Source organism: Dioscorea cayenensis, chromosome 20, assembly GCF_009730915.1.
Source record: "Dioscorea cayenensis subsp. rotundata cultivar TDr96_F1 chromosome 20, TDr96_F1_v2_PseudoChromosome.rev07_lg8_w22 25.fasta, whole genome shotgun sequence".
NCBI lineage: Eukaryota > Viridiplantae > Streptophyta > Magnoliopsida > Dioscoreales > Dioscoreaceae > Dioscorea > Dioscorea cayenensis.
In genome coordinates, this window is record NC_052490.1 from 21,065,472 (window position 1) to 21,129,000 (window position 63,529).

The window sequence follows — 63,529 nt, forward strand, 5'->3', positions numbered from 1 at the left end:
TTTTCATAGCTTTGATTTTTTCCTATTTAATGTAAGCCTATGGGCAAGAGGAAATCAGTTTTGTAATAGGTATTCTCTTGAGTAATAAAATTTACTCTCTTTCCCAATTCCTGGCTATCTTTGATCAACAGGTTTTGAAGGCTTGTACTGGGTATTCGTGCGCGAATTAACAGTTCGAGTATATCGCTGCATCAATTACTTTCCACTTGATTAATTTGCTGTGTTGGTGGATGAGAGAGTTCTTCCTCGGCATCTTGGCATGCTAACTCATTTAAACACTCATCCAAAGGGTTTAAGGCAAGCAGCTCCTGCACATAGTCAGAAATAATCACATCAGTACCATCAGTGAAGTATAATTTGTCATCATGATCAAGTGTGTGCTTCATTGCTTCAGGGAGGGTGAACACCACTTGCTCGTCTCCAACCCTCAAGGTCATCTTGCCCTCTTTGACATCAATTAAAGCACTCGAAGTGTTAATGAATGGCGTCCTAGAATCAGGGGAACCTCAACACCATCATCCACGCCTAGAATCATGAAATCAGCAGGAATAATGAGTTTGTCAACTCTGACTAGGACATCTTCGACTAACCCCCGAGGTCTTGGCACTGACCTATCTGCAACCTGTAATGTCATTCGTGTAGGTCTTAGGTCTTCTAATCCCAGCTTCAAGAACAAGTTGTATGGCATTACGTTTATGCTAGCCCCAGAATTGGCTAAAGCTTGCTTCGTCATCCCTTCACCAATTACACAAGGAATTACAAAACTACCCGGATCCTTTAACTTTTGTTGCAGCTTTTTCTCTAGAATGGCCAAGCAGTAGCCAGTAAGTGCAATTGTGCCTTATTCCTCTAACTTTCTCTTATTGGTGAGAAGCTCCTTTAAAAACTTGGCATACTTAGGCATTTGAGCTAGTGCTTCAATGATTGGAATATTTATGTCGAGTTGCTTGAAGATATTGAGGAACTTCTTGAATTGAGCTTCATCTTTATCTTGCTTGAGTCTTGAGGGGTACAGTACCACTGGCTTGTATTCATGCCCCTTTGAAATGTTATAATTGAGGGAATCTTCAACAGTTTTCCTCCCATTCTCCTTGCTTACATCGTCACTCAAATTCGGGTCTTCCCTTACGGCTATCCCATCATTAGAAGCACTTGGGATCCCTCTTTCCCTTGCTTCCAACTGTCTACTACTTCTCAAAGTAACGGCTTTTAATTGTTCCCTTGGGTTGCTTTCGGTGTTGCTTGGCAAACTCCCCGAGGATCGTTCAGATTGTCCACGAGCAAGTTGTCCCACTTGGTTCTCCAGAGATTGGCTGGATGCTTGTACATTTCTCAATATGGTACCGAATTCATCAAGTTTCTTTTCATTATGCACAAAATGTGCCTCCGTGCTAATCATGAATCTAGCCAAAACATCCACTGTGGAGTATTTCTTCTCTTGTGGAGACGGGGCTTGGTATTGGCTTCCCTGAGATGGTGGGGGTCTGTACTGAGATTGGCCCTGATTCCAAGAAGAATTTGAAGTGCCCGCTCCATTCATAATTGTAAGTGTTGGCAAATTAATTCCCTGATCCCCTTGGTCTACCCCTAACATAATCAACTGTTTCCACAGGAGGTGATGGGGTAACAAAAATAGGGCATTGTGATGTTGCATTCCTTGCCCCACAAGTATCACATGACATAACGGCCTTGGAACCTGAACTGGACCCCAACATGAGTTGGTCAACTTTTCTTGCTAGGGCGTCATGCTTCAAACTATTCTCCATGACATGTTTCATCAGGGCATCAATCTTCGTGACTAATGCTGTGGATTCATTCACCTCGTACAGCCCTACAGCCCTTGTAGGCTTCTGTCTAGTGCTCCAATAACACTCATTGCTGGCCATATTCTCAATTAATTCCTCAGCCTCTTCAGGAAGCTTGTTGCTTAAAGCACCACTTGCCGCTGCATCAATGAGTTGCCTAGTAGCATAATTCAACCTGTTATACAACATCTGCACTCTCATCCATGCAGGGAAGCCGTGATGAGGACACTTGAAGAAGGTCCTTAAATCGTTCATGGGCTTCAAAGAGTGTCTCCGTATCACCTTGCCTGAAAGACGATATCTCCTATCTCAGTCTTGCAGCTTTGCTTGGAGGGAAATATCGGGCCAGGAACTTCTCAACCATTTCCTTCCAAGTGGTGATGGACCCAGGAGCTAAGGATGTGAGCCGTCTGTATGTTGCTTCTCTTAAACTGAATGGGAACAATCTCAGTCTAATGGCATCGTCTGACACTGAATTGATCTTGAAAGTGAAGCATATTTGAAGGAACCGGGCAAGATGGGCATGGGAGTCCTCATCCGCTAAACCATCAAATTGTACAGAATTCTGAATCATCCCTATGGTACTCGCCTTGATTTCAAAATTATTAGCAGGAACAGTTGGTGCTTGGATACTAAATTCTTCTCTAGTGAACTGTGGTCTTTCATATTCCGATAGGGTCTTCCTGGGCTCTGCCATGACTGATGGTTCACTAGACTCAACCCAAATCCCTTGTTGTCTAGAACTTTCTGCCGCTTCTCTCAATCGTTCATGCAAAGTTCTTTCTATCTCGTTATCAGGTTCAGCCAAGTTTGCTTAACCCCCTCATGTTATAAGATGTGTACCTACACGGATTGAGGAGTCAAGATGTTAGTTAACAGCAAGAAACACAAAGATGGAATATTTACAAAAGGCCAACAACCAAAAACAAGAAAAACACAAAAGCAAAACAAAAGAGTGAAAACAAAAGGAAAAGAAAAGACTAAATCAACAGGTTTAAAGCTTTCCAAATATTCCTTAGTGGGGTCCCCGGCAACGGTGCCAAAAACATTGATTGACACAGAGTATGAACACCCACAAGTGCACGGGGTCATCAAGTAATAAACCACTCGCGCATGCACGAGTGGATCGTATTCCCAAGGGGCCCGAGGAGCTACTTTACTCACTTCTTACTTGTTGTTTAGCTCACTGATTCCAATTCAAGAGAAAAGAAAGGAGGAGAAAGCGAAAATGAAAAGCAAGAGAAAATCTTAAGAAGTATGACAAAATCAAAACACGGGAAATACTCAAGGTTGGAAAACGGTCACGGATGTGGGTCCCCAAAGGGGTTACTAAAGTGAGTAGGATATTCGAAAAATTAAGTATGTGGCTAGTTGGACCGAGAAAACCAAAACTTAGGTTAACCCGATGGTCACAGAAATTGACCCCTAACCCGATGCAAGTGTTGAATAAGGAATTCCTTCCACCCAACTTCCCACACGGTTGCAAGGAGAATGATGGTTTTCACAAGTTAGGGTAGAAACACTAGTAGTTTTCAACCATAGGAATGGAGGGGTACAAATACCCGTTGGTCACGGTGTATTTGTACAGTAATCCCTTCCAAGTTTGGTGGAGTCTAGCACTAAGGCAATGGTCATGCTACAAAGTTCTACCAAGAATTTGATACATCACTCAATCAATTGTACCAAAACAATCAAGAACACCAAACAAGAATCACAACAAGACAATCATGAATAAATTACTCAAATAAACCAAAACATCACAAGTTCACCCCCAAGGTTCACCTACATCCGGTGACCTTAGGGTTTAGTTGTTCATGTTCAACCAAGCAACCAAACAATCCATATAAACAACTAAAAGGAACATGAGGAACACTCCCTCAAAAGGTGAAGACCGAATGACGCTTGAATCCGCGGAGAAAGCCTTCCGAGGACGCCACTCGAAGGGGTGGCTTCCCATTGTCTTCAACCTCCAAACAATGAAGTCCTTGAAGTGGATCCTCCTAAATGTTACTCTCCCTGCCGAGGAATGCTCGGATTTCCTCTCTTTTTGCCCTCCAAAAGCACGGGTTCGAGGTGGTGTGTAAGTGGTTTTCAATCCCTAGCCTCCTCTCTCAGGAAGATCCTCGCTTTTAGCCTTTAAACACCCAGATCCCGATGGGTAATGGGTCAATATACCGGCCCCCTGCCGAGGAATGCTCGGATTTCCTCTCTTTTTGCCCTCCAAAAGCACGGGTTCGAGGTGGTGTGTAAGTGGTTTTCAAACTCTAGCCTCCTCTCTCAGGAAGATCCTCGCTTTTAGCCTTTAAACACCCAGATCCCGATGGGTAATGGGTCAATATACCGGCCGTATACTGACCCCTAGTGATTTCCAATTTTCTGCTGAGAAGCCCGTGATGAGCTACAGTAATTGCTACAATACACTGCTGCATTAATGTGCTACAGTAATCCCTGGCTCGGAAACACCATTTTGATGCCGAATTCATTCCCAATCGCGTCGTCGAGTCCCCCACGGCTTCTATTAGGCCTGAAATACAAAAATAACACAATTTAAAACAAAAGGGCATCGATTCAACAAATAAATGTAAAGAATAATACAAAACAAATACATGCAAAATATGTACTTTTAGACGTTTATCATAAAACCTAAGCTTATCTGGATACAAAGCTATCTGGATTCAAACCCTATCTGGATCCTAAACATATCCAGATTCTAAACCTATCTGGATACAAATCATATCCGGATACAATTTACAAGATTATCAAATCATAATCCTACCCAGATACAAATTACCCTTGTATCCTACCACGGGGGTGTTTCCCCATACCCCCAATTTTATCAAACTGATGCTCCCCCAATATGACATATGCTGTTGCGCCACTCCACTTCGTTCCCGCATCTGCTCTTTTAATTGTGTATATGAGCCATACATAACAAAATAGGTATAAAACTACAAAGTATCTAACCGAATTACATTACAAGAATAAAATAAAAAAATACACATGTATGTCTAGCTATAAAACCACAAAGTATCAAACCCAAATAACATTACATGAATAAAATCATAGGCATCAATACAAACATCAAGTAGAGTTCATAAGAAAAGTCATGCATGAGTCCTCTTTGCTTGCAGACTTAATTTGGAGCTCCTTTGAAGTCCTAAAGCACTTCTCACTCACCCCTATACAAATTCATGTATTTTTTTTCTTTTGATATTTTGATAATTCCTTGATAACAAAACATACTAAATTAATAAATTAGTAAGACTTACCTTTTAAATGTAGCTACCAATTGAACATATATCCAATGCTACATATGCTGAAATATCAAGATGAGAGGGTTAGTTTGAATATGCAATGGAAAGATAATATCATAAACAGAAGTCATGGCAAAGAATTAAAGGAACTCACTCAATAATATCAAAAGGAGATGTTAGGCACATGTTGTATCTTGTACCAGTCTTCTCCTGATTTCTCCTTAATCCTTTTCATTAATTCTTCGGGTATTTCAACAAATACCAGTTGATTAAGTGGCACATTCTTCAGTCCTTCTGGAATCATCTTCAAGTTTGGACAATTCCAGAGGTACAAATTCTTGAGACATTGCATTGCTTTCTCTTCTATATTCCACTCCTCAAGCTCATCAAAACCCCCAATGTGCAAGGTTAACAGTTGAGGGAAACCTGTTGATGAACATATCATCTTTTTGCCTCTATACAACTCTGTACTAAGTTCTAGATATTTGAGAAATTGTAGCTTCTCCAATGTTGCCATTGGGTCTTGCTCCAATTCCGTGAACTTCAAGACAAGTTTCACTAGTTGTTGAGGAAAAACATGGTTGTGTGGAAGTTGTTTGCAGTTCAAATTTCCATAGAGTGACAATTTCTTGAGGTAGTGTTGATTGGAAAAGGCTATAATGACAATGTCCAAAGGAATTTGGTATCCATGTATATGTAAGGAAGTAAGACGACCCAATTTTTGGAGTGATGAAGATAGTGCATTGGCATGATCATCAAAGATATCATAGATCTTCAATTTGCTTAGATTTGTGAGCTTAGGCAGTACCTTCCCTATCCATTCTCCAGCACATACCCCTTTTAAAGTCTGCAAATTCTTTAGTTGATTATCTCCCATATTTGGTAGAATAGAACAATAGCCATAATTTATATCATCATGCCAGTGAGTCCTCCCAATGTCATAATTTACATGAACATGCCTGAGACAGTTAATCTTCCATAGTGAACTTGATATCTTCTTTAAATTGCCACTAGTAACAATAAAAGTCTGGAGATTGCGGAGATGACCAATCCATGATGGAACTTCCTTCAGACAGAAAGCATGCAATTCAAGATATCTTAAATGAATTAATGATTTAATTTCTGTAGGCAGTACTGGCATACCCGGACTAAACAAATAAAGTACCCTTAATAATTTAAATCCACCAAGCTGTCTATTCAATGCTTTGAAGGTTAGAGAATCATAACTATATCCATGGAAGAATAAACCCCTCAAGTTTGAGTTAGGATAATCTAGAATCTCAATCTCATTACATGTAACTATTAGTCTTCGAGCCTTATTTGGCATTGTTGCACAATCGGCATTGTCACTTTTGTAGATTTCAAGATATTTGTTCTCTTTGGCTTCCTTAATGCACATATCACGTAGGACATCATGGATTCGGCAATACTTTGCACTACCATCATATTGCCGGTCGGTTACTTGGATCAAACATCTTCGTGCCAACTCCTCCAGACAATCCAAACCAATTTCTTCTGTGGTTTTACCATTTTTTCTTGGTAAGAAACCTTCTGCCGACCACAATCTAATTAATGTTTGTGCAGGAATATATATGTCCTCTTGGAAGCAACCAAAATAAAGAAAGCATGATTTTAAGTAATATGGCAAATTATTATAACTCAATGCAAGTATTTCTAAACACCGTTCTCCACCTTCCACAAATTGCCATTTCATGCTCGCAACAACTTTCTGCCATGCATCTTGGGTTTGTGGTTTAGTTGAGACAAGTCCTCCAAGGACTACTAGTGCCAGTGGTAGGCCTCTGCATCTTTGAACAAGCTGATGAGCATAATCAACCAAATAAATCGGGCAACATGCTTCAATAGCTTGTCTCGGGAAGACCTTTCGAAGAAACAACTCCTGCGCCTCATTTTCATTTAGGCAACGTAATTCATAAAGTTGGGTGGTAGGATCTGCAATATTAATAACATTCAAAGAGCGAGTGGTGATAATAACTCTGCTTCCATTATTGACATCTGGAAAAACCTTTTGCAATTCATTCCATATATTTTCTTCCCAAACATCATCAAGAACAACCAAGTACTTCTGTTCCTTCAATTTTTCATAAAGATTAACTGAGAGAATTTCGATTGTACCTTCTAAAGAAATTCCTGAAACGGCTAACAAGATTTTTTTTACAATCTCAAAGATAGTATATTCTTGAGATATGATTACCCATGCAAATACAACAAAACCTCTCTTGACTTCAGGATCATTATAAACGGATTTAGCAAGTGTAGTCTTTCCCAGACCACCCATACCAACTATTGATATCACTAATCGATTTGCATTGCTTTTGTCAACCACCTTTTGGATCATCATTTTTTTCTCGTCATCAAAGCCAACAATATCAATGTCATCATTCAGTTGAGGCAATATAGGGATCACATCTTGACTTGGGGAGTGACAAGTTGTGCCAGTTGTTTCACCTATGTTAGCAATTCCATATAATATTCTACTTTCAGATAACTCAAGCATCTTAGCTTTTATTTCTTCAACATCCACATGAACCTCATGTCGACCAATCAATTGATCAAGTATAAACACATACCTGAAAAAAAATTTGTTATTTCTTGTACTAATCTACCACATTTTTTTTAATGCATCTATAATTGAATTTCATTTGATTGAGATTTTCATCATCATGATCCTATGTTCTCTATTAATTTCTATTAATTTAACTTTTAATAAAAAAATGCAAATTTAAATCTATCATTAAAATAAGGCAACACTCAAAACTTTATTAACATTAGCTGTGCGTTAAGTACACCAATTTTTTGAACATTCCTACACAATTGGATAAGAGTATAAAGGGTTTGGTCCACTATTTTTATATAAATAAGGAAATTATACATGTTTGCCAATGTAATAAACAAATAAAAATTTAATATCCTAAATCAATAGTAATGTAATTGAGAAGAATTAAAGATCCATGAGAATGTGGGAAAGAAATTGAGAATAGCTCATAATATACATGTGCAAAACTAATAGGATATTTGTATCCAACAAAAATAACCCAGCACCCTATTTCAGAACCCTATGAAGAGTTTTTTCTACGATCACGTTTCGAAAGAAGCAATTTCACTTTGTATATAGTTTTCCAAAAGTCAATCCAATATACTAAATATTGGATTTAACTTTTGTTCCCTATAAGTGTTTGACTAAAAAAACAAAAAGAAACAACCACTACTCAATGTAGTTGTATGTTACTTAAATAGTAAATGAGCTGACCCAGGATCGAATCTCTGAGTCGGCATTACTGTTATAGTATTGTGTATATACTATAAATACTGTAGCGGTACTGTTTATTTACTATTTATGAGTCCATTGTGGGAGAATGTCATTTCCCTCCCTTGGAAGGTTTGCAAAGCAGGAGGATTTATTAACTTGGTTTTGTTCCTGAAATATCTTCTGGGCGTGCACATGGTAGAAATCTAATTGCTCCATGTGACGTCTGGTTGAGTTAATAAATCTTTAAGGGATCATTAAGACACCGTAACTAGTGCATCTTTGTACCTGTCTATCCCTTGACACCCTATTGTGGGGCGGCGCTTGCCACCTTTATAAATATATATATAGCTTATTTATTTATTTATTTATTTATTTATTTATAAGTGTTTAATTTAGAAAATAAGCAGCTTCTTTTCAAAGCTATAAACCTAGTGTTTTTCTTAGAAACATTTTTGAAAGGAATAAGTTAAGAGCTTATTTTCATAAATGAATCTAAACAAACCCATAAATAGTTATAAAATAAGTGCATATACAGATAAAGTTTATTGACTTATTGGAAGAAACAAAAGCACAAATATATATATTTATAGTTTTGTGCTTTTCCACCTGCACTTTTATGGTTAGAAACAAAGTCAGACTAAAGCTTTGTGACCAAAATGCCCTTTAAGTCAAATGTTTTCTCACCATTTTTATATATATGATATATATATATATATATATGTATAAATAGTTTTGTGCTTTTCCACCATCACTTTTATGGTTAGAAACTAAGTCAGACTAAAGCTTTGTGACCAAAATGCCCTTTAAGTCAAATGTTTTCTCACCATTTTTTATATATATGTATATATATATATATATGTATAAATAGTTTTTGTGCTTTTTCCACCACCACTTTTTATGGTTAGAAACTAAGTCAGACTAAAGCTTTGTGACCAAAATGCCCTTTAAGTCAAATGTTTTCTCACCATTTTTATATATATGTATATATATATATATATATGTATAAATAGTTTTGTGCTTTTCCACCAGCACTTTTATGGTTAGAAACTAATTCAGACTAAAGCTTTGTGACCAAAATGCCCTTTGAGTCAAATGTTTTCTCACCATTTATATTAATATATAGTTAGTGCCACCGGCTCCTAATTAACTTTTTTTTTTATTCTTCTCCAATTTATTTGGAGGCTCTAAATCTTCTTCAAATTTTGCTAACATTGGTTGCCTTGAGGCTTTGGTTGGATAATTATTACAATTTTGATGCAATGCAACTTATTAATTATGTTTTTGAGTTTACTATTTTCTTCAATATGGAGAAAGTTAAGAGTTTTTTGGTTAAACTAGCTAGTTTGAAAAAAATGGCAAGTCATTAAGCTCTTTTTGCTTCACTTGTGTACGTGGAAATAAAATCTACTTTAAAAAAAAACTAGAAACTTGAATAGTTTATATTTTTGATATTTTCCAGTTTTAAAAATCTCTAAATAAATTCTTATTCGAGATAAAACAAATACTATTCAAAAAATGAAAATGTGTTTCTCTAAGTTGGCTTTGAATACAATTTCATTATTTTAATTATTAGTAGCATTCTTATCCTTTTTGGATAAGGTTATGAAAAAAATGCTTTGGTTAGTTTGGCAGGTTTTTTCTCACACAACATTACAGGTAAATTAAGATTTTTCAAAAATGTTTCCCTAATTGAAATTTTATTTTGCCTTTTATCCTCAGAAGTACTTCTTGAATGAGAAATTACATTTAAAAAAAATAATACAACAACAAAATCAACAATAGCAACAACAACAATAATTACAATAAGTATAATATGTATAATAATTATAAAACACCCACAGTCTCGCTGAAAAATCAAAAAATTAAAATTAAATTCAGGATATATTAACGTGGACTTTGAAGATGTTAATTTTGAGATTGTTAAATGGTAATTAATTTTATTAAAAGAAAAAGAAACAGAAATTGTTTCGTCCAAGTCCTCTCAAAATCACTTCCCACTAGCTTCTTTAATTTTGTGGTTTTTTAAGGTGATTCTCCTTTTCGCATGCAGCGCAAAAACATCAACAACTTTTTGGCCCAAAAGTTTCAACTTGTCCGAAGAGCTTTTTTGGGTAAAAATAAGCCAATCCCAACTAAGCCCAGATATTATACGTTTGAAATTTCATCCTTTAAAATAAATATTGTTAGTGCAGACGCATTTTATTGGCATCATTTGACATGCATATGTGGCAACAAGATGATGTGGCAATCATAATGATAAGGTATGATGATGTGGCATTATTGATGATATGGCATAACAGCTTGGTGGTTTGAGCTATATTGAGAAAGAGTCATTTTGGACAACAAGCAATGACTATATGGAGACGAAGCTATATTTAGTTAGTTGAAGATTGAAAAGAAGATTTCATTAATATTTGACAAGTGGTTTGATTTGGAAAAGCAACTACTTGGAGGTCAAGGTTTTATTGAAGTAGAGTTTGATAACTAGCTAAATGGAGACACAAGTCATAAAAGGAAGCAAGATATAATAGCCATTTTGGGTCAAGGCTAAATGAAGACAAAGCTATTTATAGGCGAAGCTATTTGAAGGTACAACTATAAAAGGAGAAGATTGAAGACATAATTGTGAAGACCAAACTCGGATGAATAGAAAATCAAATTTGGAAGATATTGAAAAACTAAAACTTGTATGAATAGAAAATCAAGTTTAGTAATTGAAAGATTGTTGAAAACTATCTTTGGTATGAAGATGACGCTCTATGTCGGAGGCATTTTGAGGTCATGTTGCAATAGAAGCTAGAACTTAGTCAAGGTCAACAGGAAGGCCATGTTGCAAGCTCAACTGCAACTGGAAGTGCAACATTTAAGTTTGGAAGGTATCCAAGTTAGGAAGCTGTAGAGATTCTAAAAAAAAGGAGACAATATATTTAGGACTTTAAGAGGTCTGTATAAGAGACTATGCTCTGAATATTTAGGATAAGCCATCTGTGAGAGACCCAAGTGTGTGGGTGAGAAAGTAGACATGCTGCAATCTAAAGAGGGTTCTTGTGAACCTTTATAAGGATGAGTGACAGTGTTGTACTCATGTCTATTTTCCTCTTAATTTTAGTGGATTTTTATCTCCAGACTTGACCTCTAAACATAAGCAAGTGTTGTGTCAAACTGGATTATTAATTCGTGTATCTCTTTTTCATTGTTGTGTGGTGTGCTTGGTTGTGTTTGCATGAGATTTTGAATGAATTCTATCCCACAACACATTGGCGAATATAGCAAATATTATATGTTTAAATTCCATTCCTTGACTATAATAAAGCTAATAACTTGTTTATATTAAATGTTATTATAATTTCATCCTAAAAATCACTTTTAATTACTACCATTCTAACACAAGGAAAACAAATGTTATGAAGTGCTTCAACATGATCAGCCTAACTTTTAAAGTACTTTAACGGAAGAAATGCCGTTAAATTAAAAAATAATAATAATATTTTATGATTATCCAAGTAGACCTTTAATTATTACATGCTTGTATGACAAACATAATCTTAATAACTATCTAACTAGAGCTTGAAAGAGACCACCTATGATGAGGTTTGAAGAGATTGGGACCTCTAAACAAATTGGAGAAAACAGTTACAAAGATATGATAGAGAAATAAAAAGTTTATCGCAGTGTGACCCAACTGAAATGATGTTAAAAAATTCCCTAAAACTAAAACTTTATTAGAAGATCAAAAGAAGAATTCCTCGATAGTTAGTTACCTTTTCTAATAGTTCTTAGAATCCCATGATTAAATCTTACTTTGATATATGTCCTAAGATATGACTAAAATGTATATATATCAGAACTAATAAGTACTAAAATCAACTTCTAATGTGTACCTGTAGTAATGATTAAAATATCTAAACCTAAGATAAGGAAAGAAAATAAAACAAGTTAATAAAACAAACTTAATTATCTGCATGCCCTACATCAAAATATCTTGTTTACTTTCACCTTAAAAATGCATTTTAGAGAAACACCCATCTTTAAAATGTTGTTTTTTAGTGTTATTTATTTATTTATTTTGATAAAATGTGAACAAATCACATGTACAGGCATGAATTAATCCCACAACACAACTGTGCTCTCACCATATTTGAACTGATCAGGTTCAAACCTACTTTATTTGCAAGACACGAATAGTTTACAAAAGAGACTCAGTGCTAATAGATCAGAAAGTTGTTGCTATTTATTAATTTTTAAAAAATTATTCTAAACATTCTATTTTGTCCTAACAACACTTATTTGATAAGCTAAGTGCTATTTGAAAAAAGAAATAAATCCAAACGGGTTTTAGTATATCAACACAGTTAATTCCACGTTTTTAAGAAGTAAAAAAGAAACGGGTTATTTTTCGGATAAGTATTTATAAATTAATAAAAACAAAGAAGATATATGGACAATGATAAGTAAATAAATAAATTAGTGCTCGGAAAACATACCTCTTGATGAAACCAATGCAACCAGGCTGCTTTTGTTGTCTACGCAACTTTAAATACATGAAAGTGTCAATGATGTCCTCAGCTCCGAAAGCAACATCTCGCATGTCTCTGACCCAGTTCTTGATCCTCTCATCATCTCCCTTGTTCTTTTTCGAATCTGCATCCTTTAAGAAGCACTGCATTCGCCGCAGTTCTCGTTCCAACCACTCCACTTGTTCTCTCGCTCCATGCAAACTGACGGCTTCTTGCACTATCAGTTCACCAAGTTTCTGGACAACAAAACCCACTGCAGCCTCAGCCATTAATTTGTTTCTCTCTTCTTTTTTGTTTGTTTCAATCATACACACAGTTTGTTTGTAACTCTCTGCCTATAAGAAGCCAAACAAGAGCATCAAACAAACTACGACCACATTCGTCATATTTTATTTTTATGAGATATGGACAAATCACGTTATAGACGAGCATAAACATGAAGTTTATTCTTTAACACAATTTTTTTAAGCTACATCATCAGTTGAGGTTCATAATTACCTCCACAATAGATTATAAATACCTTACATATGCAACTCGTTGTGAATTAACAAAGAGGTTGTTAGACCATGGACCACAAGCATAATGAGATGATCATCATATGTTCAGATATGGAATGAGTACCAATCGTTAAGATATCTATATGTTGACCTTTTTTTATTTTAAAAAAAGGCCAAATCATAGTTTATATTAAGAAAAAGAGAGACGAATACAACATGCAAGTCGTGGACATTTATAAAGAGCAGGTCCAGTGGCATGTCGGCTGTAACGAGCTGGGATATATTTGAAAAAAAATGAATAAAGGTTAATTTATGTAAAAGGAAAAAAAAACGTAAGTACAACTTGGCATCAAGTTGTAAGCAGTTGGAATATATTTGAAAAATATTAGATTAAAAACTATAATTTATATTAAAAGAACAAGAACAGTCTGTAAGGTGCACATGCTTGATTGTGGGATCTCAACTGCAAGGAGTTGGGGTATATTTGAACAAAAATTGAATAAGCTATAATTTATATTTTAAATTAATAAAATAAGTTGAATATTTAATGTTTCAACTTAAAAATGGATAATTATTAGTTCAATTTTTCTAAATCCATCAAGCCCGGAAATGCATTGTCCGCAGTAAGGTACGTGGTATAGCCTAGTTTAGTATGGTCAGACAAAATGATGGTATATAACATGCTCATATATTATAAGTGGTTCAGTTGAAAAATTTAAATAAAAATACGACAAAAAAAGTGAATGTTCATAATACAAGTGGCTATTCATACCGGTGTTTTACATATATTATAAATAAATCATATTGACATATTAAAATATAAATATCCAATAAAATTAAATCACTTACCAATATTCTCATTTGCATCTAATGTTCATTTCTTTTCACGACTATCATTTTTTCCTTTGGCTACTCTAATTCTAATGGATCTTCTAAACCAATATGTCCATCAAGTTTCTTCAAATAAATAAGCTGCATATCTTTCTCTTCTAAAGAATTGACTATTTCCATCATTATGGTCTTCATTAGAATATAAACAAAGTCATCCAACATTTTTTAACATAACTTATTTCTCTTTTTTGTATGTGCGGCTTCAAATGTAGTCCAATTTTGCTTATATGAGAAAAGCTACATGGCTAGCTCAAAACTAGGATTGCATACTTTTTACGTATAGGGAGCGGATACATACAATAATCCCACCACACAACTAAACTAATAATAGAATATACATTCATAGCTTTCACTCACAAGGATGAGATGCTTTCAACATTGTTAATGTTGAAGTTGTGAACAAGATAGTTGATGTAGTTCGATACAACTGAACCTACAAAATGAAGTCATGCTTCTCTTCTTAAGCCACAAGATATTGCAACATAAAATTGATTCCTACACAATTTCCAAAAGATCGAGTTACTTTTTTAATAAAAAAATATAACATTGATACCTTCTTTCATCTCACAAGTTTCTCTAAAATTATCACTATCTAGTCATATAATTATTGTTAGAAATGATTGAATGTGAGTGAATTTTCAGAAATGATGAAGTAAAGAACCAAGGTTGCTGAAGCAAAGTGTCTTGGTGGAATTAGCTTGAACCAGAAGGGCAGCTGGGTCATTTCAAGTGTTCAAATGTTAGTTGAGGTCATTAGAAGATCAGCGGGAGAGATCGAATGGCGGAGATGTGTTTGATCAAGTAAAGTGGCTTAAGTTTGAGGCAAAAGGAGAGAGGTTGGATTGTGTTTGTGAAAAACGGCCAGGATTAGAAGATCAAAGAAAGTGTTTAAGTTCAAGGCAAGAAGTCAGTCAAGCAGTTCATTTATGTGGAGCCCGACACGTATCAACATAACTCAGCTAACCAGTTTCTTTTTAGTCACTGAAGTTTATCAGATGTATATATATGTTTTGTTTTTAGAAAAGTTTAAGTTTTTTCTGGTTTTTCAGTGTGTTCATCTTGATTGTATGAATTATCCTGTCCAATAAAGTTGTTTTTGATCCTTGTTCTCAATAGCAAAGTTGTTCCTCTTGAGTTTATCTATCTGTATATTGCTCAACAGTGGTATCAGAGCTATCAGGTGGTTGTAGTGATTAATTTTTTGGTGTTTCCTGTGGGTTTGACATTGAAAGTGTTAAAATGGTGTGTTTGAATTGGATCAATGCTTGTGTGCTGATGGGTTGTTAATTATGTGTTGGTGATGGTTGTGAAGTGATTCTTTTGCTTCAGGTGGTTGTTTTGAAGGTGTATTTCGTGAAGAAGTGTGTGAATCATGGCAGCTAGTTCTTCATCTACTTCTACTCCAATTTCTGCTCATACTCTTGATATTTCTCACTCATTAATGCCAAATTTTAAAGGAGATGGGTAAAGAAGAGAGGCAGGAAACCTTTACTTCAAAGGAGGGAAGCAGATGAACAAAATGTGGGCTTCAATAAAGGGAAGTTATGCAAGAAAGGCATCACACTGAAGTGCAGTATTTGCAGAAAACCTGGACGTAATAAAAGATTTCATGGTGTGCAGGCATGTTTAATTTATATTTATTTAAGATTTACTTGGGTTTTTCATTTATATAACATAAATAAATATATCTTTGTTGTAGGGGAAGAAAGACAGGGCAGGTTGTCAGTCATCTGCAACAGAGAATGTGGGCAATGTGGGTTTTTTTGTAGTGTTTCAACAACTTAGTTTTATCTGACATTGTCCATTTTAATTAAATTTGTCATGCTTTATAGGATGATAGCATAGATCCTATGGCTGGTATTGATCCCCATGTCCTTGAAGAGCATTTTCTCCGGGTTTGGAATTAAAGTATTCTGAATTAATATCTCTCCTTTGGATCCATTTGTCTGAGCTAAACCTAAGGCGGTTGATGAACAGGTTGATCTCCTCATCAACAGAAATGCTGAACATGGGCAGCTCTCACAATACCTCATCAACAGAACTAGTGAACCTGGGCAACTTTCACAACAAATTGATATTGGCCAACTCTCACAACAGGTTCAATGCACAATACAGATGTGAGCATTAATATGGTGTAAAACTTTTAGTATTTTTATTTGGATTGTCTTCTAGAGTAAAATTTGAGTATGCCATCTTATATTATGTTATTTGTAATTGTGAGCAGCCTCCTACTGAAAGAACAACTATGGAAAAGAGAAGGCTAAATATGACTAAATTACCAACTAGAAGTGGAAGAAATATTGCTAATACAGAATGCCCACCAAAGAATGTTGTAAAGGAAAAGGAGCATGTGGTTCAAACAGATAAAACTCGGCAGAAAAAAATCGAACGGTCATATGAATTCCTGCAATGCGGGCTCGTGCCAATGACAAAGATGGGGCTGCTAACAAGAAGAAAAAGATTTGGGTGCCACCTGATTCAAAAGGATCTACTACTTCTGGTCATGCACAATAGTTGAAGCATTATGTAGTGGGCTAAGTAGTTTTTAAAAAAATTAGTATTTAACAAACTGTCTATGATATGTAAATTTTGGAAACTATTTCTTTTTTGTGTTGTTTCAAAAGGAGGAAACAAACAAACTATGTCATTTTGTAAATTTTGCAAATTGGTGTTGACATGGCAAATGTGGCGTATATGTCATTAAATTCTTTTCAAAATCCCCTTGGTAACCAACTGATGAGCACAAATCAAAGTTGAGTGACCAAAATGATATAAATTGAAGGTTAATGCTCAAAATGAAAAATGACTATAATATGGTACCCACTCAAGATATTATTATATTTTTCAATGCCAACAACTTTTGTAATAGCATTGGGATTGCAACATTTGCCTTGTTTTCCATGAGTCTTACTTTTGCGCGAACTTCTTTGGTATTATACCTTATTTGGTCCCTCTATTATTCTCAATCTGCCCCTTTAGTTCCTCTATTTTTATTTGTCCTCTAGAGATCCTTCTATTATTGAAATGAGAAAAATTAAGTCCATCTTGTGATGGCCGTTTCATTTCAATCCACTTATGCTAACGTGGCTCTTTTAAAAAATTTTAAAATTATTTTCAAAATAAAAAAATTAGGGTGAAGATGGCTATAGAGAGAGCGGAGATGTATACACAAGATCATTAATAAACAAAAGAATAACTGGAATGCACTCTTATTCAACTCCATCAACTCCATCAACTTCATCAATCTCATTTCTTTAACTATGGTTAGTCTATCTATCATCTCCATTATAAGTGGAGTTGGTGGTGATCAATCACTACATGTTCTATCATTCATGTTTTCTTCTAGTCTTTTATTCACAGCAACAACTAGTATGATGCTCATTGTAACCAAGCTCATCATCAACACAAGATGGAATAATGGAATAATGAGTGCATTTCATATTATGATTACTTACCCTCAATCCATTCATTTTCTTGTCTTTTAGCACAATTTTGTCTATATGAGATACTATTCTAGGTATATTTGCTCCCTATACAGGAATGCAGTGCTTGAACCAACTTGGAGTGAAATCGTGGACTAAATGAACAAAAAGAATAAAGATTTTGCTAAGTTTTCAAGACTAACACGGGCAGAGCACGATCATGCTTTGTCCCCCTGAATATCTCAGCCTGAAGATGACCAAGCAAACATTCAAGCATGAGGGTGCTTTCAAGAGAAGCATGGTCTAAGCATGACCGTGCCTCTCCCCCTGAAAATCTTAGCCTAGAGGTATCTTCTACTAAACAGGAGAAGCACTCTCTGGAGGCTCTTAGCACGATCATTCACAGGCAGAGCATGGACAGAGCCCGAACGTGCTTCTCCCATTGATTATCCTAGGACAACACTTAACCGGTTCACTCAGAATTCTCAGCGTGAACACGATCCAAGCATGACGGTGCTCAAACCGTGTCGAGCTCAAAATTAGCCATTTAACTCCATATTTCTAGGGTTTCACCTTATCTTTGTTCGGGGATTTTTCTTCTCCCCTGGGAGGACTTTGATGAAGGTGAAGATCAAGCTTCACTACACAGTCTAAGGAGATTAAGGATAAGTTGGCGGCACAAGGAAAGTGGGGCTAACATACGAAGCTCAACTAGGAAGAGTTTCTTTAGAAGAAGGGAGTCATGTCTTCTTTCTTTAGATCCTTAATTGCTTCTTCCATGTTTTACCCATCCATGAGGGGCTAACCATTCACAGTGCCCTGGGATATTGGACTATGATGCTTTGTATGCTTTGAATAGTCTCTTTTAATGTTCTATGGAATTCTTTTGAATACTATGATGCAACATTGCTTCTGAACACACACAAGAACCATAGAATGTACTTGGTAGGCATTACAAGTCAGTTAGCACGCTATAGCTCATAGGAATCATCCCGGGGTATTGCTCTCTTATTGTTGAAACTCTCGGTCCTAATCTAACTATTTCTTCACTTGTTCTTTCATACTTATTCACTTTACTTTTCTAAATCAAACCCTATTCTTTCTTAACTAGATATTAGAAGAAGGATTAGTACTTTTAGTCCAGTCCTTGAGGTTCTACAATCCTACACCTAGCAGGGTACCACTGTATTACTTGTGTGCGACCCGTACATTTGTGGAGAGTGTATCATTCAAATATACCAATTCTATAGTGTTCAGCTAGCACTTTTTGTCAAAGTATATGCCATATAAATCCTTATGAATCTTTAACATAGAATTAAAGATTCTTTGATTTGAGAACTATTTAAATGTATAAGTACTAAACTCTTACAGAGCCCTTCTCTTTATCTCACAAAGAGTCCACATAGACTATGATGTTCAAAACTAATTAAAAATGTCATCACAAGATTTATATGAATGATAAGTGCTTGTGCGATAAGAATGTGAATTGTCTTTCCTTATGATGAGCATTACTTTTATCAGGTTTGAGCACTAATACATGTGTATTTGTGTTCTTTTGCGCATGTAGGGTTGCGAAGCTAAATATTGAGAAAAGAAGCCAATGTAGATCGTGAATGCACTATTTGATGAAGTCTTGGGAAGGAACAAACATGAAGACACAGGTCGGGATCAAGATACTAGAATGTGTGCCAACTTCTAGGTATTCAAGCAAGGATAATGATGTGGAGGGGCACAAGACAGTCACATTCAAGTATCCCGATTTGTGCATTGATAGCAAGATCTTCACTAATGAGGCCGTTTGTTGAAAAAGCGACATGATCTATGTCTTAAATGTGTGCCCGTTTATGTTACCTCGATGAAAAACATGGATTCGAGATTGTTTCTTGCCGGTGCTGTAGCAAGTAATGCAGTAAAACACTGCAGCAATCACTGTAGCGATATTGTTTACGGCCGGCTGAAAATGAGATTTCCAGAGAATCCATATGGACGTGTGGAAATTCCTTACGCCCGTGTGGATGCCAGATTCCAGCCCCTTTTAAACCGCTATTCGGCCCGATTTCAGTATCCTTCTTTCCATCTTTTCTCTAACTTTGGAGAGGCTTGCGGCTAGGGTTTAGAGAGGTATTGGCAAGGCTTTTGGAGAGATTCTATGGCTTCGACACTGTGATTCGCTTGGAAGAAAGTTATTGGGGGAGCTTTTATCGGCATAGATCCGGCGAGGTGTGCCCTACGCCGGACAAGGGAACCTTTGGAGAAACCAAGACCGCTCCACAAGACCATCAACATGAACACCGAGGCAGTTTTTCTATGGATTACTTATTTTTACATTCGATTTCATTGTTGATTGTAACTAGCTCCATGGAGAGCTAAACCCCTAGTGGGTACTTGGATTTGTGAACCCTAGGATATATTTGTTTTATTAACCTTCTATTTTGTTTTCCTTAATTAATGTCTTTAATCGAGTTCCAATCTTGAATGCTTGTTGAATGATTTCTCCCTTAGAGTGACACTAGGGTTGAGAGTCTACATTGATAACCTTTGTGCGTGAGTGACACACCATGAGGGTTAGACATTGCAAGATTGGAAAGGGTCGAGAAGGTGAGTCGAGAGGTAGCGGAGCGTCCCCTTTCGCCTCCGATGTGATTTATCCTACCTCCACATTCTAAGAGTTCTTTGTGGTCATAATAAAGTAAATGAGCTAAGGGATGACCTTCCGATGCGCTTAGTTGCAAAGGCAACAGAGTGAAGTGTTGAAGTGATTTTAGCATCTAAGGCTTAATTGTGACTAGGGGTCTTTCGCTTGGACCAAAGGGTTAGATCTATACATTGGAATAGGGTTTATCACTTGAAATCCCTAGTGTGTCTTGCAACTCTACACAGTGTGAGGTGTTGAAATTGATCGATTTCTCCGCCGGGATATAGTGTAGAGTTAGTCATAGTTGACCTTAGTTTTGGGACTGTGTGTTTAAGGATTTCCATGACTATTAGGCATCAATTAGAAGACTTAATAGTTGGTTTTGCACTTGAAGCCATTGTCTAACAATGCCCCTTGCGTATACCCACAAGTGCACGGGTTTGTCGAAAATAATAAAATCGAAGATGAGTGGGGTATCGTATCCACAGGGAGTAGAGAATAAAAACACTTAAATTGTTTCTTAACTAAGTGAAAGATGAATAGTGATATGTGTGACAAGATGTGAAATAACAAAAGTAAAAGAACATGAAAGAGAGCACAAGTAAAGCAGAAGGTAAGGCAATCGATATAAATGGGGTACCCAGATATTGTTCCACCTAGGACAATCATTTCAAGTGCAAGAACCCTCTATTATACTTTCTAGCTGATGCAATAATGAGTCGTGGAGATCCTTAAATTCATGGTCCTAAATCTAAGGTCAACCATGCCTAACTCTATACATGTCCCGGAAGAGAAATTGAATAACCTCTCAACCTCGCACTCGTATAGAATTGCAATGAGTTCTAGGGATTCCAAGTGATAAATCCTCTTCCTAGATGTAGACCTAACCCTTTGGTCTAGGTGGAAGGTCCCTAGCCACAATTAAGCCCTAGGTACTAAAATCACTTCAACGCTTCACTCCGTTGCACTCGCAACTAAGCCCCAACGGAAGGTCATCGTTTAGCCCATTCACTCTACTATGACCGCAAAGAACTTGAGGAAATGGAGGTAGAATAAATCACACCGGAGGGGAAAGGGGACACTCCGCTACCTCTCAACTCACTCTCTCAACCCTCTCCAATCCATCTTTGGCAAACTCTCATGATGTGTCACTCACTCACAAGGGTTAGCAACAAGAACTCTCAACCCTAGTGTCACTCTAAGGGAGTATTCATACAATCAAGCATTCAAGATTGGAACTCAAATAAAACATCAACTAATTGAAAGCATAATTAAGAGGTTCAATGAAACGAATACATCATAGGGTTCACAAATACCCAAGTACCTACTAGGGGGTTTAGCTCTCCATGGAGCTAATTACAATAAATGAAATCAAATGTAAAAGCAAAGAATCCATAGAAAACCCCTTTGATAGTCGTGGCGATGGTCTTGTGGAGAGTCCTTTACTCGGCCAAGGATCCTTTTGTCCGGCCAAAGATACACCTCGCCGGATCGGTGCCGATGAAAGCTCTCCCACTAACCTTCTTCCAAATGGAGCACGATGTTAGAGCCATAGAACCTCTCCAAATCCCTAGCCAATACCTCTCAAAACCCTAGCCAAAGCCCTCTCTCAAGTTGGGGAAAAGATGGAGAAAAAAATGCTGAAATCGTGGCTGAAATCGGCTTTTAAAGGGCTGGAATCGGGAATCCACATACCCCTGTGGGCGCCCATGTGGATTTTTCACACAAGCGTGTGGAATTAACTCACGCCTGTGTGGATTCTCTGTTTCATCCTTCTTCGGTCGGCTGTGACCAGTACCTGCTATAGTGTTTGCTACAATGTCCTACTATAGTACCGGCCCGAAACACTCCCGAATCCATGCTTTCATCGATGTAACGTAAACGGGTACACGTTTACGTCACAGATCGCTTTGCTTTTTCAACAACGGACATGTTGGTGGAGATCTTGCTATATATGCACAAGCCGTAATGCTTGAATGTGACTGCCCTTGTGCCTCTCCAAATCGTTGTGCTAACTTGAATATGAGGAGGTTAGCACATATTCCCGCATTTCAAACCCGACTTATATCTTTGCATTTGAACCTTCTTAAGATTTCCTCCAAGTGGTGCATTTACGATCCACATTGGCTTCTTTCTCTAATATTCGGCCTCACAACCCTATTTGCATGAAAGTAACATAAATACACACATATTAGCGTTAAAACCCGATAAAAGTAATGCTCATCATAAGGAAAGAACACTTCGCATTCTTATCGCACAAGCACTTATCAAACTCCCACACACATATGGTTTTGCTTGTCCTCAAGCAAAAATTAAAACATTATGTGCATAGATGACGGAAATATTGGAAGTGCTTGGCCTTAGGTTCACCAAAGCATACAAAGAGAGCATTCTACAAGTAAGGTAAATTTCAACACTAAATACGAAAAATCAATGATCTAGTAAAAAATTTGAATCAAAAAGGATAACAAACCTGAAATCATGTAAGTGTGTTAACTTACTCAAAACAACCCAAAGTATACTCCTCAAAGTTCTAAGTACAAGGGACTTATTTATCTACAAATAGCAACAAAATTTCAAAGATGGTAGTAGCCTCATACAATCAGCATAGTATACCGAGATGGTACTCGAGAGCCTCTCAACACGATCATAGGCTCCTGAAAGGGTACTCGGGCGCCCGAGGTCTCGGTCGTCGTCGGTGTGGAATCCCCCGCTGCATCCCCTCCGCCCTTGATGCTCTCAGTGGTGGATGTTACCAAAATAAAAATTCCAGGCCCATGTCTGCATCCAATCCTGAGACTATCTAGTCCAAATGGAGAAGGAATAACTGTCTTGTCGGCATCCTGAATGGCATCCACGAGGCCCATCCCCCGAATAAGTCTAGTGATGTAGGGACCAGCAAATAATACTCCCACTTTCCCATTCTGGCCCTGGTATCGTAGAAAGTCAGCCACAACGTGCCCCAGGTGAATAAGCATGATCCGGACCATGGAATACAAATAAAGTAACCCCTGCCGGCTCAGAACTCCTGTGTGGTAAGGACGGTGAATAAATACCTATAGCTCATCCGAGACAAACATGTGGCTTTGGACATTCCTGGTTCATACTGCCCCTGTCTGCACAAAGGTTGGTAAGCTTGCTGTGGGGCCAAAGTGCCGGGGTAATTTGTCGGCAAGTGTCCATACTCCTCGGTACCTGTGTATGTCTCGTCATACAAGCCCATACGAACTGAAAATTTAGTGACACTCATGGTAAAATGACGTCCGAATGCTCTGAACCATATGACATCTTTCCCATATGGCTTCCTGATCTCAAAAGACGCAAGTACTTCCAATGTCAATGTGCGAATAACTGGCTCTCGTATCGACAATAGTCTTCTCCAACTTCCCATGTTCATCAGCGCGTCAATCTCCCTAGCCAACTCATCACCTCGTTGGATCTCACTCAGCACACTCAGGTCCACAAATTGGGATTGTCTAAACCCAAGTCTCAATAGCCGCTCGAATCGAGCCTGATGCTCGTGGTTCGAAAATTCAATATGCTCCAATTTAGGTAAAGTCTGTCAAGGGAGCTTACCTTCTTGCTTCTTCGAACGTGGTACCATACCTGCGATAAATGATGAAGAAAACGATTAGAGAAGCTTAAAAAAATCATACTGCAGAATTCCACACAGGCTTGTGGAAATTACCCACGCTAGTGTGGATCTGTGGGGCGTGAAAATCACATGGTTGCACATCAATTCTCCAAAAATATAACTTAAAAACATTGTTGAACGCTCTCTAAACATGCATAAACCATTATAAAGTGAAAATTGGTGCAACTCAAGACTTTTGATCAATTAAAAGCAAGAATTGGCGAAGAAAAGAGGGTAAAAAGGTTTACCGATGAAAAAGGTATGAAAACTTCGAATTCGGAGTGGAAATTGACGGGGAAACCCTCTAAAACAACGATATGTGGTCTAGGAGACTGATCAAAGTCAATCTTCGAGTGATTGGAAGTGAAGAAGAAGAGAATTCAAGAAGATTTTAAAGAAAAACTCGCATCTCTTGGAATTCTGTGCAACCACACGGGCGTGTGGAAATTACCCACGCCCGTGTGCCTCCACAAGAGAGCATCATAGGGGCAGACACACGCCCCTATGTGCTCTCAGGAAAACACTCATTATCTCTGAATGCAACCGCATGGGCATGCAAAAAATACCCACGCCCGTGCGCCCGATCGATAGTGGCAGCCGCACGCCCCTGTGGCTTCTCTGTCTAACCGAGAGAATCATCTAAGTGTTTCGCACGCCCGTGCGAAAATTAGGCACGAGCATGGCCATTCACAGGCCCAACTCACAGGGGCGGACACATGCCCCTATGTTTTCTCGGGATGAAGAGAGCTCTTCTACAGAGATCCACACAGGCGTGCTGAAAATACCCACGCCCATGCGTTTGTCACAGGTTCATCCATAGGGGCGAGTCCACGCCCTTGTGTGCTCTCGGGATAATTTGCTAAGTCTCTGTAGGAAAATGCACGTCCATGTGGAAATTATCCACGGGCGTGTGGAAATCACAAGGTCGCTCACAGGGGCACGTCCACGGCCCTGTGTCTTCTCTGGATGAGTTTGTAGTACAAATCCACTGGCGTGCGGAAATTCCACACGCTCGTGCGTTTTCTCTGGATGCCTTAAAAACTTTGCAGGCTCTGCAGAAAATTCCTGGACATGATTACACACTCAGAACCTGCCTTATTATGCAAACTACACCAGTGTGAAACATGAGAAACTAGCTCAAGTGACCAAAACTTTGCCAAATCCACATGAAAACACATGATGACATTAAAAACCCGCAATAAAACACAGCAAAAGCATCTAAAAATCAAGACACCAAAAGTCAACACTTTATTCATGCAAATACTAAACTACTCAACTAAGAAAATAGTAAACACTTGTGTTGCCTCCTAAGAAGCGCTTGTTTAACGTTACTAAGCTTGACATACCTTATCTTACCTCATGGGGGTTGATAGATGAAGGTTGCCCTCTTACCCATAGCTTGAAAGCATGATGAATAAAAAGTCTCTTGAAGGTAGAGGGGGAGTTATCGGGCTTGGGACCACCTAGCAATGGTGCATCCAATTTGTTCGATTCACCCGCATTTCCAACAGCCTTGGAGCGTTTCCAGTGGCGTCTCCTCGCCCTCTTCATCTTCTGGAGCACCTTCTTCAGGATCCGTGGATTAGATGGTACTTCTTCAGTCGAACCAAGCATCATAACTTCTTCATTTTCCATTTCTTGGTCGAACATACCCTCGTACGGGCCTGGATTGAACATTTCCTGCATGTATTCATCAACAATCTCATCAGTAGTGTCTACAAAATACAAAGTATCATCAAAATCAAAAGAATGCCGCATGGCTTCAGTAAGACGGTATGTGAGCTTGTCATCTCCAACTCTCAATGTTAGCTCCCCGCCGTCCATGTCAATCAATGCCTTGGAAGTCCGAAAGAACGGTCTACCAAGCATCAAAAGTACATCCGCATCCTCATCGACGTCTAGCAGCACAAAATCTATAGGAAAAATGTACCTACCCACCTTGACAAGCACATCTTCGATGATACCCCTCGGATGTCTCACCATTCGATCCGCCAATTGCAAAGTCATCCGAGTGGGTCTAGGCTCGCTCAAGCCTAGCTTCTAAAAGAAGGTGTATGACATGACGTTGATACTGGCCCCTGAGTCCGCCAATGCCATTTCTTCACCCAAATTGCCAATATTACACGGAACGATGAAGCTTCCCGGGTCTTTCTTCTTGTTCGGCATGTTCTTTTGCAACATCACCAAGCAAGATGCATCTAAGATAACTGAAGCACTCTCCTCCAACTTCCGCTTGTTAGTCAACAAGTCCTTCAAGAATTTTGCATACTTAGGCATTTGGGTCAATGCCTCAATAAAAGGAATATTGATGTGGAGTTGCTTGAACAAACTCATGAACTTCTTGTACTGTTCATCCCCTTGGCCATTCTTCAATCTAGAGGGATAAGATATTCATGGCTTGAATGGTGGGGGTGCCATCTCCTTCTCTTTGCTTGCTCCCTCATCAAGCTCTATAACCTCGGGTGCATGTTCATTGGGCCTCTCACTCGGAAGCCTACTGACAAGGTCCCCTTGCGTATATCCCGCAAGTGCACGGGTTTGTCGAAATAATAATCCCGGGTGAGTGGGTATCGAATGCACAGGGAGTAGGGAATAAAAATACTTAATTCGATTCTTAGCTATGTGAAAGATCAATGATAATGAGTGTGACAATGATTCAATTCTCAACAATAAAAGCAACAAGTAAGAGAGCAAAAATAAAGAAGGGGATAAGGCAATCGATAAAGATGGGGTACCAGGATAATGCTCCACCTAGGATAATTGTTTCAAGTGCAAGAACCCTCTATTATGCTTCCTAATCAATGGAATGGTGAGTCGTGGAAATCCTTAATTACATAGTGCCAAATCTAAGGTCAACTATGCCTAACTCTATACATGTCCCGGAGGAGAAATCGAACAATCTCAACACCTCGCACTCGCATAGAGTTGCAATGAGCTCTAGGGATTCTAAGTGACCAATCTCTTCCTAATTATAGACCTAACCCTTTGGTCCAGGTGGAAGGTCCCTAACCACAATTGAGCCCTAGATACTAAGATTACCTTAACGCTTCACTCCGTTGCTCGCGCAACTAAGCCCGAGCAGAAGTTCATCCCTTAGACCGTTCACTCTATTATGACCGCAAAGAACTCGAGGAACGGAGGTAGAATCTATCACGGCGGAGTGGAAAGTGGACGCTCCTGTACCTCTCGAGTCACCATCTCAACCCTCTCCAACCTAGCTTTGTCTAACGCTCGTGGTGTGTCACTCACTAACAAGGTTACCAACAAGAACTCTCAACCCTAGTGTCACTCTAGGGGAAATGTTCATACAATCAAGCATTCAAGGTTGGAACTCACAATAAACATCAATTTATTGAAAGCATAATAAAGAGATTCAAAGAAACGAATACGTCCTAGGGTTCACAATACCCAAGTACCCATCAGGGGTTTAGCTCTCCATGGAGCTAAGTACAATCAAAGAAATAAAATGTAAAAGCAATGAATCCATAAAAGAAACCCCCTCGATAGTCGTGTCGATTGTCTTGTGGAAAGTCCTCTCCTCGTCGTCTAAGGATTCCCTCGTCCGGTATAGGATACGCCTCTACGAAAGCTCCCCTACCAACCTTCTTCCTAAGGAATGACGATGTCGGAGCCGTAGAACCTCTGCTAAAACCTTGGCCAATACCCCTCAAAACCCTAGCCAAAGCCCTCTCTCAAGTTGGGAAAAATGATGGAGAAAAGAATACTAAAATCGGGGCTGATTCGGCTTTAAATACGGCTGGAATACGGCGACTACACGGGCGTGGATGCTTCATGCGCCCGTGGGGAATTTCCACACGGGCGTGGATAATTTCCGCACGCCCGTGTGGATCCTCTGAACTCCTGTTTTCTCGGCCATCTGCGAACAATGCAGCTATAGTATTTTCTACCGTGTTGCTATAGTGCTCTGCTACAGTATCCATCCTGAATAGCTTCCTGAATCCATATTTTCATCGGAGTAACGCAAACGGGCACACGTTCACATCGTGGATCACTTGCTTCTTCAATGATAGGCATGTTGGTGGAGCTCTTGTTCTATGTGCATAGGTCGGAATGCTCGAGTGTGACTGCCTTTGTGCCCCTCCAAATGGATGTGCCAAACTCGAATACGAGGAGGTTGGCACACACTCTAGCATCTCACATCGACCTATGTCTTCGCGTTTGAACCTTAGCAAGATTTTCTCTAAAATCGGTGCATTGTAATCCACATTGGTTTCTTTCCTTCATACTCGGCCTCACAACCCTACCTGCATAAAAGTAACATAAAAAAAACACATATTAGTGTAAAAACCCAAGAAAAGTAATGCTCAACATAAGGAATGAACGCTTCGCATTTATATTGCACAAGCACTTATCACCTACCATCAAACTTATGACCACTTCTCAAAGTGATCGTCTTCACATGCTCTCTAGGATTGGTCTTGGTATTACTTGGCAAGCTTCCTTGTGGCCTTTTCGATAGAGACTTTGTAATATGCCCCACTTGATTTTCAAGATTGCGTAAAAAGGCGGTGTGCTTACGAAGTGTAGCCTCGACTGATTAAAACCTCGTATCTGACAATTGCACAAACCTAGTCAAGGCCTTCTCCAAATCGGTCATTCAGGTCTCCAAACCTTAAACACGGTTTTCCATGTTTAGGGCTTGTTGTTGTTGGAAACCCAGTGGCCCCATGGCCTTTTGTGGACCTTGGTTGCTCCATAAAAAATTGGGATGATTCTTCTAACCCGGATTGTAGGTGTTGCTATATGGATTCCCTTGGTTCCTCATTACATTACCCACAAAATCAATATTCTCAACCGAAGATGCATCACCAATAGAGATCGGGCAATCAGAGAGAGCATGTCCTCCACCACACCCGGTGCAAGTAGTTATGGCCGCCACTCTATTCGAAGTTAGAAGATCTAACTTCTTACTCAATGATTCCACTTAAGCCGGCAATGAAGTTACTGTATCTATCTCATGGAGCCCGACCACTTTGTTCTTCTCCCTAGTATTCCATTGGTAGCTAGTTAACCCCATTTCTTAAATTAGTTGACGGGCCTCACTGGGGGTCTTGCTACCTAAAGTACCTTCTGCGGCCATGTCCAAGAGTTGCCTTGTACTCGTATTCAACCCGTTGTAAAAGGTCTGAACAATCATCCACTCCGGGAATCCTTATTGCGGGCACTTTCTTAGGAGCTCCTTGAACCTTTCCCACGTCTCAAATAGAGACTCCAATTCTGACTGTACAAAGGACAAGATCTCATTCCTAAGCTTTACAGATTTTCTGGGAGGGAAATAACGGGCGAGAAAATCATCTAACATCTCCTCCGATGTGGTAATCAATACTCTAGGTAATGAGTGTAGCCAATACTTCGCTCTCCCCTTTAAGGAAAATGGGAAGGCTCTCAACTTGATGGCATCATCCATCACCCCGTTTATCTTAAGCATATCACACACCTCGAGAAAGTTCTCTATATGACTGTTTGGATCCTCATCGGCCAAACCATTGAACTGTGCAGATTGCTGCAATATGTGGATGAATGCCGGCTTTAGCTCGAAGTTCTGAGCTATAATCAGGGAATGCACAATACTCGATTGTATCCCCAATACTGAAGGTCTGGCATAATCGGATAATGTCCACTATTGCTCATTCTGTTCTGCCATGTTTTCAGATTCTTCTACATCCAAATCAGCTAGATTAGATGGTTCTTGCACAGGTTCTTTCCCTTTCCTTTCTAAGTGTACGTTCAAGTTCAGGATTTCCTTCAATCAATATCAAAGGGTTCCCTTGGGTCATAACCTAGAGCTGTACCAAAATAAAGAAAAAAAAATCAGAAGAATGATAGAAAAATATTTGAAATAGAATGAATGAATGAATAGTGATAAGTGTTTGTGCGATATGAATGCGAAGTGTTCATTCCTTATGTTGAGCATTACTTTTCTCGGGTTTTTACACTAATATGTGTGTTTTTATGTTACTTTCATGCAGGCAGGGTTGTGAGGCCGAGTATGAAGGAAAGAAGCCAATGTGGAGCACAATACACTAATTTTGGAGGAAATCTTGCTAAGGTTCAAACGCGAAGACATAGGTCGGGTGTGAGATGCTAGAGTGTGTGCTAACCTCCTCGTATTCTAGTTGGCACATCCATTTTGGAGGGTACAAAAGGCAGTCACACTTGAGCATTCCGACTTATGCACATAGAACAAGAGCTCCACCAACTTGCCTATCATTGAAGAAGTGATCCACGACGTGAACATGTGCCAGTTTGCATTACCCCGATGAAAGTATGGATTCGGGAAGCTATTTAGGCAGGTACTATAGCAGGGCAATGTAGCAACATTGTAGCAAAGTACTGTAGCAGCACTGCTCACAACCGGCCGAGAAAACAGGAGTTCAAAGAATCCACACGGGCGTGTGGAAATTATCCACGCCCGTGTGGAAATTCCACATGGGCGTGTGAAGTATCCACGCCCGTGTAGTCGCCCGATTCCAGCCCTATTTAAAGCCGATTCAGCCCCGATTTTAGTATTCTTTTCTCCATCTTTTCCCCAACTTGAGAGAGGGCTCCGGCTAGGGTTTTGAGGGATATTGGCTAGGGTTTTGGAGAGGTTTCTACAGCTCCGACATCGCGCATCATTTGGAAGAAGGTTTTTGGGAGAGCTTTCATCGGCACCGATCCGGCGAGGTGTATCCTAGGCCGGACAAAGGATCCCTTGCGACGAGTAGAGGACTCTCCATAAGACCATCGACACGACCATCGAGTCAGTTTTCTATGGATTCATTGCTTTTACATTCTATTTCTTTGATTGTACTTAGCTCCATGGAGAGCTAAACCCCTAGTGGGTACTTGGGTATTTGTGAACCCATAGGATGTATTTGTTTCATTGAATCTCTTTATTATGCTTTTCAATTAATTGATGTTTATTATGAGTTCCAACCTTAAATGCTTGATTGTATGAACATTTCCCCTAGAGTGACACTAGGGTTGAGAGTTCTCGTTGGTAACCTTGTGAGTGAGTGACACACCACGAGCATTAGACAAAGCTAGGTTGGAGAGGGTTGAGAGGGTGAGTCGAGAGGTACAGGAGCGTCCCCTTTCCCCTCCGACGTGATAGATTCTACCTCTGTTCCTCGAGTTCTTTGCAGCCATAATAGAGTGAATGGTTTAAGGGATAAACTTCCGTTGGGGCTTAGTTGCGTGTGCAACGGAGTGAAGCGTTGAGGTGATCTTAGTATCTAGGGCTTAATCGTGGTTAGGGATCTTTCACCTGGATCAAAGGGGTAGGTCTATAATTAGGAATAGATTTATCACTTGGAATCCCTAGAGCTCATTGCAACTCTATGTGAGTGCGAGGTTGAGAGGTTATCTAATCTCTCCACCGGGACATGTATAGAGTTAGGCGTAGTTGACCTTAGATTTGGGACTATGTAATTAAGGATTTCCATGACTCACCATTGCATGATTAGGAAGCATAATAGAGGGTTCTTGCACTTGAAACAGTTATCCTAGGTGGAGCATTATCTTAGTACCCCATCTTTATCGATTGCCTAACCTCCGTCTTTACTCGTGCTCTCTTACTTGTTGCTTTTACTTTTGAGAATTGAATCATTGTTACAATTATCACTACTGATTTTTCAAATAGCTAAGAAGCGAATTAAGTGTTTTTATTCCCTACTCCCTGTGGATTCGATACCCGCTCACCTGGGATTATTACTTCGACAAACCCGTGCACTTGCGGGATATACGCAAGGGGACCTTGTCAAATAGCTAAGAAAACAAAGTACAAAGTATCTCTAAACGCCTACTCCCTAGCAACGGCGCCAAAAACTTGACAACGGCGCTTGTGTATGTCCCGCAAGTGCACGGGATTGTCGAAGTAATAAAATCAAAGATGAGTGGGGTATTGTATCCACAGGGAGTAGAGAATAAAAACACTTAAATTGTTTCTTAACTAAGTGAAAGATGAATAGTGATATGTGTGACAAGATGTGAAATAACAAAAGTAAAAGAACATAAAAGAGAGCACAAGTAAAGGACAAGGTAAGGCAATTGAAATAAATGTGGCACCCGGATATTGTTCCGCCTAGGACAATCGTTTCAAGTACAAGAACCCTCTATTATACTTTCTAACTGATGCAATAATGAGTCATGGAGATCCTTAAATACATGGTCCCAAATCTAAGGTCAACCATGCCTAATTACAACGAATACATCATAGGGTTCACAAATACCCAAGTACCCACTAGGGGGTTTAGTTCTCCATGGAGCTAATTACAATGAATGAAATCATATGTAAAAGCAAAAAATCCATAGAAAGCCACCCTCGATAGTCATGGCGATGATTTTCTGGAGAGTCCTTTACTCGTCCAAGAGTCCCTTTGTCCGGCCTAAGATACACCTCACCGGATCGGTACCAAGAAAGCTCTCCCACTAACCTTCTTCCAAATGGAGTGCCATGTTGGAGCCGTAGAACCTCTCCAAATCCCTAGCCAATATCTCTCAAAACCCTAGCCGAAGCCCTCTCTCAAGTTGGGGAAAAGATGGAGAAAAGAATGCTGAAATCGGGGCTGAATTCATCTTTTAAAGGGCTGGAATCGGGAATCCACACACCCCCGTAGGTTTTTCACACGGGTGTGTGGAATTAATGCATGCCCATGTGGATTCTCTGTTTTCATCCTTCTTCGGCCGGCTATGAACAATACCTTCTATAGTGTTTTGCTATAGTGTTTGCTCCAGTGCCCTACTACAGTACCGGCCCCAAACACTCCCGAATCCATGCTTTCATCGATGTAACGTAAACGGGCACATGTTTACGTTGTAGATCGCTTTGCTTCTTCAATAACTGACATGTTGGTAGAGATCTTGCTATACATGCACAAGCTAGAATGCTTGAATGTGACTGCCCTTGTGCTCCTCCAAATCATTGTGCTAACTTTAATACGAGGAGGTTGGCACACATTCCCGCATTTCGAGCCCGACTTATGTCTTCGTGTTTGAAACTTCTCAAAATTTCCTCCAAATGGTGCATTTACGATCCACATTGGCTTCTTTCTCTAATTTCGGCCTCACAACTCTATCTGCATGAAAGTAACATAAATACACACATATTAGCGTTAAAACCCGATAAAAGTAATGCTCATCATAAGGAAAGAATACTTCGCATTCAAATCGCACAAGCACTTATCATTGTCCTAGGTGGAACAATATCCGAGTACCCCACTCTTATCGATTGCCTTACCTCTCATTTTAGTTGAACCTCTCTTTCTTATTTCTTTTATTATTGCTTTCATTGCACTTTATCAACATAATTGTTATTCTGTCTTCGCATAGTTAAATAGCAATCTTAGTATTTTTTTACTCCCTACTCTCTGTGGATTCGATACCCACTCATCAGGGATTTATTACTTCAATAAACCCGTGCACTTGTGGGTCACACGCAATGGGTATTGTCAATGAACATCAAAATAATTGCCTATTAATAATAATAATAATGTATAATTTAAATGAAATGCCATAATACAAGTATCCTCATTGACATTTGAGGGCATAATCCTAACAATGGTAACAAGATGCTTGCTCAAGCTGTCTAGGTGGAGTGTATTACTCTTCTAGTATCTGTATAATTAACATACTACCATAATCTACTTATCCGGTTATTAGAAAATGACCTATAAACGTTGCTCCGGGTCTTTAGCTATAGAGATCAGAGAGAGAAGCAGGAGCATATAAGAAATTTTAAAAATGATTAAGAATGGAAGAAGCACATTAAACTTCCAAATTCTATGATTTCATGAAATTTAAAATGAGTGTCAATTGGAAAAGTTGTCATGTAGTGGTAATCCTAATGTTTGACATTACCAAATATTAAGTAATGTTCTCCTGTATTCTTTTGTATTCTCCTCAATCATACTGATGAGTGCAGTTCATATCTTGTTTTTCTTACTCCCAATTCATTCGTTTGCTTTTCTTTTAGCACATACTGGATATATTTGATACTTATTTTGGTATAATTGTCTTGGTGCAGGAATTTAAGGTTAAATGCAATTGGGAGTAAAATCAAGGACAAAACAAGGAAAGAATGTAGATTTTTCTAAGTGTCCAAGCAAAACACTGGCAACTTTATTCCCGTGATTATCACTATCTGAAGATGCCTGAGTAGCTGACAAAGCAAAGGGTGCTTCTAAGCTGAGCACTGCCGGAGCATGGTAGTGCTTCCTCCTGGTGATTTTCTCTAAATTGAAGGACCCTCTACCTATGATTATCTATGGAAGACACTTAGCCGATTTACTCAGAAGTCCCACAGAAAAGCACAGTCTGAGAATGACCGTGCTTAGACCATGTCAAGCTTGAAAGTTCCTTTTTAACTCCCAGGTTTAGGGTTTCTCCTAATCTAATGTTTGGGGGTTTTCTTCTACAAAGAGGGGAGCTCTTAAGAGGATGATGATTGAGCTTTATCACACTGTCTAAGAGGATCAAGGTCGAGCTAGATGCACAAAGGAAGTGGAGTTAGCTCATTCATGAAGCTTTCGAAGCACAACTAAAAGGAACTTGTAAAAGGGAGAATCATGTTTTTTTTACCTTAATACTTTCAGTTCTTCTTCTCGGTACTATGAATTCATGAGGGGCTAGCTATTCCACGGTGCCCCAGGATGTTAAACTATGTTGCATTTTGTACTTTGACTACTTGATTTTAATGTCTATATAATGCAAGGTTGTTGTCTTTCATAGGCAATATAAAAGCGGACGACCATTGAACCAGTTTTGAACCCAAGATTCGAGTCATCTAATCAGCGTGAGCGATTTTCTTGTGTATCTACATATTGATTCAGGAAATTACGGAACATTGATTGGGATGCCCTACGATCCTTCCATTTGGTTAGGGATGTGGATCGATTGTTGGATGTAGGAGCTTGGAGAAATGTGCTCACTATTCATAATCCGGCTTACCGTGAGCTAGGCTTGGAGGTTCTCACCACGTTTGACAGAAAAAGGGGTTGCAATGTGTACGATGAACCTAATGCTGTCAACTTCTGACTCAACGGGCATGGGGACAATTTGAGTTACACTGAGTTCGCTTTTTCATGGGTCTCTATAAGGAGTAGTACACCACCGCCGATAAATACCATCAATTCTATTCTTCTTTACCCCTTGGTGAGACCCCTGTGCATCGTTGGGCGAGATTAAGCATAGGTCGCTCTAGCTTTACGCCTAGCATTTTTAAGGCATCATCACTCGGGTCACCTGCACTCAGAGTTATTTATGTGTTACATAGTGGCACAATTAATGGAAGAAGTGATAGTACCGAGGTCATTAATTGACATAAATTCCACTACCTTCTGAGCATGGCCTACAACATCCCTTATCATATGTGGTTTATCCTCACCACAGCGTTTCACCACCAGGCAACTGACCCTAGAGCCAACACTATTTTCATCGGCCTTTACATAACTCACCTCCTTTGAGGGATGCGCTTGTTAGAGAATGTAGATCGATTGATTGTCGTGGATGGATATAACCCTATAACTTTCCACAATTTGCAAAAATTTGGGCCTACCCATGTCATCATCTTCTACACTAGACCACTTACCACCACCCATATCTATTGAGTGTTCACAGCAAGATGATTTTTCATTCTTGCAGGAATCACTTTCTATTCAATGGTTGGGACAGAGTTTATAGCGTATTACAGACCATTGTGTAGCATCATCTTCGCATCACCTTATTGTTTGGGCAACCACTCCGGATCCACCAGATGACCATGCTCCTTTCCGATTATTGTAGCTTTTCAATTTTTTTATGTTTACTACTTTGGACTCGTACTTTATTTTGTTTTAGTATTTGTGGACTAATTTAGTTCAATTAGCAAGGGAAGTCCCCCACTAAACTGACATTTTTGTTTGTTTCATTTATGCATTTACTTTTCAAATTTTTAGTTTTTGTTGCTTTTATTTTGTTGTGTATGTTGAGTTTCACTTGTGTGCCTCTTATCTCATCTCAGGAATTGTGAGTGGTTGATTGGAGTTTGAAAAGCACATTGAGAGCAGCAACATCACTCTCCGTGTTCAAGAATTATGTACTTGATTGGAATTTGGCAAGCACGTTGAGAGCGGCAACATCACTCTCCGTGTTCAACAGGAAAATTCAACAACCCCCTCCCCCTCTTATTCCTTTTGTTCTTAATTACTTATTTTCATTGCTTATAGTGTACATTGAGGACAATACACCATTCAAGTATAGGGGAGGGTTTGTTTTACTTTGTATGCCTGTTATGATGAGTGCTAAACTAAAGATGATCTATTATTATTTTTAGCTAGAATTTCTTAAACCTAGGGGGACACGTGTGTGTTAGTGACTTATTTGGACCTAAATTGTAGACTCAGTCTTGTTTTGAGGACCTATATTTCATCACATCGTCCTAAGTGCGGAGCTACTTGCTTTAGGATGATATCCTACCTCTTGTTGAGTAGGTTATCTTGTTTTCATTGTGTTTAAAAAAAATGATTGGGAAGTCAAATTTCTTTTGGAATGCCCTACTAGTCGCTTTTGATATTTTTTTGTAAAAATATGGTAGAAAGAGTTATCACCTTAGAAAAGTGAAAGCCGCTCTTGAGTAGTAGAATTTTGGGCATTACAAGTGTACATTTGATGACCTACAGAGAGAGAAGGCTACCTCTAGGTTGTATGAAGCTACTACCCACCATATGTTGTCTAATTAAGGTCCATTATTGTTAGGTTGAGTCCTTATAAGCATGGGGCACTCAAATTAGGGTTACACACACAAGGTCTTTGAACTAATGAGTGCAGCAGTTTATTGAGCATTCATGTTTTCTTCTAACTCACGTTGTTCCCTCTATGCTTATGAATTTTCTACTCTCTTGAGATTAGAAGTGAGGCACTCATCTTTTCTTTTGATTGAGCGATGTGAGATTGCTTGAGGATAAGCAATGAGTCAAGTGTGGAGGTATTTGATGAGTGAAATTCATATCTTGTTTTTCTTACTCCCAATTCATACTTTCGCTTGTATTTTAGCACATTCTAGATATATTTGATGCTATTATGGGTATAATTGTTCTTAGTGCATGAATTTAGGGTTCAATGCAACTAAGAGTGAAATCAAGGACAAAACAAACAAAGAATGCTGATTTTTATCTTAGTGTCCAACCAAGCACAGGCAGAGCACAGTTGTGCTCTGTCCCCGTGATTATCACTGTCTGAAGACACCTAAGTAGCTGACCAAGCAACGGTGCTTCCAAGCTAAGCACGGTTAGAGCACAGCCGTGCTCTCTCCCAGTGATTTTCTTTGAATTTAAGCACTCTCGGCTCACAGGGGAAGCACAACCAGCATGATCCTTGCATGGTCCTTCTCAAGCGAAACATGAGTAGAGCACAGTCGTGCTTTCCCCATGATTATCTCTGGTAGACACTTTGCCGATTCACTCAGAAGTCGCATAGAAGAGCACAGTCTGAGCACGATCATGCTCAGAATGTGTCAAGCCCGAAAGTTATTTTTAACTCCCAGATTTAGGGTTTCCCCTCATCTTTTGTTATGGGGTTTTCTTCTACAAAGAGGGAAATTCTCAAGAGGATGATGATCAAGCTTCACCACACCATCTAAGGGGATCAAGGTCAAGTTGGAGACACAAGGGAAATGGAGTTAGCTCATCCATGAAGCTTTCAAAACACAACTAAGAGCAATTTGTAAAAGGGAGAATCATGTTTTCTTACCTTTGTACTTTCAATTCTTCTTCTCAGTTGTATGAATTCATGAGGGCTAATCATTCCACGGTACCCCGGGATGTTAAACTATACTGTGTTTTGTACTTTGACTACTTGATTTTAATGTCTACGGAGTCTTGTTGCATTCTTGTGTTTAAAATGTTTGCATAACTTGGCGTGCTTGATTTTTGTATATGCTTGTGTAAAACATGGCATGTGTGGATTACCATAGTTGTGATTACCTAGTGTAGTTGCAAAATATGGCATGTATGAAGCCTATAGTTATACTTGTAGTACTTGGCGTATTTGATAGCCGTATATGCAACATTGCTTTAGAGAACCCATAAGGATCTTAGGATGTACCTGGTAGACATTAGAAGCAAGTCAGTGCACTATAGCACATAGGAATTGTCTCGGGGCATTGCTATCTTGTTGTTGAAGACTCAATCCTAATCTACCTGATCGTTTTTATTCTTGTTTAGCTATTGTTCTACCAACCAATTCTTGTTCAATTAGACATTAGAGAAGCAATTAGTACTAGAAGTCCAGTCCTTGTTGTTCAACAACCTTACCCCTCAAGGGTGTACCACTTTATTACTTGTTATGATCCGTACACTTGCGGAGAGTGCATTACATAGTTATTATATCTTCATGCATTTGAGCCAAGTCCAATTGAACAAGTGGCACGTTCTTCAATCCTTCTAGAATCATCTTCAACTTTGTATAATTCCAGAGCTTTAAAAAGCTAAGACATAGCATTGCATTCTCCTTTATCTTCCACTCCACAAGTTCATTACAACCTATGATGAACAAGGATAGGAGTTAAGGGAAACTTGTTGCTGAACATATCATCATTTTGCCTGTATATGCACCACAGAATTGAAGATATTTGAGAAATTGAAGCATACCAAATGGTGCCATTGGGTCTTTCTCCAATTCAAAATTTATTAGAAATAGTTTTATTAGTTGTTAAGGAAATACATCATTGCATGGAAGTTGTTTATAGTTGAACTCTCCCCAGAGAGACAATTTCTTGAGGCGGAATTAATTGGAAAAGGCTATAATGAATTGACTGAAGGAATTCTATTTCGTTAATAGATAAGGAGACAAGACAAACCAATTTCTTGAGTGATGAAGATAGTGTATTGGCATGATTAATAGTGACATTGTTAATATGCAATTTTTGTAGATTTGTGAGCTTTGGTAGTGAATCCCTTATCCATGATCTAGAAGGTACCCATTTTAAAGTCTACAAATTTTTTAGTACAATATTTCCCACATTTGGTGGATCGGGATGAGGATGACTTGACATATTCCTTACATTAGCATTCCTTAGGCTATCAATCATCTAGAGTGAATCTAAAAATTTTTCTAACTCATAACCACTACCTGTAATAAAAGTCTAGAGATTGTGAATTAATGATTTGATTTCACTTCGAATTTCTGTTATACACCAAGTACTCAAACAAAGCACTCTTGATAATTTAAATTAGTTGACCTATCCAAAGAAAGAGTTAAAATTCAGAGTATTATCAAAATGTTCATGGAATAAACACCACAACTTTGAGTTAGAATAGTTTATAGTCTTAATCTTATAAAATACAATTAGTCATCGGGTTGCATTTGACCTTGTCACATCATCAGCATTGTCATTCTTGTAGTTTTCAAGATATTTGTTCTCTTTGGCTTCCTTAATGCACATATCACATAAGAGATCATGGATTCGGCAATACTTTGCACTATCGTCATATTTTCGGTAGCTAACTTGGATCAAATTGATTTATGCCAACTCCTCTAAACTATTTAATCCAATTTATTCTGTGATTTTACCATTTTTTGTTGATAAGAAGCCTTTTGCAGACCATAATCTAACATGAATATTCATGTTCTCTCGGAAGCAACAAAAAAATAAAAAAAGCATGATTTCAAGCAATATGATAAATCATTATAACTCAATTCAAGTATTTCTAAACACCTTTCTCCACGTTCCACAAATTGTCATTTCATTCTTTCAACAACTTTTTGGCATGCATCTTGAGTTTGTGGTTTACTTGAGATAAGTCTTCCAAGGATTACTAGAGCTAGTGGTAGGACCCCACACCTTTGAACAAGCCGATGAGCATAATCAACCAGATATGTTGGGCAAACATGTTTCAATATCTTGACTTGGGAAAGACTTTATGAAGAAACAACTCCTGACTCTCCTTTTCATCTAAGCAACACAATTCGTATGGTTTGGTGGTAGGATTTGCAATCTTAGCAACATTTGTGATGCGAGTAGTGATAATAACTCTACTTCCTTTATTACCATTTGGAAAAGCTTTTAGTAATTCATTTAATACATCTTCTTTCCAAACATCATCAAGAATGGTCAAGTATTTTTGCCTTTCTTTGTTTTTTAGAAACTAGCGACTAGGAGATCTCGGATTGTATCAGTTGATTGAGTTACTGAAACTTCTAACGAGATTCTCTTCAAAATATCATGGATGGTATATTCTTGAGATATGATTACATATGCAAATATACCAAAACTTCTCTTGACTTTGTGATCATTATAAATAGATTTTGCAAGTGTGGTCTTTCCCAAACCACCCATACCCACTATAGATATTTGTGGCAGTCAATGAGAATTGAGTGAATCAGACTTATGTGACTAGAAGCATGAACCAAGATTATAGAAGGGTGAGTCAGACGAACAGTGTGATGATGAGAGTCTCCAAATTCCATGATTATATCATGGAATAATTATGGAATGCTATTATTACATGGGGGTTAATAGTGGCATAATGAGGGTGATAAATTAGTTATAATAAACTATATTATATAGTAACTTGGGCAACAAATCATAGTTACTTGGGAAAAAAAGACGTAGTTATTATGTTGTATAAAGGAGCTAATGAATGAGGGAGAGGTAAGAAATATCCTCCTTTTTCTCTATTTTCTATCTTCTCCTTACTCTTTTTCTCTCTCTCTTTCCTCATCTCCTTTCCTTAAATTTCTCTATTATTTAGTTACTTATCATTAAACCATTACAATTGGTTCTTTCATTGAGATATCATTTCTTTCATTCAGGACAGAGGGTATGATGACTCATTCTTGAGCCATGGAGGAGCAGCTAACAGTGATGAATGAATGCCAAAATTCCATTATGAACAGAGTGGACACCCTCTCTTCGGAGGTTTAACAACATGCTGAATTTTTTGAGACAATGCAGAAGTCTTTTGCAGGACAAAAAATGGTGATGGCTGATATGATGATGAAATTAACCAAAATTCGAGCAAGCCACTTTATCTCCACCACCATTGTCACCTTTCCCTATAGCTTCTCCGGGCCCTTTACCCCAGCCACACCTAGGTGAGTCCAATCACAACCCTACTATCTTTCTGTCCATCACTCGTATACCAAAGCTCGAGGCTCCATAGTTCACCAGAGATAATGTGTTGTCATGGATCTTCTAAATCCAGCACTTCTTCGCCTATCATCACATTCCCACATATCAGAAAATAGACATTGCTACATTTTATATGACTAGCAATGCTCTCCAATGGTACTATTAGCCCTCTTCCTCCAATCAATTATCTACTTGAGAGGATTTTGTACTTCAAGCTGAACTCCGAATTTTGTCCATCAACATTCATCAATTACAAGGCTCAACTATTCAAACTTAAACAACAATCCATGATGTCAGCATATCTCTCTAAATTCGAATGTTTATCCATTCACATTTCTAGACTTAACACTAGTAGTTTTATTAACTATTTTTTCTCAAGGTTGCGGGATGATATCCAAAGAGAATTGTATTTACACAAACCACAATCACTTCATGATTCCATCAGCAATGTAAAGCTAATAGAAGACAAGTGCAACGTTATAAGGTTCCACAATACTCCACAGCGTTTTACAGTATCTTGACCTTCCCAGTTGGCTAATGGATCGGAACTCACACAAATTGGCCCATGGCCTCTGGCATTATCAAATTCCATTCCCATAAAAAAGTTGACACCCGCTGAGAAGGTGGCCCATTGAGAACGGGGGCTTTGCTTTAACTACGATGTAAAATTTACTCGTGCCCACTTGTGCAATTTTTCCCAGTTTCTCTATTTACTCACTGACGATAGAGATGATGAGCTCATTGACAATGGTGAGCTAGATCCACCATTACCAGAGGAAGAACCTTACCTACCTAATACAGTGCTTGAGAGCAACACTCCGTGTATATCCTTTCATGCCCTTAATGGTCTTCTGGCCCATCAACTTTGAAGATTGCTGCCAAGATTCATGGCAAGGATGCGGTGGTCTTAATCGATGGTGGGTTAACCAATAATTTTATCCAAACAAGACGAGCTTCTCACTTGGGTCTTATTGTCCAATAATCGACCCATATAAAGGTAATAGTGGGTAATGGAGAGATATTAAATTATGGAAGTGGATGCCAACATGTACCATTGTAACACGATGATGTCATATTTCTAGTTGATCTTTTACTTCTGGTGTTTGGAGCTATGTAGTACTCGGCGTGCATTGGTTGTCGGCCTTAGGACTAATAGTGTTTAACTATTGGCAGCTTTGGATGGACTTTGAATTCAATGGCGTCAGGCTTCGTTTGCACGGCATGGCCAATACTTGTGTGGAAGCTATCACTTCCACATCTTTGAAGTGCCCCACCTGCATACAAGATACCAGTCAATTCTTCTATGTTTCTATTTCCTTGAAATCCGAACACCCCATCTTTCGAAGCTATAATAGATGTGAGTGCACCATTTATATTAATTGACTAACTACAAATATTGTTGACAAGGTACGATGATATTTTCTCGTCTCCTTCAAGGCAACTTCCTGTTCGGGAGTTTAATCACCGGATTCCATTGATGCCAAACATGATCCCTATGAATATGAGACCGTACCGGTACAATCACTTCCAAAAAACTGTGATCAAAAGGATGGTTACCGAGATGCTCAAAGAGGGAATCATTCAGCTAAGCACAAGCTCATTCTCATCGTTAGTGATCCTAGTAAAATAGAAAGATGGTATATGGCGGTTCTGTGTCTATTTTTTTAGCATTAAAGGCTATCAGTGCTCGTTATCATTTCCCTATTCCCACCGTGGAGGAGCTCCTGGACGAGCTACCCGGTTCACGGATCTTCTCCAAACTCAATCTCTGCTCCGGCTACCACCAAGTGCATATTCATCCTTCTGATATTGAAAAGACCACATTCACGAAGGATATTATGAACTCCTCATAATGCCATTCAACCTCTTCAATGTGCCATTGACTTTTCAGGCTCTAATGAATTCTATTTTCTGGCCGATCTTGAGGAAATATGCACTCGTTATCTTCGAAGATATATTGGTGTGTAGTTCATCTTGGGAGGCACATCTGCATCATCTTACCATGATCTTTAGCTTGTTCCAATCTCACAAATTCTTTGTGAAGCTCAGTAAGTGCGAGTTCAGTCATGCTAAAATTGGCTACTTGGGCCATCAAATTTCTAGTAATAGAGTCAAAGTTGTTCCTGAAAAGATCCTAGCAATTCAACATTGGGCTTTACCAGCTTCAGTGCAAGGTCTGTGGGGTTTCTTAGGCCTTACGGGCTACTATTGGCATTTTGTTCATAACTACGCCACCATCGTAGCATCCCCTGATAGAGGTTCTACACAAGAATGTCTTTGTTTGAACACTGATAAGTGCTTGTATGATAAGAATACGAAGTGTTCTTTCCTTTATGATGAGCATTACTTTTATCGGGTTTTAACGCTAATATGCGTATATTTATGTTACTTTCATGCATATAGGGTTGTGAAGCTGAATCTTAGAGAAAGAAGCTAATATAGATCGTTAGTGCACCATTTAGAGGAAATCTTGAGAAGGTTCAAATGCGAAGACATAAGTTGGGTTCAAGATGCTAGAATGTGTGCCAATCTCCTTGTATTCAAGATAGCACAATGATTTGGAGGGGCACAGAGGCAGTCACATTCTAAGTATTCCGGCTTGTGCATGTGTACGAAGATCTCCACTAACGCGACTGTTCATTGAAGAAGCAAAGTGATCTACGACGTAAACGTGTGCCCATTTACGTTACCTCAATGAAAGCATGGTTTTGGGAGTGTTTCGGACCGGTATTGTGGAAAACTGTAGCAAAATACTGTAGTAGGTACTGTTCACAGCCGGCCGAAGAAGGAGTTATCCAGAGAAGCCACACGGGCGTGTGGAAATTTCAGACGTCCAAGCGTTAATTCCACACGGGTCGTGTGAAATATTCACATGGGCGTGTGGATTCTAAATTCCAGCCCTATTTAAGGCCGATTTCAGCCCCGATTTCAGGATTCTTTTTCTCCATATTTTCCCCAACTTGAGAGAGGGCTAGGGCTAGGGTTTTGAGAGGTATTGGCTAGGGATTGGGAGAGGTTCTATGGCTCTGACATCACACTCCATTTGGAAGAAAGTTAGTGGGAGATCTTTCATCGGCACCGATCCGGTGAGATGTATCCTAGGCCGGACAAAGGGATCTTCGGATGAGTAGAGGACTCTCCACAAGACCATTGTCACGACTATCGAGGGGGTTTTCTATGAATTCATTGCTTTTACATCGATTTCATTGATTGTACTTAGTTCCATGGAGAGCTAAACCCCCTAGTGGGTACTTGGATTATGAAACCTATGATGTATTCGTTTCATTGAAACTTGTTATTATGCTTTCATTAATTGATGTTTTTATTGAGTTCCAATCTTGAATGCATTGATTGTTTGAATACTCCCTTAGAGTGACACTAGGGTAGAGAGTTCTTATTGGTAACCCTTATGAGTGATTGACACATCACGAGAGTTAAACAAAGCTAGATTGGAGAGGGTTGAGAGGGTGAGTCGAGAGGTAGCGGAGCGTCCCCTTTCTCCTCCGGTGTGATTTATTCTACCTCTAATTCCTCGAGTTCTTTGCAATCATAATAGAGTGAATGGGCTAAGGAATGACCTTCCGCTGGGGCTTAGTTGCGAGTGCAATGGAGTGGAGCGTTGAAGTGATTTTAGCATCTAGGGCTTAATTGTGGCTAGGGACCTTCCGCTTGGACTAAAGGGTTAGATCTACATATAGGAAGAGGATTTATCACTTGGAGTCCATAGAACTCATTGCAATTCTATACAAGTGCGTGGTTGAGAGATTGTTCAATTTCTCCTCCGGGACATGTATAGGGTTAGGCATGGTTGAACTTAGATTTGGGACCATGTATTAAAAGATCTCCATAACTCATTATTGCATCAGTTAGAAAGTATAATAGAGAGTTTTCGCACTTGAAATGATTGTCCTAGGTGGATCAATATCCGAGTACTCCATTTATATCGATTGCCTTACCTCCCCTTTACTTGTGCTCTCTCTCTTGTCTCTTTTACTTTTGTTTGCATTACATCTTACCACATAAATCATTATTCATATTTCACTTAGTTAAAAAACAACTTAGGTATTTTTACTCCCTATTCCCTGTGGATAGGATACCCACTCACCTGGGATTTTATTACTCGACAAACCCGTGCACTTGCGGGACATACACATAGGGCGTTGTCAGACACCTGCAACCACCAAGGCGTTCGAAAATACTGAAAGAGCCCCTCACCAACCTCGTATTCTATAACTTCCCCACTTTATTCAGACTGATGCCTAGAGAATTGACATTGGATTTATTATTTTGCAAAATCAACATCCGATAGCGTACTTCAGCAAACAACCATCTTTGCGATTATGCATAACTTCAGTGTTGCTCAGGAGATGTATGCCATCATTTAGGCTATTTTCTGGTGGCGTCAATATCTTCTTGGCAGAAGATTTTGTGGTGTACACCGACCACCAAAGCCTTCACTCTCTTTTATATCAAACCATAAAACCACCAGAGCAACAGTGATGGCTCATAAAACTTTTTGGGTGCTAGTTCAATATTGTATACCAACCTGGTAGTAGTAATCGTCTAGTTGATGCCCTTTCTCAACTACATGATGAACCTCCCCTACACATATGGCAATTTCTGTGTCTCATCCTTTGTTGGCCCTTTAGGAAGCACTCTACTACTGACAACACCCCTTGCGTATGTCCCACAAGTGCACGGGTTTGTCGAGTAATAAAATCCAAGGTGAGTGGGTATCGGATCCACAGGGAGTAGGGAATAAAAATACTTAAATTATTTCTTAACCAAGTGAAAGATGAATAATGGTTTTATTAACAAAATGTAATGTAAACAAGAATAAAAGAGACAAGAAAGAGAAGCACAAGTACAGGAAAATGTAAAGCAATCGATATAAATAGGGTACTCAAATATTGTTCCGCCTAGGACAATCGGTTCAAGTACAAAACCCTCTATTATGCTTCCTAACTAATGCATTAATGAGTCATGGAGATCCTTCAATACATGGTCCCAAATCTAAGGTCAACCATGCCTGACTCTATACATGTCCCAGAGGAGAAGTCGAACAATCTCAACACCTCGCACTAGTACAGAATCACAATGAGTTCTAGGGATTCCAAGTGATAAATCCTCTTCCTAGATGTAGACCTAACCATTTGGTCTAGGTGAAAAGGTCCCTAGTCAAAATTAAGCCCTACATGCTAAAATCACTTTCAACGCTTCACTCTGTTGCCTCTGCAACTAAGCCCCTGCGGAAGGTCATCCCTTAGCCCATTCACTCTACTATGACCGCAAAGAACTCGAGGAAATGGAGGTAGGATAAATCACACCGGAGGAGAAAGGGGACGCTGCTCTACCTCACGACTCACCCTTCTCAAGCCTCTCCAATCTAGCTTTATTTAACTCTCGTGGTGTGTCACTCACTCACAAGGGTTACCAATAAGAACGCTCAACCCTAGTGTCACTCTAAGGGAGTATTCATTCAATCAAACATTCAATATTGGAACTTAATTAAATCATCAATTAATGAAAGCATAATAAAAGGTTTAATGAAGCAAATACATCCTAGGGTTCACAAATCCAAGTACCCACTTGGAGGTTTAGCTCTCTATTTAGCTAGTTACAATCAACAATGAAATCGAATGTAAAAGCAAGTAATCCATAGAAAACTCCCTCGGTAGTTGTGACAATGGTCTTGTGGAGAAGCCTAGACTCTTCCAAAGATACCTTTGTCCGGCCTAGGATACACCTCGCCGGATCGATGCCGAAGAAAGCACTCCCACTAACCTTCTTCCAAATTGAGCGTGATGTCGAAGCCGTAGAACCTCTCTAAATCCCTTGCCAATACCTCTCAAAACCCTAGCCACAGCCCACTCTCAAGTTGGGGAAAAGATGGAGAAAAGAATCTTGAAATCAGGGCCTAAATCGGCCTTAAATAGGGCTGGAATTGGGTATCCACACACCCCTGTGGATTCTTCACACGAGCCTGTGGAAATTCCACACGGGCGTGGATAATGTCCACACGCACGTGTGGATTCTCTGAACTTCACTTTTTCGCGCGGCTGTGAACAGAACCTGCTACAGTAACGGCCTAAAACACTCCCGAATCCATGTTTTCATCGAGGTAACGTAAACGAGCACATGTTTACGTCGTAGATCGCCTTGCTTTTTCAATAAACGGCTTCATTGGTGAAGATCTTACTATCAATGCACAAGCTGGGATACTCGAATGTGACTGCCTTTGTGCCCCTCCGAATCATTGTGCTAATTTGAATACAAGGAGATTGGTACACATTCTTGTATCTTGAACCCGAATTATGACTTCGCGTTTGAACCTTCTCAAGATTTCCTCCAAATAGTGAGTTCATGACCTACATTGACTTCTTTCTTTAACATTCGGCTTCACAACCCTATACGCATGAAAGTAACATAAATGCACACATATTAGCGCTAAAACTTGATAAAAGTAATGCTCATCATAAAGAAAGAATACTTCGCATTCTTATCACGCAAGCACTTATCAACTACCACTATATTGATGACTCATCCTCAGTGACGCTACTCACCAATGTCTAACAACACCATGATAATCACCCCAATTACTCCATAGATATGGGATTCTAAACTTTAAAGTTTAGATCCTAGTTCCAACGTCCTCTACCTTAAAATCCTTGTTGATCTCGGAGTTTCATAATACCCCTATGGATGGTCATGCGGGTATACAATGCACATATCATTGGATTGCTAGTACCTTTTACTGGCAAGATTTTAGGAAGGTTGCGCGTGACTTTGTGAATCAATGCCATGTATGTCAGATGGTCAAGCCATTCAACCATGCTCCTCATGGTTTATTACAACCCTTTTCCCATTCCGGGTAAGGTGTGAGATTCAGCGTCCCTCAACTTTCATCATATATCTCTCTCCATCTGCCTGCAAAACGGTGATCCTAGTTGTTGATGTCTGACTCTCTAAACAAGCGCACTTCTTTGCTCTTTTTGCATAATTCGCTGCTCCTCAAGTGGTTGAAGTTTTCATTCATGATATTGCTCACCTTCATGGGGCTCCTACTTTTCTAGTTTTTTATCGTGGCCCTCACTTTATGAGGCAGTTCTAGCATGAGTTATTTCAATTGCAAGGATGCAACTCGCCATGAGTAGAAATATCACCCGCAGTCGGATGGACAAACTGAGATCTTGAATAGATACTTAGAAGACTGTTTCCGTTGCTTCATCACCAACTATCCTCGGCATTGGTTGCATTTTCTCCCATAGTCAGAGTGGCATTATAACACTGCATGGCATTCCTCTATCCAACTGTCACCGTATGAGCCTATCTATGGGTGTCCACCACCCACTCTCTTGGATGACACGTCCGTATATTCGTGTAAACCGCAGTTGCACGGGTGTCGAAGTAATAATCCCAGATGAGTGGGTATCGTATCCACAGAGAGTAGAGAATAAAGACACTTGAGTTGTTTCTTAACTAATGTGGAAGATAAAATAGTGATATGTGTGACAAGATTCAATTCTCAAAAGTAAAAACAACAAGAAAGAGAGCACAAGTAAAGGAGAAGGTAAGGCATTCGATAAAGATTGGGCACCCGGATATCGTTCAGCCTAGGACAATCATTTCAAGTGCAAGAAACCTCTATTATGCTTCCTAATTAATGCAATAGTGAGTCATGGAAATCCTTGATTGCATAGTCCCAAATCTAAGGTCAACCATGCCTAACTCTATATATGTCTAGGAGGAGAAATCAAACAATCTCAATACCTCACACTCGTATAGAATTGCAATGAGCTCTAGGGATTCCAAATGATAAACCCTATTTCTATGTATAGACCTAACCCTATGGTCCAGGTGAAAGATCCCTAGCCACAATTAAGCCCTAGATGCTAAAATCACTTCAACGCTTCACTCCGTTGCACTCGCAACTAAGCTCCCAGTGGAAGGTCCTCCCTAAGCCCATTCACTCTACTATGGCCACAAAGAACTCTTGGAACATGGAGGTAGGATAGATCACACCGGAGGGGAAAGGGGACGCTCCGCTACCTCTCGACTCACCCTCTCAACCCTCTCCAATTTAGCTTTGTCTAACTCTCATGGTGTGTCACTCACTCACAGGAGTTACCAAGAAGAACTCTCAACCCTAGTGTCACTCTAGGGGAGTATTCATACAATCAAGCATACAAGATTGGAACTCACAATAAACATCAATTAATTGAAAGCATAATAAAGAGATTCAATGAAACGAATACATCCTAGGGTTCAAAAATACTAAAGTACCCACTAGGGGTTTAGCTCTCCATGGAGCTAGATACAATCAATGAAATTGAATATAAAACAAAGCATAGATAGAAAACCCTCTCATTAGTCATGGCGATGGTCTTGTGGAGAGTCCTCTACTCGTCGCAAAGGTCCCTTTCTCCGGCCTAGGATACACCTCGCCGGATCGGTGCCGACGAAAGCTCTCCCACTAACCTTCTTTCAAATGGCGCGCGATGTCGGAGCCGTAGAACCTCTCCAAAGCCTTAGCCAATACCTCTCAAAACCCTAGCCGCAATCCTGTCTCAAGTTGGGGAAAAGATGGAGAAAACAATACTGAAATCAGCTTTTAAAGGGCTGGAATCAGGATTTCACACGCCCTTGTGAGCGTGTGGAATTTCCACACGCCTGTGTGGAGTCTCTATTTTCCTGTTTTCTCGGCCGGCTGTGAATAGTGCTGGTACAATATTCTTGCTACAATTTTCCTACAGTACCTTACTACAGTACCAGCCTGAAATACTCTCGAATCCATGCTTTCATCGATGTAACGCAAACGGGCACACGTCTACGTCGTGGATCGCATTGTTTCTTCAATAACGGACATGTTAGTGAAGATCTTGTTCTATATGCACAAGTCGGAATGCTTGAATGTGACTGCCTTTGTGCCCCTCCAAATAGTTGTGCTAACTCGAATACGAGGAGGTTGGAACGCATTCCCGCATCTCAAACCCGACCTATATCTTCGCGTTTGAACCTTAGCAAGATTTCCTCCAAATTGGTGCATTACGACCCACATTGGCTTCTTTCTCTCATATTCGATCTCACAACCCTACCTACATGAAAGTAACATAAATACACCCATATTAGCCTTAAAACCCAAAAAAAGTAATGCTCAACACAAGGAAAGAATGCTTCGCATTCTTATCGCACAAGCACTTATCACTGGATTACACCACTGGTGCTCCCTTCGTCACTGCTGTTGTTGATTTACTCAGTGATCGAGTCACAGTTATCAGAATACTCAAGGAAAACCTTGACCAAGCTCAAAACTGTATGTACAACCAAACGAATATGAAGTGCACCAATATATCATTCTAGGAGGGTGATTGGGTCTTTTTGAAGTTGCGCCCATACCGCCAGGTCTCTTCTCTTCCACAAATGACACACAAGCTTTCCAAGAAGTTCTTTGGACCTTTCTAAGTGGTGCAAAAAATTGGGCCAGTTGTATATCGCCTAGCTCTTCCGGGGACTGCATAAGTTCATGATGTTTTCCATGTCTCCAAAGTTAAATGTTGTGTATGTGATCCTTTCATTAATCTATTCAATTGCCAGCCACCTTCTGAAACCACAAGTAGGTCTTTCAACCTATTATGGTACTCCGTACCCATGGTATTCTCATTCCAGGCCAACCAAGATGCCAACTATTAATCCAATGGGAAACTCAAGCCGCAACAGAAGCAAACTGGGAGGATGAGCATGACATTTGCTGGACCTTTCCCATATTCCACCTTGAGGACAAGGTGACCCTCCAAAGAGGGGGATGGGAGGATGAGCATGACATTCGCTGGACCTTTTCCCGCATTCCACCTTGAGGACAAGGTGACCCTCCACAAGGGAGGAGTGAGGGAGAGGGGAAGGGGGGTGGGCTAATGTGGTGGTTAACAAGAATAGGGGTGAATCAGACTTACATGACCAAGAGCATGAACATAGATTATGGAAGGGTGGGCTAGACCAACTGCGTAACGATAAGCGTCTCAAAATTCCGTGGTTATATCATGAACTAATTATGGAACGCTATTATTACGTGGGAGTTAATAGTGGCATAATGAGAGTGATGAATTAGTTAAATAAAATATATTATATTGTAACTTTGGCAACAAGTTGTAGTTATTATGCTTTATAAAGGAGCTAATGAATGAGGGAGAGGTAAAAAATACCTCCTTTTTCTCCGCTTTCTCTCTTCTCTTTATACTCTCTCTCTCTCTCTCTCTCTCTCTCTCTCGCCTCTCCTCTGTTTAAAACCTCTCTATGATTTAGTTACTTATCATTGAACCGCTACAATATCACTGATTGATTGCATTGTTTATGTCAACCAAATGTTGCAAAATCTTCTTCTTCTTCTCATTAGCAAACCAACAATATCAATTTCATCATTCAGTTGAGGTAACATAGGGATCACGTCTTGACTTCTAGACTGAATATTTGTGCCAGTTGTTTCACCTATGTTGCCAATTCTATAAAGTATTCTACTTTCACATAACTCATGGATCTTAGCTTTTATTCTTCTAACATGCACATGAATCTTGTGTCTCTTGATCAATTCAACCAGTACGAACATATTCCTTGAAAAAAATTATAGCTATTTCTATTACTAACCAACAATTTTTTTTTAAATGCATCTTTCATGAATTTCATTTGATCAAATAATTTAGAGAAATTTAAGAACTTCAAAGTTTAATTGAGCTATTCATCTCGCAGATTCTATGATTTTAATTAATTTTTGTTAATTTAACCTTAGACAAAAGAAATGTAAATTTGAATCTTTCATAAAAAAAAAATACATAATAAAACTTATTAACATGTGGTGAGCATTCAGTTCATGAATCATTTGGATAAGACTGTTAAAGGCTTGGTTCAATATTTTCAAATAAAAGAAATGTCATCTGCTTGGTAATTTTATAAACCAATAAAATTTTTTTTTATTTCATATCACTTGAAATGTGATTGACAAGAGTTACAAAATTCATGAAAATGTGGGAAAGAAATTGAGAATATGTTTTCATATACCATGTGCAAATTTAGTAAACTATCTTCATCAAAATTTATGACCAAAAATGCTCTATAAGGGCAAGTTTTTTCTCGTCATATTAGTCATCCTTCTTTTGAAGGTTTTGGCGCCATATCAATACATAAAAGATATTCTAGTCACAATATTCTAATACAAGTAGTTTTTCTTTCACCCTTAATCAAGCAAGCATGGTTGTCATGGCTTCTGGAAAAAACATCAAAATATCATGTTTTGCATTCCCTTTGCCTTTATTCCTTCAATGTCCACATGAACCTTGTATCGACCAATCAATACATCAAGTATAAACACATACCTAGAAATTAAATTTCATTTTTTTGGGTAAGACGTCTATACCAATCTAATAAAGTTATTTCTTATACCAATTAAATACAATTTTTTGGGTAATGCGTCTATAATTGAATTTCATTTGATCAAATAATTTTGATAAAGTTATGAACTCTAGAGTTCAAATCTATGAAAAATAATCAGTTTAGATTTAACATCAAAGAAGCATACGCTTTTTATTTTTATTTTTTCATTTGTAAGTGATTAATTTAGAAAAAAAAGTATTTAATTTCAAAGTTATGAATTTCGTGATTTTTCATAGATGCATTTCTGAAAGATATAAGTTTAGTGTTCATTGTCACAAATGAATCTACGAAGGCCCATAAACACTTCACTTATAACATAAGTGCTTTAATAGATATAAAAGCAAATTTATATTTACTTTTGGGAAAAAAATAAAAGCACAAAAGATTATTGTTTTGTGCTTTTCCAATAGCACTTTTATGGGCAGAAAATAAACTTAGATTAAAATTTTGATTAAAATTTTGTTGCCAAAATGCTTTTGAAGAAAAAAATTTTCATGTAAGTTTTTTTTTATTATGAAATAATGTAAATAAGGAAGTCATCGTTAGGATTTGAACATTCGATTTTGAGTTGAGAGGAGATAAATTTTAATCAAAAAATAAACTTGGATTAAAATTTTGTGACCAAATTGCCCTTTGAGAAAAAAGTTTCTCTTATATAATTTTTTTTTATAATGATGAAAAGTAAAAAAGGAAGTCATGAGTAGGATTTGAACCCTCAAATTTTTTGAATTGAAATTTTTTGAATTGAAAGAAGATGAAATACCAACTACCTTATTGGAAGAATTTTTTGTCATAAAAATTTAATTGAGGTTGTTTTTTTTTAAAAAAAAAATTAGATAAACGACATCCATTAAAAATAAAAACAAATACAAGGGAGAGGTATAAATCAAAAGATAAGTTGTTTTTCTTTCACCTTTAATCCAATAACTAGCAATATACGAATGGCAACTTGGGCTATTGGTATTGTGAGCTCCACCCCTGTTTAATCATAGCCATTGATGTTATATTTAATCATAGTCATTGATTTATGTTTTTAGTTTTTTTTTTGAAATATTGTGAGCTCCTCCCTCGATCTCACGCTCTTCACTCCCTCTCTAATTGAGTTTCGCCGTTTAAGAAAAGTGAGATCTAGAACTGCATCTCTCCTTCATCACAACGTGGTTCCGGTGGCAAAGATGAGGAACTCATCTCCGTGGGTGCTTAATTGTGAGTGCTTAATGTAAGGTCTGATTTCTTTTTGTTTCTGCTCCTTCTTGATTGTTTGTGAAGTAATACTAGTTTTTGTTATGGTTTTATGAGAACCTTGTTTTGACTCTCTTGCTCTCATAGTCAGGTTAATTTTATAGAAATTCTTTCATCTCTTCTTTTGTTATAATCATTTTAATTGATATCAGCTTGGTGAACTATCCACATTTCTTATGTTAAGAATTAGATTTATTTGAGGATAAGATTAAGAAATTTGTTGTTAGCATAGCGTAGATTCCCTTTTTAAGTTTTGGGAGATCAAGAGATTAAATTTGGATGAGATAAAAATATTGAATTTGTATATTATAATCTTAGCTAGCTTATTGCAAAATTTTAGATTTTCTTCATGTGTATTTTGTAAGTTATAGCCTTTAAATTCAGGACCCTCGGATAAGACTTCTGTGTAGACTTTGAAGCGTTATTGACCTTTTTCATGACTTTTAATTTTTAATTAGATATAGAATTATATATAAAAGTTGTAGATTTTGATATTATCTAAGGACCCGCAAAATTTCAGATTTTATACCTATGTGGTTTATGAGAAATAATCCTATTAGTATAACTATCTTGGATGGAATTTCTATGCAGAACATGAAGATTGAAGGGTATTTTTAATGATTATGGATAATGAATTGGGTAAGGTGCAAAATAGGAAACTTGTTCCATATTAGGTTGTCTAATTTTTAGTAAAAGATTACTAATTTTGAAATTTTAGGTTGAGAGATATGCATATTTAAAAGGGGTATGTTTGAATTATAAATCTAAAGAAATAGCTAGAGATTAAATTGAATACTATAATTTGAGTAGTACTCTAAATTATATGAATTTTAGATATGCCATAGTCTTAGGTGTTTACGTTTCTTAGAATCTTGAAATTTATGATTTGAAAAGTATATGTCAAGTTATGAGGGATTTAGTACTTAATGGTCATGATGGAATTGTTCATATGCCTTTAGAGTGGGTAATTGCTATTGTACCCTTACAATAATCATTATTTGGGAGTGTAGAATAATAGCTTGAACTTTTTGCATTTGTACCCATCTAAAATTCTCATTTTGTAATACTATTGTTTATTAGCCTCTTAAGCTTTGTAGCATCATCAGATATTGTCATTGAAACTAATATAATCTCTTCCCAAATATAAGGCATGCCAAAAGCCTTGATTTAGTGTCAAATTTGGGAGTATTTTTGGGCGTTAATCAAGTAAGTAGCCCCACATATAAATGTATATCTATATATATTATGATTACCGACAATTGTGAATTTAATCTTTTCCTTGTTTTTTTAAGGTTGTTTATATAATATTAAATATTTCATTGGGTTTGATTCATTTTCTGTTATCATATATTTATTACAATTTTAAATTATTTTTATTTTGTTGAAACATTAATTCCCACATTTGATTATATTTGTTAATCATGATATATTAAGCCTATTAATTGTTTTGAATCTAATTGGATTATGTTTGTTATAAAAGAAATGAGATCATGCTTATGTTGATATTTTTTCTTGGCAAATTATTCTACAAATTCTGACATGTCTGAAATTCTAATATGTTGTTTGGTTTTCGGATAACAAAGATTATTTTGATATAAATATGTTTAGTCTCTACAATTAACCATGCACTTACCCTGTTACTGGACTTAAAGCACTGACCATGTACACATGAACCTCTAACTTTGATAAAAAAAAAACTATAGTTTTGCACCATTCTGTCACTAGAGAATAACAGCCTCTAATATTCTAGCTCGGGTTATTGAGGGTAAATAAATGAGCTCTGAAAACTAACTCGGGTCACCGAGTTTAAATAAATTATCTCTAATATTTTTGTTTCAGCCATAGTGATTGGGAGACATATTTCTGAATGCTATTTAATTGTATTTTGTTGAACCACTTTGAATTTATGAATTATATTTTGGATAAATATGTGTGCTATCTGATATGATTTGTTTTTAATTCTCTTACATGATTTGTTTTTTTTATTCTGAACTCTTGAAAATTTCACATGATCCCAATATTTTAGTGGGTTACTTACTGGGCTGTCAAGCTCATAATCTGGTTGTTGAATTTTTTTTAGATCATAAGTATAGTAACTTACTGGGAGTGAACAAGTAGCAGGCCTATCCTTGGTCTAATTAAGTTCAAACTTTTGAGTATATATTGTAAACTATGAGGTTTGGATTTGATAAGTTTTGTATATTTTGATTTTTGACTATTGAGATTTATAGACATGTTAGATTGAAATTTTCGCTCTGAGACAGGTTTTGAGGCTTTGCATACCTACTATGTTATGTACTGTGAGTGTGCGGCCATTTGTCGGCGCACCGGTTTTGGGGCTAGCTGAGTTTGGGGTGCCACAGGTACTGGGTTCCTTGCTTAAGGTTCTCGTTTCGAGGAGACCCGAGACCGAAACCTTCACAAGGTGAAGGCATGATGTTGTTGAGCTTGTGGATGCACTCCACATCAGTGTATGTCCTTAATTATTAACCTTAAATGGGGGTGCTTGTCACCTAGTGTCAAAAAAAAAGTTAAAAAAAAAAACAACCATCAATGTCATTGATTTTTGACAAAGCATCAAAACTATAATTTAGGTTTTTTTAAAAATCAGTCAAGCATGCCTCTTTGTCCTAAAAAGCATTTCGTAATTTTTTTAAATGCAATCTAAATGAGTAATAAGCAAAAAATAAGCACTGATTTTCAGAAGTAAATCGAAATAGCTTATTTTTGGGAGGAGTTACGCATAGAGAGGGGCACGGGCCGTCATTTGGCCCAAGCCCAGCCCGGTAAAAACTGTCGAGTCTGGTCACCAACCTGTAACCGGCAGCACTGTAGCGGGTCCGATTTTCTCAACCTGTCAAACCAGCGAGTCAACTCGCTGGTTCGCACACTGAGTCAACCAGCCGGTTTGCCATTTTTTTTCAAAAAACATTTGAACAATGAAATAGCATCTCCAAAGCTTTGAACCCACAACCTATGCCAATTTAATGTGATGCTCTAACCAACTCCACCAACATTTGTTGGTTGTCCACTGTTGTAGATGATATATATACCTATATAATTGTTAGACATCATTAATTGTAAATTATACTTATGTGCATTTTGTGCCTGCAATAAAGTATAAACATATATTTAATACAAGTAAACACATGTTGGACTTAACAAATTCTTAATTGTCTTCATCAAAATATAAATTTATATAAATAATTAAAAGTATACTTTATTATTATTTAAAAAAAAAGGTGACAAGTATCTGTCTTTATGCTGCGTGAATGTGGGCTACCACATCACTCGTGAATTGTTTCCTTCAATGATGATTAGAACCCTCACCACTCCACACATCACACGAGAGATTTATTTTTTCCTTCATCGACCAACATAATGAGCATAAAAAATAACAACTTAGAATCTAAGACCAAAAGTAAAGCTTAGATTGATCTTAATAGATATAATTAAATAAGTGGGTGACAACTCTAATAAAAAATTAAAGAACTAATATTTATCACATAAAAAAAATGTACATACCTTTTAATTAGATAGATAAATGAATTTAGTGCAATACTTTCTTTTTTCCCAAAATTATTTTCAAATTTTTTAAGTTGTCTCGACTTTATCTAATTTATTAGAATTAATTTTTTATTTTTAAAATTATTTTAAGAAAACTTAATAAAAAATAGTTTTATTTTTTTTCTAACAACAAGGATTAAAAAAATTATGGAAAGGATGGTTAGGAGGTGGAAAGCTTTTACAAGTAATCAAGGATCGATTCTCATCTCAATAACTTTGAGTTTTTAATATAATAATATTTTAATACAATAATTAAAAAAATTAAAGATAAAAAGATAAAGAAAAAAATCGCCAGGCCTGACGGGTTAGGCCCGAACTCGGATAGTTTGAGGAACTGCCGGGCCAGGTTCGCGTCGCTTTTAGCCGACCCGTGACCCACCGGGTCGGTCGGGTCAACCCGGCCCGCGGGTTTATACTTTTGCACGGGCCGGCCAAAAACCGACCTGGACATGTCAGTCGGGCCCGACGGGCCAAGTTAACCGGCCGGTGCCCATCTCTAGTTACGCATGTATAAATTGATAAAAAAGAACATTTATATGGACAATAATAAACAAATGCTTGTAAAACATACCGCTCTATGAAATTAATTAATGCAACCATCACTCATTGTCACTTGTAAAACATACCGCTCTATGAAATTAATTAATTCAACCATCACTTGTCTACAATAATTAATACAACCATCACACACTTGCCCAAACCTAAGGTCAATCGTGACTAACCCTACACTATGCCCTGGTGGAGAAATTGCTCAATCTCAACACCTCACATTGTGAAAGGCTGTTTAAAGCTCTAGGGACTCCAAGTGATAAACCATATTCCCTAATCTAGATCTAACCCTTTGGTCCAGGCAAAAGACCCCTTGTCTCAATTAAGCCTCAGCACTAAGGATTACTGCAACGCTTCACTCTATCGCTTGTGCAACTAAGCCCTAGCGGAGTTCCTCTCTTAGCACTTCACTCTATTGTGGCCGCAAAGAACTCTTGGAACACGGAAGTAGGATAAATCACACCGGAAGCACTACAAGAAAATAACAATTTACCCACGGACTATTTCATGGGTAAAACTATGAAAATCTCTGGGTAAACATATTTACCCAGGGATTACCCACGGATCCTAGTTCACAACTAATGGCCTCGAGGGTAAAACATTACCCATAGACTTTCACATCCCTGGGTAAATTACCCACAGATAAAACCCTGGGTAAATAATTTATATCCCTGGGTAAATAATTCGTGGGCTTAATAAAAGACCATAAATTACCCACAAACAAGCCCTGGGTAAATAGTATATATTCCTGGGCGAGTAACTCCTAGAATGGGATAAAAACCAGGACTTACCCACGGATAGGTCTTGGGTAATCGCTAGGTAAATTTTGTAAAACTTTACCCAGTAAATCATGCATCAGTAATCCCTGGGAAATATTGTTATATTTGTTGGGTAATCCCTGGGCAATCCCTGGGTGCATTTCTCTATTTAAAAAAAACCGTGGGTAATCCCTGGGTAACTCTCACGCTAAAATAAGCAATTCCTGGGTAGTCCCTGGGTAAATACCTTATTAAAAATAAGCAATACCTGGGTAATCCCTGGGTAAATATCTTATTAAAAATAAGCAATCCCTGGGTAATCCCTGGGTAAATTTCCTGTTAATAATATCCAATTGTTGGGTATCCCCTGAGTATTTCATAGGTATTTCATTGAACCTAATAATCCAATCACAAATTCAAATATTTTAAAAGATAACAATCTCTCATATCAAAAACAACAAGTAATACAATATAAGTATTTAGAAGTAGAAAATGAATCAAAAGTAACACTACGTAAGTATATCACATTAACAAAAAGTAACACAACATAAGTATCTTTACTCCATGCAACCCAAATAAACTAGTAAGTCAAGCATAAAATATTTAACTAACTCCATGATCATCATTATCATCTCCATCTCTTGTGCCTTCATGTTCTCCAAGTTGACTATTACAAGTATTTTGAGATCCGAGTGGAGGAGGCATACCGATGTGGTTGCATAACATTTGTATTGTTCTTCTCAAATCAGTTATCACATTATCTTGTGTCTCAAGCTTCTTGTGCATCATTGTTAACTCATTTTGAAGCTCTTGATTTTGTGTTTTCAGAAGAACTTGTAGTTGATTTGTTTCCATTTGTATTTCCGCTCCAATAATAAGAGGATGACTGAGATCCAAGGCCATACACCCTTTTCTTCTTCTCACCACCAGCTGCTTGGTAATAAAGTGCCACCTCATCTATTGGCTGAGAAGCATCATTTTCAGATCCAGAATTTCCCTGAGCCTCTCTCAAACTCACCACTTTATCCTATAATTATAACAAAAAAAAAATTGTAATGACTACGAATAAATCATTGAAAGTTAAAATAAATAAATTATATTGATTTAAAAGCTTTAAAACTTACATTAAGTGATTTAGACCTTTCATCAACAAAAGTTTTCTCATCATGCTTCTTTGTATGAGTAAAAAGAAATAACTCATGTGGTGTAGGCATTCGACCCAATGAAGATGCCTATAAAAAAATCGATAAACTTTAGCCATGCCAATTTAATTATCATTCAAACATATGGAATGTGACAAATATTAAAAAAAAATATATAAACAAAATATATTAGTCAATGTATTCAACAATAACAAGCCTGTTAAGCATGTATGCAATATATATATATATATATGCCATAAGAACCATAAATCAATACAACATGTACATAAATCATAGGTATATTGTAACAATTACAATCCTATTCAAAATGAAAAAAAATCTATTTATTTTAAAACAAACACAAACTCATTAAACACTCAATTAAATTCAATTTATACTTACAAGCCTCTTCCCATGCTCAACATGGGATATTGATCCTCCTGTATGGGATGCGGGCCCTGCAACACTCCGTCGATTTTTTAAATTTTTTTCTCTTTTCATTTTATAGTTAGGAGTGTCCCAAGCAACTTTCCAATGTCTCCAATCATCTTCTGATATATATTCTGGTTTTTCGTCAGAATTTCTTATGTCCCTCAAAAAATCACTATATCGTTGTGAAGCTTTTACAGCCCATGCCATCTTCACTTGTGTCTCCATGGAAGAATCCCACATACAATGCTTCTAAAAAATAATAAATTATCAATAATAAAATAATCAATTATTAGAAAAATGCAAATAATTAACTTAAATTCAAAATGATAATACCCTAAACTCCTCAAAATAAAAGTCTTTTGTAGTTTGTGAAAGTGTCTTCCATGTGTAACCCTCGGTATCTACCTTCTGCTTGAACACCTTTGTTATCATCCTTGAGCATTTGCTAGAGGGTTCTAACCTGTTACAAGTTTAAATATGCAAATGAAATAATATATAATAATATATAATCAAGTATTTATATATGAATACTTACAATCCATTAATAATATTGATGCGATGTCTGTCTCCACTACAAGTAGGATGTTGTGTGTTATTACTACCTTCAGATATAGTAGCTGCTGAAATAATAGCATTTGGGACCTCATTTGCAACATCATGAGATGCATCTCTATAATTAGTGGCCTCATTTGCAGTATCATTTATCTGATTGACATTTTCAACTATATTCGTTAAGTTCTCTTGATCGGTGGGATTGGTACTCCTTCCACTTGAGCTTCCTCCTCTATATAGCCTAGTCCTTCCCTTACCTCTAGGCATCTCTATTAATATTCATGTCAAAAACATGATAACACACAAGTATGAAAAAAAAACATATACACATTATAATTAGAACAATAAATAAATAATTCCAAAGAAAACAATACAAAAGCATAATAATTACAAACAACATAAAATAAAAGTGCTCCATGATATTAAACAATTGTTTAGTACATTAAAAAAAAACAACACTAATAATCACTATCATTAGACATGTTTTCATCTTCATCATCTTCCACATCTGTTGCTTCAAAATCATGTTCATCTACACCTTCTAAATTAACATCATGTCCATCATCTACATCCATAAATACACCATTTGAGTCATTTAAAGGTGTTATTGTATCATCAATTATATCAATTAAATGCTCCTCAGCTTCATCATCTTGGAAGGGTAAATCATTTGTGGGAACATTGATAAGTGATCTAGGTTTGATTCTACACACAGCCCACCAGTCAACCTTGTCACGCTTCATACTTGGATACGGTGCATAGTATACTTGTGATGCTTGTTCAGCCAAAATGAAAGGCTCGTACTTATTAAACCTTCTTCTATGGTTGATATCGACAAGATTGTAGTCTTTGTGAACTTTCATCCCGATATTTGGAGTTGGATCAAACCAATCACATTTAAAAAGCACAACTTTTTTAATTGGAAGTGCTGGATATTCTAATTGAATAATTTCGTTTAAAGTGCCATAAAAATCACTTGATAGCTCACTGTAATTAGAACCTTTTATGCACACTCCACTATTAACGGTCGATCTTCCTGCAGTGTGATCACTTGTGTGGAATTTAAACCCATTTACAAAATATATCGGATAAGTAATCACATTTCTCAAAGGCCCCAAAGCAATATCCTTCATGATTTGGCTGGTGGCATTATTTGAATCATATGCCTATTAAATAAACCCAAAATTAATATCCCACCAAAATAAAAAATAATAAAGGGTGTATATGATTGATAACACTTACATAAGATCTAAACCAATTGGCAAATTCAGTCTCGAGCTTAATGTCAACTTGCATATCAATCATATGAGGTACATTTGCCATTAACTCTTCCACAAATATCCTTCAACCATGAAAAGTTTGTTAATAAGAATGAGTGTAATGGAATTAATTTTTTGGATGATTAATAATAAACTTACTTGATATAATGTTGAATCTCATCACAATTTAATAAAACATAAGTTCTTGCAGCATGGTATTCTTCATCAGTTAACCATCTTGATTTTGCTCGCCCATATGATCGACCAGGATAAGTGAATATAGAAAGATTTCTTTCACATGATTCCATCTCACCTCCATCATCATTACGAGGCACTTTTCTTGTTTTTGTGTTAACATGAGGCTCAAAATAATGAGAACAAAATATTGATGCTTCTTCAACCAAGTATGCATTACAAATTGAACCTTCAACTCTAGCTTTGTTAGTTACTTTCAATTTCAATTGCCGTAAGAACCTAAGTCATGAAAAATATATTTTTGTTAATTATAAATTAACATTACTTTAAGTCTCAATGTCAAATTTAAACTTTTGTATACCTTTCGAAAGGATACATCCATCGATATTGAACTGGCCCTCCAACTCTTGCTTCATAAGGTAAGTGAATCGGGAGATGTTCCATAGAATCAAAAAAACTAGGTGGAAATACTCTCTCCAATTTGCACAAAATTACTGGAATGTTTTCTTGAAGTCTAATCATGTCTTCCACTCTAATCATGGTGCATGTAAAGTCTCTAAAAAACAAGCTCAACTCAGTTAATGCTTTCCATACTGACATCGGCAATAATTCACGAAAAGCAATTGGAATTAACCGCTGCATAAATACATGACAATCATGGCTTTTCATTCCAAAAAGCTTGTACTTTTGCATGTCTACACACCTTGCCATATTAGAGACATACCCATCAGGAAACTTAAGTTTTGTCACCCAATCACACACAACCTTTTTTTCTTCTTTGCCCAAGCTATAACAAGCTTTGGGATACTTTCCAGTTGATTCATTTTTCTCCAACTCCTTGCGCTTGCAATAAATTTTTATGTCCTCCCTTGCCTTTGCATTATCTTTTGTTTTTCCTTCAACATCCATCACTGTATCAAACACATTCTCAAAAACATTTTTCTCAATATACATAACATCAAGATTATGACGAATAAGATTAGTACTCCAATATGGCAAATCCCAAAATATACTACGTTTGTTCCAACCACAAGTCTTGCAAATTGGAGCATTCCATTGTTCAGCACCAGCTTCTTTTAATTTCCTCAATTTCAAATTCTCTATTTGTGTTAGAAGCTCTTCCCCTGTCAACATCAATGGAGGTGGAGACTCCTCAATTCTATTCTTTATGAAGTTATTTTTGTTTCTTCTAAATATATGATGTTCGGATAGAAATTGACGGTGGCAATCAAACCATGAAACCTTTCCCCCATTCAGTAGGCTAAAAGCCTTTGATTTCTCCATACAATATGGGCATGCTTTTTTACCTGCTGTACTCCATCCAGATAACATTCCATATGCTGGAAAATCACTAATGGTCCACATAAGTGCAGCCC

General features: G+C 37.9%; 1 protein-coding gene and 2 non-coding genes across 3 annotated transcripts; 2 read left to right on the forward strand and 1 right to left on the reverse strand.

Annotated features, from left to right (window-relative positions):
- Positions 1-2,016: 2,016 nt before the first annotated feature.
- LOC120252307 lies at positions 2,017-2,121 on the forward strand. The gene has a single exon (XR_005533848.1). It is a non-coding gene; the product is annotated as a small nucleolar RNA R71 (small nucleolar RNA).
- Positions 2,122-5,222: 3,101 nt separating this feature from the next.
- LOC120251345 (disease resistance RPP8-like protein 3) lies at positions 5,223-13,116 on the reverse strand. Its single transcript, XM_039259884.1, has 3 exons — positions 12,815-13,116; positions 6,225-7,650; positions 5,223-6,125 (listed from the first exon to the last, which is right to left on the reverse strand). Exons 1-3 carry the CDS (start codon positions 13,114-13,116, stop codon positions 5,223-5,225), a joined length of 2,631 nt encoding a protein of 876 aa, XP_039115818.1.
- Positions 13,117-29,094: 15,978 nt separating this feature from the next.
- On the forward strand, positions 29,095-29,201 carry LOC120252333. Its single transcript, XR_005533872.1, has one exon. It is a non-coding gene; the product is annotated as a small nucleolar RNA R71 (small nucleolar RNA).
- The last annotated feature ends 34,328 nt before the right edge of the window (positions 29,202-63,529 follow it).

Excerpts from the sequence above, each read along its gene's own strand:
- LOC120251345 (XM_039259884.1), bottom strand. The coding sequence starts at position 13,116 with ATGGCTGAGGCTGCAGTGGGTTTTGTTGTCCAGAAACTTGGTGAACTG. Across the intron at positions 7,651-12,814 it reads TGCATTGGTTTCATCAAGAG|GTATGTGTTTATACTTGATC; the intron begins GTATGTTTTCCG and ends ATTTTTTTTCAG. Across the intron at positions 6,126-6,224 it reads GTGGATTTAAATTATTAAGG|GAAGTTCCATCATGGATTGG; the intron begins GTACTTTATTTG and ends TTCTGTCTGAAG.